At 45.2% G+C, this 61,176-nt stretch overlaps 1 protein-coding gene across 1 annotated transcript; it reads left to right on the forward strand.

The window, feature by feature from the left end:
* The first annotated feature begins 8,047 nt into the window (after positions 1 to 8,047).
* AZI2 (5-azacytidine induced 2) lies at positions 8,048 to 53,285 on the forward strand. Its single transcript, XM_066585344.1, has 8 exons — positions 8,048 to 8,383; positions 24,529 to 24,752; positions 26,525 to 26,641; positions 26,850 to 26,949; positions 29,672 to 29,814; positions 34,626 to 34,681; positions 44,678 to 44,805; positions 47,404 to 53,285. Exons 2-8 carry the CDS (start codon positions 24,534 to 24,536, stop codon positions 47,781 to 47,783), a joined length of 1,143 nt encoding a protein of 380 aa, XP_066441441.1. The 5' UTR covers positions 8,048 to 8,383; positions 24,529 to 24,533; the 3' UTR covers positions 47,784 to 53,285.
* Positions 53,286 to 61,176: the final 7,891 nt, after the last annotated feature.

A 61,176-nucleotide genomic window follows, 5' to 3' on the forward strand; every position in this document is an offset into this window, starting at 1 on the left:
GGGGGGTGCAGGGGCCTTGATGGATGAGGTATACCTTGGGGCACCAGCACACAGAGGTAGTGTCCACATACAGGTGTGCATGGATCAATGAAAGTCCATTGGCTTTCATTGAGTCCACTCACTGCGTGTTATGTATGGAATATACGCCCATGTGAATAAGCCCTTAAGTGAATATTAGGCAGCATTTACACTACGTTCTCTGTGTTAAACACGTAAGTTAATGTATACATCAAAAAAGTGTAAATACATATGCAAAGGTACACCTCACTGCAGTTTATGTTTTAATTAAAAAACGTTTACATAGGTTTTACAAAAAAAATCTACGTTTTTTTATGAAAAAGGAAGGAAAATCTTGGATTTGGCTCATCAGCCTCTGTTTTTAAAAAGTATACATTTTCTGGAGCGAGAAGCATGTTGTGCAGTTCAGCATACCATACAGCACATCAGGCTGCAGGAAAACGTAAGGTGCGTTTACACGGAACCATTATGGCCCAATGTCCACCAGCAGATTTATGGCTCAAAAGGAATTTTATTGTTCTGCCATGCACGTGCAACGAAAACAATGTTACATTGACAAAATTAGCAAATAAAAAAAAAAAAACAGAAAAAACAAATCCGTGTCCAAACATTATTTGTCCTTGTTATTCTTGGTTTAGTTTCTTGTAGTAAGGCCGTTTATTTTATCTATTGAAACAATCCTAAACTTCTAAGCATCTTTGAAATGTCTAACACTAGCATTTCGGTTAATTATAAACTTATAATAATCTAGCTATCTTCTGCAAACATATGTAGACGTTAGGAGTCTAGTGAGACGGAGATAAAAAGAAAAAAAAAGTAGAAGAGAAGAAAGATCGTAAAAAGGTGGGCTAGACAGGGGGGGGGGGGATGGTCTGGGTATGGGTGTTGGATGGGGAGGGAGATCCGGTCTATACCTCTTAAAAATGGGTATGAGTGATTGATAGGTTATTGATTCAAGCGACATGGACATGTTGGCCTTAGTTATGGTGTGTTCCCATTCCTATTCGGGAGGGCCCCAGATTCTACCCATGTGAGTAAGTCGGAAGAGAGTCGGAATTGGATCCATACCCACCATGTCACTATGTACTTTTCGTATCTTAGTTCGTCCCTGGCAATGAGCTCTTCATGATGTCATTGAATGGCTGTGATTGGCTGAAGGCACGTGTGTTTTCTGGAGGCGGGGATTTCAAGCCCTGCATCCAGAAAGCAATGCTCTGCCGGGGACCAGGAGGGAGCGACAGCCTGCAGCAGCACCGCAGAACGCCGGAGGAAGTGAGTAATGATTTTTATTCTTTGCTCCGCTGTATTCCCGGCATATAAGGTGACAGTTGGGGGGTCGTCTTATACGCCCCGTCGCCTTATACGCCGGTATATACGGTATATATTTTTATTGTAACACATTTCTGGATGAATTGCAGGGAAGGGCTTATATATTTAAGCCCTTCCCGACAATTCATCCAGCGATCGCCGGCAGCCCATTGCTTTCAGTGGAACCTGCTGTATTGCCGGCTCCATTGAATTCAATGGGCAAACATCGTTCTTCTTTGCCACAGCTGTTACAGCTGTGGCAGAGAAGAATGATTTGTCTTCTATATGCTCTCAATGGGGTCGGCGCTGCTGCCGCCGGCCCCATTGAGCGCATATAGAGAAGAGAACAGGAATCGCAGATCGCACATAGGTGCGATCTGCGATTTCTATGGCCTAAGAAGGACCGTTGGGGTTCTTGAAGCCTAAAATAACTCCTAACGCTCTCCCTATAGCAGCTCAGGCATCAGCAGCACTTTCCCTGAACTATGTCAGAATGCGTCTGTGGCGAACCGCGGGAGGGGCAGATTTTAATACTCGGGTGACACCTAATGTCGACAGCCACTCACTGCAGGGGGGTGGTATAGGGCTTGAACGTCGCAGGGGGAAGTTGTAATGCCTTCCCTGTCTTTCTATTGGCCAGAAAAGCGCGCAAATTTCTCAGGGAAGAAAATGAAAGTGACTCGAACACCACGTGGTACTCGTCACGAGTAACGAGCATCTCGAACACCCTAATACTCGAACGAGTATCAAGCTCGGACGAGTATGCTCGCTCATCTCTATTTATGATATAAGGCCAGGTTAGGGATTCCCATACCTCCTGACTCTCTAGGTGCTGTAAGAGCTTTCCAGTTGCGCCTTGGTCTTTTACTCCCCCATATGAAGTTCATTATGGATCTTTTGGCTCTGAGTAGGAATGACTCCGGCAGCTTAATGGGTACTGTTTGGAAGGCATACAGAAGTCTCGGAATGGCATTCATTTTAATGGTGCTCATCCTTCCGAACCAAGACAGAGGGACTGTTTTCCATCTATCAAAGTCCGCCTCCATTTTGGTCAGTAGGGGTTTATAGTTTTTAGGGAAAAGTTGGTCTAGGTCTGATGTGATTGTAACTCCTAAGTATTTGATCTCATCTGTTTTCCAAGTGAAGGGAAGGGCTGGTTTTAGGGCAGCAACCTCTGAGCCTGTTAATGTGACATTTAAGATTACTGATTTGCTTAAATTTACTTTAAAATTGGAGAGCCTCCCGAACCTTTTAAATTCTTCCAGTACCATGGGTAAAGCTATTCTAGGATTTGTGATGTATAGTAATAAGTCGTCCGCATACAGGGCCGTTTTGTGTTCGACATTTCCAATTTTAGTCCCGCAAATGTTAGCATTCGCTCGAAGAGCGTTCGCCAGGGTCTCCATGACCAGTATGTATAGGGAGGGAGACAGGGGGCACCCTTGTCGCGTGCCGTTGCGAATCTGGATTGGGTTTGACAGTTGACCATTGACTCTGACTCGTGCTGAGGGATGTTGATATAAGGCCATTATCCGGCCTTTAATTTTAGGGCCAAAGCCCATTTTCCCTAGGACTGCTTCTAGGAACGCCCAGTTTACCCTGTCAAAAGCTTTTTCTGCATCGACAGAGAGAAGACAGAGGGGCTCCCCCGATTTACGTGCCCGAGACATTATGCCCAGCGTCCTTATAGTGTTGTCCCCTGCCTCCCTCCCCGGGACAAATCCAACCTGGTCTTTATGGACCAGGGATGGTATGTGTGTCTGCAGACGCGTGGCTATGATTTTAGAGTAAATTTTAGTGTCAATATTTAGGAGGGATATTGGCCTGTAGCTGACACATGTTGACGGATCTTTACCCGGTTTTGGAATTACTGTGATCACTGCTTGCAGCGCCTGGGTTGGGAAGGGGCATGAGCTGGAGATGGAGTTGAAGGTATGGAGTAGTATGGGAGCTAGGTGTTCCTCCAGAAGTTTATAAAATCGGGTGTACCCATCTGGTCCCGGACTTTTCCCTATTTTGAGAGACTTGATTGCCTCTTTCACCTCCTGGAGAGTGAAATCCTCCTCCATTGCAGCTTGATCTGAGTCCGAGATCCGGGTGGGTACACATTCGTTCAAGTAGGTTTCCCTCTCTCTTGCTATTTTTGCCCCTTGTTTTTCATATCTATTTGGTAGGTTATACAGGTCGTGGTAATATTGTTGGAAACTGTGTATGATTTTTGAGTTGGTGTGAACTAGTCCTTCTTTTTGTGTCTTGATGGCAAAGACGTACGATTGCGACGGTTTTGGGTTTAATAATCTAGCTAATCCCCTTCCACTTTTGTTCCCGTGTTCGTAGAACCAGCTCCTGGCTCTATCTCTCAGGCACAGCGTGTTTTGATCTAGTATGCTTACGATTGTGTTACGGATTGTCGAGATTTCCGTCGCCCCACTGATGGTAGATAAGGTTTTGTTGGCTCGTTCAAGTTGATCTAGTCGGGATATTAATTCCTCTAAGGTTCTGGTTCTTTCTTTTTTTAGGCGTGCCCCGTGGGAAATAAAAATCCCCCTAAGAACACATTTGAGGGCTTCCCATTTCGTGGGCGCGGGGGTAGGGTCCAGTGCGTGGTCTGCACCAAAGTTTTCGATCACCTCTTGGATTGCTTGTATACACAGGGCGTCATTCAGTAAGTTGTCATTTAACCGCCAACTGATATTTGTTCTTTCACCCTGAGTCCCTCTTAGTGACCCCCATACCGGAGCATGGTCCGACCAGATAAGGGAGCCTATTGAGCTCGATGGGTCTCGGTCAAGGAGCTTGTGTGTGATGAATAGATAATCTAATCGGTGGTAGCATTTATGTGATGGAGAGTAGAAACTATAGTCCCTCTTGCCTGGGTGCAGCGTCCGCCAGAAGTCAATCAGACGGAGGTCTGCTAGTTCCCTACTGAGTCTACGGAGTGCTGTGTATGCCATGTGGGACTTACCCCCGGAGGAGTCGAGTTTGGGATCCAAGCTGAGGTTGAAATCGACGCCTAGTATGATGTTGGAGCCGTCCACAAAGGTTCTCAAGGCCCCCAGTATCCGGATCCCAAATCGTACCTGTGCTTGATTTGGAAAATAAACATTAGCTATGGTTATGACTTCATTGCTGACTTGAATTTTTAGAAAGATATAACGGCCCTCTTTGTCCGTTAATGATGAGATTAGTTTGTAAGGGAAGTTTTTGTGCATGGCTATTGAGGTGCCCCCTGCCTTTTTGGTGGGGTGCGGGCTGTGATACCAGGTGGTGTAGTTGCGGTTTTTGCAACTCGGAATTTTGTTCACTTGGAAGTGTGTTTCTTGGAGGAGTACAATCATTATCTTATGTCTGTGTAGGTGGTCCAGGATCTGTCCCCTCTTGGCGGGTTTGTTTAGCCCCCTAATGTTATAGGTACTGAACGTTATTTTGGCCATCATGTTGCTTTGGTGTGGTAGTCATTTTTTTGACCGGAGTGCAGGGGGGGGGGGGAGAGAAGGAGTGAAGGGGAGGTAGGGGAAGAAAATAGAGTAGACAAAGTTAAATTTGTAGTGAGAATTCTTGCGCAGCATTAATCTGCTGCGACAGCAGTGGTGAGGAGTTTGAAACTTGTTGTGGGTCACACTATTGTGTGACTGTTCACCCTGGTGGAGAGTGGTGAGGTGTCCGCTGAATCAGGGTAAGTGTGATTCGGCTGAGGTCCCTGGTGGGGTCCTTGCGCTTGTAACCTCTGGTTTCGGCATTTCGTAGTTGTAAACATAAACATAAACAGAATGGAATACGGCAGTTTCTTGAACAAAATCAACAGGATTGAGCATCGTGTGTCAATGCTTGGTTTGGTGTGAGCGTTAAGGTCACAGATCACAGACTGGCCTTGGTGTAAGGGCCTTTGGAAGAGGCTACTGGTGCTGTCCTGAAAGACACAGGAGGGGATTCTGTGTCTCTATGTGTCGGGGTCCAGGTTTCTACGTCGCTCCCGTCGTTGTTTGGGAGGCGCCATTTGCCACTGCTCTTGCGCTGTGTAGGCAATCGGTGTTGGGGATGTTGGCCAGTCAGGCAGCTTGATCAGTGGTAGTTGGAATGTTCCTAAAAAGTTAGGTAAGTCCCCCAATGTGCGGAAGGTAGCTGATTTCCCATCTTTTTTGGCTATTAAGGCAAAGGGGAAGCCCCAACAGTATGCAATTTCGTTTTCCTTTAGTACACCCAGTAATGGCTTCAGGGCCCCCCTGAGGCGTAGTGTGTGGCGCGCTGGATCTTGTAGTAGTATAAACGGTCGGCCGTTGTGTGTTAGATCCCCTTTCTCTCTGGCTTTACGTAATATACAGTCCTTGTCTTTAAAAAAGTGGATCCTGCATATTATGTCCCTTGGGCGGTTAGGGTCGTTTATCTTTGGTCCCAGCGCCCTGTGGATCCTGTCTATTAGGATCGTTTTTTCTCGTGTGCCCCCCAGCAACTGCGAAAAGAGATCCTGAGCCCATTCCTCTAGCTGGTGTCCCTCTACTTCCTCCGTGACGCCTCGTATGTACAGGTTGTTTCTCCTGTTTCTGTTCTCGAGGTCGTCTAAGTGTGATATAATGTTGGAAATCTGGTCAGATTGATGCAGTATGACCTGTCTGTGAGATTCCAAGATGGACGCCATTCCCTCCTGTGTCTCTTCAACTTGGATTAGCCTGTGGCCCATGTGTTGTATATCAGCATGTATCTGGTCTAGGGCCTGTCTGTTAGACGCCTCAAATCTTGTAAATAATGCGTTCAGTTCGTCTTTCGTGGGGATCGACATGATACGTGATTTCCATGAGCTGTTATCAACTACGGGGTTGGCCCCCTCCTGGAAGTCATGTATCGGGCTGTTGGGTGCACTATTGTTTGGGGAGTTAGACCAGTGATGAGGACCGTTGCTCCCTTCTGGGCTGAGGGGTTGCTGTATTGCAGGATTGCACACCACATTGCTAGATGTTGCAGGGCTGCATGCTGCGGAGCTGTAACTTACAGGGCTCTGTGTTGCAGGGCTGTTTGCTGTGGGGCTGTATGCTGCAGAGCTGCGTGCAGCAGGGCTGGGTGCTGCAGGGTTGTATGCTGCAGGGCTGTGTCCTGCAAAAATCTGTCCCCTTTGTGTGGTGGGGGGGCTTTCTCCCCCTCTACTCACAGTTCTGGAGTGTGCCTGCTCGTTCTCCTGGTTCTCTGTCCCTGAGCAGCTTCTCTCCGTCGCTGCTTTCTTCTGGGAGCTCCGTGTTTCAGCTCCTGCCGGCGCTGTAGTTTTCTTCTGTACAGCTTGTACAGGTGGAGTGGATCGTGCAGCGGCCGCTGCTGAGGGAGAGAGCATGGTCGCATGCGCTCTGGTGGGAGCCGGCGGCGCCATCTTGGATTTCTTCTCTCCTGCGGTCGGGGCGCCGATAAAGCGCTCCATTGTCCCCTTTTTATGGGTAAGTGCTGTCGGTCTTGCTTCTGCCGGCGTCTTCTTCCCCATCCCGATCTGGGAGGATGTTTTCTGCCGATTCCGGAGGTTTTTAGGCTGAGGGAAGGGCTAGTAAAGCGGGAGCCCGTCTTACATGTGTCCTAGCCGGTCATCTGCAGGCCACGCCCCCCACCAGCAGATTTAAATTGCGAACGATCCACAGTTCAAGCCACCCAAAGGAAGACATGAGCGTCCGCAGCTTAATTAAAGCATGTGGATTAGTTTTGCAGACCTTCTGGTCCGGAAAACACATTGCAGCATGCTTAATTTTGCTGCGGTTCCTTCACGGACGGCTTCCGTTGAAGTCAATAGAAGCCGTCCGATCGCGGCCCGACCGCAGGTGAATTGCCTACGGGCCACAGATTCCTCAGGAAAGCAGGAGATGTAAAGAAAAAAAATCTCTACTTCCGCACAAATCAGCAGTGAAGACCCGGAGAGGTACGCAGGGTCCTCAGTCAGATTCCGCTGCAGGCTCCTGCCCGCCCGTGGCCACGAGGCCTATTGGTAAAAGATCAAAAGTTACCGGATTGTTCAAATTTGAACAACATCGTTCAGTGTAAACACGGCCAACGATGGAACGATGATTCATTCACTTAGTGTTCATTTTCTGTAGGCATGAAAATCATTGTCGCCTCGCTCGCTAATCATTCGGTTTAATAGCGCTCGTTCACCCGCGCTCAGTCACTGCGACAGCCAACTGGCCAATCCTGTAAAAAATAATAAACGATTTATCTGCCTGAGCAAACGAGCAAAGTGCGTCATCGATTGCTCGTCTGCTCAGGTGAACGATTATCGCTGCGTGTAAAAAAAAACGTACACAAATGTTTTTTTTTTTTTGTGGGACACAATAACGAAGCCATCTCTGCCTTAGTCCGGCTTCATACGTGTGTGAGCATAATTGCACACGCCTTAGCGCAACTTTTTGAGCTATGCGCTTTTTTGCATCCATGTCAACATATTTCACTGTACTTTTTCTGCCCGCAGGCTGTTTTTTTTGCACGCAGGACACTAGCATGCATTGAAATCTGAGTTCCAGGTGTTTTTTTCTAGTGTATGGTGTGTAACCCGCTTTTAGATTTTTCACTGCATAAATTAATTTAACAGCTATAATAAAATTTAATGAAGCCATAAAGCCGCCACTTTCCCTCCCAGCCCCGCGCATGCGCACTCGGCCCGAAAATGACTTCCGTGCCCGCCACTTCCCAACCATGACGCAAACAGACTAAACAGCCAATTGGAACATGCGGGAACACGTGACCGTCCCAGAAGCGAGGCTTGGAGCGCAGCGTGTCAGCAGCACAGAGCCGGTCTCCTCACGCCACTGCTGAGAGAAGGGCTGTGACCCGGCGCGCACTGTCCCCTGCTCCGCCATGGCTGTCCCCGCCGCCCCCGCTAGGCGGCAGACGTGCTCCCCGGTGGCCGCTCCTTCCCGGGACAGCCCCGCACAAGGCTGCCTGAAACAAAACTAAAAGTAACTGTGTGCCCGGAAGAGCCGCGGCTCCGCCCCCCCGTCCACGGAGCAGCTGTGCGGACTGCTGAGCGCCGTAGTGCCCGGAACAGAGCGGATCCTGGCGGGCTGAGAGACCCCACACCGCCGCCTGGGAGGTGAGTGTTAACCCCGTGAGTGCTGGAGCAGGTCACGTGTCAGCAGCCAGCTGGAGGGCAGGTATGGATACTGTACCCGGGCTGAGCAGGTTGGGGGGAGGCGGAGGCTGGGCTCATGCCAAGGGGTTGGATGACCGTAGCGGAAGACCTGCGATCGTTTGCGAACGCTAATTGTGAAGGTTCGCAGAAGATGGCGATGCGAGAGGCTTTCCGCTATGCACAGCGTATTGGGAAGCAGGCGCGCTCTCCCGTCCAGCCGGGGAGATTGTCCTATGAAGTAGCGAGTGGTTCTGCGCACTTATGCGCCATGATTTCCATGGAGACCGATTGCATGGAATTTGCGCTAAAATAGAGCACGCCGCGATTTCTCTTCCGCTTGAGGAATCCGCAACTCCTACCTGCGCGACTGAGGGAACCGGTGAAGGGCCATGTCCGTGCGAATGCCGTCCGCGTGAGCCCGGCCGCACACAGACCTACTATGAATTGCGTATTATGTGGGCAGAATACATGGCGAATGGCGTCCACAGAAGTACATTGCTTTTCGTCGTTCCGTCCGCACGTTTTCGTGTATTTGCGTGTAAACCCCTGACAGCGCAGCCTGGGAACGGCACAGCAGAGACACCCCCCCCCCCCCCTGAGCCACCAGTGGCGGGGGGCGAGCAGGGAGACGAGCACCTAGTCACACAGATGGGGGCATCCTCTCAGCAGCAGGATCTCGGAGGCCCCCGTAACGGGCCGACTCACACGAGCGTATAGGGATTGCGTATTATGTGGGCGCTATACGCTTGTGTGATGCGCCATAGCTCGCAGGCAATCCGCTACGTTGCCATACGCAGTTCCACTCAGATTACTGTCGGATGTTCGTCATCCCTGAGCGCAAAACGGATGCAGCGTGTTGTATTTTGCCGCGAGTATACGCATAACAGAGCCCGTTGCTCTCTTTTGTTGCATACAGGCTGCGGATATACGCGTCGGCGCGGGAAATAGAACAACCCCCCCCCCCAAAAAAAACAGCCATGTGAGCCCGGTCTTAGTATGTAAGCCGCCCCGTGAACACGGGAAGGAACGTAGAAGTGAAGCCTCCAGCAGTGTGATCACAATCAGGGACTCACGTGCAGCAGTAATACCGCGGTAGCGCTTGTTCACACCCACGGTTTGTTCTGCACAGACATCCTGATGATTAATCAGCCCACAATTGCAGGAAATGAAACACATCGACTTCAACAGTTCTATTCGCGAGCGTTATTCTTAGTCGGACCAGAGGGACTACCGCTTTTTTTAAACCCGTTGACCTCAATGGGGAATAAAAGAAAATGTTCAGTTTTTGCCCCCCTGCTACCCAAGCGGTGAGGCCTCCCGCACAGGTGCTTTTTTCCATGGCGCTTTCAATGGAGCCTCTCGGACAGGCGCTGGGTTTTCAGGTGGGGTCTGTTCTATTTTCCCCCATTTGGTGCACCTCCTCGGTGATGGGCAGGGCTAAACGCCGGTGTCAGCTGCAGCGGCTGAAAACTAAAGTAAATCGCAGCGCTTTGCCATACGCCTGTGTGAGGGGGGCCAAATGCTTGACGGGGGCGAACTCCAGTGAGAACAAGCCCTAAGTGGTCAGACTCCAGTCTTACACAGGCAGGCTGCGGACTATAGAAGATGGCGGGGTGTAAAAGTAAGGCCCCTCTCACACGGGCGTATTGTCATTGTGCGGCACGCCTGCCACCCACGATGCCAGCAGCTCATTGATTCCTATTGGGCCACTCACTTTTTTTGACATGCACATATGACTCACGTGAAAAAAAAAAAATTGTGTGTGCGTTCCAAGGTAGTCTGTGGGGATTGGCGCACTCAGCAAGTGCGCGTGACATTGCGTTTTTGCGCGTCTCTCCACGCAGTGCGTCACTGCTCACGCCCATCTGACCCGGCATAAAGCGGATTTAGTCTTGTATAGTGACCAACGGCAGCCGGAATGATATGAACGATAGAAGAGCTCTTCACGTTTGTAATGCACCTTACAGATGATCAATATGGCCGCCATTGGTGACGAGGCGGATGTCAGTATTATATATCCCGCCTCTCCCACTGGCTGATTCCAGAAGACCGGCAGCGGCGGTGATCATCTGTAAGGGTCTTCCATCTATTTCTGTCATTCTGGGTGATGGACGCCAGATTTCGGGTTTCCTCTGTTGTCTATTTTAGCACTATATACTGTTAGTAATAATTATATACTCTGAATGAAATAATTCTGGATTGCGTTTTCTTAGAACTTTGTATTCCGCCGTTCCTCTGCTGTTCTTCCTGGAAGTTTGGAAAAAAAATGTCAGCTGAGTTAAACTTCTCCTTGTCATTTGGCTTTTATGACTCTTCACTTTGACAAGGGGAATAAACAGTCGGTTGTCAATGTATTTCTAGGAGTAGTTTATAGGCATGTGACCTCCTTTCTCCACACATTTGTTATTACTTAGTAAATCTTTACATTTCTCATCAGGCATGTCAGCATTGACGATCTCTGCTACAAATCCAATGACTTACAGTTTGTCTTCTCTAGTTGGGATATATATATATATATTTTTTTTCTTTTTCTTCTCCATCCGGTCCAGTCTAGCATGATGACTTCTTATTGTTAAACAGTTTGTGTGAGATCTCTGTCCCCTCATTTCTGCAGCCACCTTTAGCCTCTATAGCAACACACAGTCAGACCAGACCCTTAAATGAAGGCTCAGACAACATAGTATTTAGCACTGCTCTCCCACAACTATTGCCTCTAAGGGTGGTCATGCATATTAGCTTGACGTAGGTGGTTGGTTGACCGCCAGGTAAACTATGATTTTGGCAGTACAGCTATACACCCTTTAGTACATATTGGCTGTTGCAGTGATTTAGAGCCATCATGCGTCTTCAGTGTTAGCCAGTGAAGGACAAACTATCTTTCTGGGGATGGTCTTTCAAGGAGAGATCAATCTTTTATGGATCGCTTCTTTCTGGAGGATCATTGTTTATGAACTATTTCAAACAAAATAATCAACTTTAGGCCTCCTTCCCACGAGCGTGACGGGGTCCGCCGCGTAATATTACGCAGTGAAGCCCGTCACGGCGCCCCCCAGAGCCCCTATACTTACCTGCGGGAGATAGCGTGAAATCGCTTCCCCGCCCACCGCCGCCGCGTCACCGCCGCGTCACCGGCCGTGTCACGTGCACGGCCGGCCGTATCACGTGACGCGGCCGGCCGCGTCATATGGCGTCATATGACGCGCGGCGGTGGGCGGGAAAGCGTTTTTTCACGCTATCTCCCGCTGGTTACAGCGGGAGATAGCGTGAACGGACGGCTTCCATTGACTGCAATGGAAGCCGTCAGTGCGTACAGCCCGTCCTCACCCGCAGAAAATAGAGCATGCTGCGGGTGAGGACGGGAGAAATCGCGGTGCGTAATTCCGCGCTGGAATTACGCATCGTGAGCATTGTGCTATTAGGTTCAATAGAACCTAATAGCTGCGGGCAACGCAGCGGATTTTCGCCGCAAATTACGCGGCGGAAATCCGTTCGTGGGAAGGAGGCCTTATTCTCTACAGGGGCAGCTTAATGGGGTTCCTGAAATACTAACCTACTTCTGTGAGGGCAGGCAGTCTGTTAAAGTAACACAAAAAATTAATCACTGGTTCGATCCCCCTGTCCTTCCCTCCAGGTTTGGTTTACATTATCACAGCAGTGATGTGCCTCTATACGAAACATAGGACCATTTGCTGGCCTCAGTGGTCCGTAGTACAGAAATCGGCCGGACCCAATAGCACATGCAATAGTAATATCGGCCCCTTCCTCTTGACGAGAACATCCTCTAAGTCTAGGATCTGTGACGGACTCTCCAGCTGGCGGTTCCTTCGCAGATGTGATACCGGCCTTACCAGAATGTGACTGCCTGTGGGAAGAGACTGTAAGAGGAGGATGATAGAGGTCCTGCATCAGCAGTCACCTGGCATGGCTCTGTAAGGAAGGCTCAGGCAGCCAAGAAGCTGAGATGCTAATGGACTGCAGAACACTGCGCTACAGACAGAGCGTCCTGACCTTGTGTGATGCCTCACACAATACCCGAAGTTGGCATCAGGGCTGTGTTGTCAGGTTGGGCAGGCGGCCTAGAACCTGCATGTAAACCTGAGAAATCTGTTCTAGAATTCAAAGAGTAGGTCGGGCAGCCCATTGTGAGGGCCAGAAACACTAACTGGGAATCAGCCTGGCCCAAATGCCTTCATATAGTGCTGTAATAAGGTTGACACACAGTGCTCACGTTATACCCCCATATAGTGCTGGAATAATCCTGACGTGCACTGCTCACATTATATCAGCATATAGTGTTGGAATAATCCTGACGTGCACTGCTCACGTTATATCACCATGTAGTGTTGGAATAATCCTGACGTGCACTGCTCACGTTATATCACCATATAGTGTTGGAATAATCCTGACATGCACTGCTCACGTTATATCACCATGTAGTGTTGGAATAATCCTGACATGCACTGCTCACGTTATATCACCATGTAGTGTTGGAATAATCCTGACACACAGTGCTCACATTATACCACCATATGGTGCTGGAATAATCCTGACGTGCGCTGCTCACGTTATACCCCCATATGGCGCTGGAATAATGCTGACGCGCGCTGCTCACGTTATACCCCCATATGGCGCTGGAATAATGCTGACGCGCGCTGCTCACGTTATACCCCCATATGGCGCTGGAATAATGCTGACGCGCGCTGCTCACGTTATACCCCCATATGGCGCTGGAATAATGCTGACGCGCGCTGCTCACGTTATACCCCCATATGGCGCTGGAATAATGCTGACGCGCGCTGCTCACGTTAGACCCCCATATGGCGCTGGAATAATGCTGACGCGCGCTGCTCACGTTATACCCCCATATGGCGCTGGAATAATGCTGACGCGCGCTGCTCACGTTATACCCCCATATGGCGCTGGAATAATGCTGACGCGCGCTGCTCACGTTATACCCCCATATGGCGCTGGAATAATGCTGACGCACGCTGCTCACGTTATACCCCCATATGGCGCTGGAATAATGCTGAGGCGCGCTGCTCACGTTAGACCCCCATATGGCGCTGGAATAATGCTGAGGCGCGCTGCTCACGTTAGACCCCCCATATGGCGCTGGAATAATGCTGAGGCGCGCTGCTCACGTTAGACCCCCATATGGCGCTGGAATAATGCTGAGGCGCGCTGCTCACGTTAGACCCCCATATGGCGCTGGAATAATGCTGAGGCGCGCTGCTCACGTTAGACCCCCATATGGCGCTGGAATAATGCTGAGGCGCGCTGCTCACGTTAGACCCCCATATGGCGCTGGAATAATGCTGAGGCGCGCTGCTCACGTTATACCACCATATGGCGCTGGAATAATCCTGACGCGCGCTGCTCACGTTATACCCCCATATGGCGCTGGAATAATGCTGACGCGCGCTGCTCACGTTATACCCCCATATGGCGCTGGAATAATGCTGACGCGCGCTGCTCACGTTATACCCCCATATGGCGCTGGAATAATGCTGAGGCGCGCTGCTCACGTTATACCCCCATATGGCGCTGGAATAATGCTGAGGCGCGCTGCTCACGTTATACCCCCATATGGCGCTGGAATAATGCTGACGCGCGCTGCTCACGTTATACCCCCATATGGCGCTGGAATAATGCTGACGCGCGCTGCTCACGTTATACCCCCATATGGCGCTGGAATAATGCTGACGCGCGCTGCTCACGTTAGACCCCCATATGGCGCTGGAATAATGCTGACGCGCGCTGCTCACGTTAGACCCCCATATGGCGCTGGAATAATGCTGAGGCGCGCTGCTCACGTTAGACCCCCATATGGCGCTGGAATAATGCTGAGGCGCGCTGCTCACGTTAGACCCCCATATGGCGCTGGAATAATGCTGAGGCGCGCTGCTCACGTTAGACCCCCATATGGCGCTGGAATAATGCTGAGGCGCGCTGCTCACGTTAGACCCCCATATGGCGCTGGAATAATGCTGAGGCGCGCTGCTCACGTTAGACCCCCATATGGCGCTGGAATAATGCTGAGGCGCGCTGCTCACGTTAGACCCCCATATGGCGCTGGAATAATGCTGAGGCGCGCTGCTCACGTTAGACCCCCATATGGCGCTGGAATAATGCTGAGGCGCGCTGCTCACGTTAGACCCCCATATGGCGCTGGAATAATGCTGAGGCGCGCTGCTCACGTTAGACCCCCATATGGCGCTGGAATAATGCTGAGGCGCGCTGCTCACGTTAGGCCCCCCATATGGCGCTGGAGTAATGCTGAGGCGCGCTGCTCACGTTAGACCCCCCATATGGCGCCGGAATCATTTATACCCCTCCCCAATACTGTGGATCTCCCCATGCTGTAGGCATGCATACTATGCTCCAGAGGTGGCCAGATAAGCCTTATAAGCAGCCATGTTGGGCACCTACTTTTCAGGATGCTCAGTAGCCGAAAAGGCTGCATAGTTGCCCGTCTCAGGGATATTGTTAGCGGTGTAGCGATTGTGATGACCGTGCAGATATTGTAACGGTGAATGTATATGTTGCGGTTTTGTATCCTTTTGTCCAGACTGCACATGTGTAGCGACATATAGTACAGCACATGTAACCCCTGCGTGTCCTGCAGATTGCCAAACCCGCAGCGTGTCCCTTATGCCGCGCCTTTTGCCCCCCAGTCCGGGCTCACACGGATGTGCGGTGAAATGCTTTGGGTGTAATGCAGTGTTTTACCGCTTTGTATGGCAACGATTTGTGACTGCGTATGACGGCATGTCTCACGCAGGCCGTTATGTGCGCTCTTCCTGGGTTTCTCTGTATTTCGTAATTTTTTTGCTCTGTCGCTTAGCGACGGTACGTATAAGCGCCGCACATATGCGATGATCACGCACCCATAGAAAACAGTAGAGCCATATCTTGCATGATAAGCTATAAAATAGAACCTGCCGCGTTATTTTTTACGTACGTATTATACGCAATGTACAGACGCAAATGTGACCGGATCAATGAAAATCTATCTACTTTTATGGACTCCATTCACTGCATATTATGTACGTGTACATCGTAATACGCTAATAAATTACACCCCTAAATGTAGGTGGGTAAAACTGCTTGTGACACTTGTAGGTGCAAGAATAATGAGCCCCGGCCACAACAGGAACCTGCAGCTATTCCAAACACAGCGCTCCACCCGCCGGGAACCACATGGGAACAGAAGCTACCCAACGTGATGAAGCAATAAATAAATAGACAAAGCTTTATTAGAAAATAGTCAAACCCCAAGCCATAAATACCGCTACATGGTGTCAACAGTCTCATTTATAGAGCTATGATGTAACCTTTATCTTACAAGTTATGCAAGTTCTCCTTGTCTCAGCACAGAGCAGTGACCTCACCGGGACGCACTCACTCACATGATCGGCCACGGCGCGTAGCGGTGACCTCACCGGCACGCACTGGCGTGATCGGCCCACGGCGCGTAGCGGTGACCTCACCGGCACGCACTGGCGTGATCGGCCACAGTACAGTTAGATGAGTACAGAGTAACACCTAATCATGGATTTTAGGTGACAGACTTGTCTGCAGCCACAGAAGATGATTCCAGATAGACAAGATCGCCAACAATAGCAACATAATGACAGGAGCCACATGCCTGAAACGAAACAGAAACAAGTTATCACTCTTCATCTTAACCCCTTAGTGACCTGCCTGTGCCTCAGGCCTCATGCCCACAACCGTGTTTTCACCATGTATCACAGACGCGTGATACGTTGTGAACGGAGTCACTGAAAGTCAGTGTGGACACTGCGTATCGAAACGCTACAGAAATAAATCGCAGCACGCTCCATATTACCGCGGATCACACGTGGATGGGCTCTATTCACCTTGATGGGAGCTTACGATCCGCAGTGAACCCGCAAATACATTTATACACTGCGGATTTGAAGGTTAGAATCAATTAGAAAGGTGAGGTTGCTGATTTTTTTTCTTGCGCTTGAAAGAAAGCGCCATCTGCGATCTCCCGCAAGCAATAAAAAAATCAGTTTAAGGACGACTCGTCTTGCCTCCGGTGTGAAAATCCACATGAAAAATCTGGGCGTGCCGAGGACATGAGGCCTTAGGTGACTTAAGTTCAGTGCCAAGTTTTACATGAGATATAAACTTAAAATTGGAAAAACTCTCCCAAAAATTTAATGTGACTTTTGTGGCACATTCACACTGGCAAGTTTTGTGCACAAAATTCGCACTGAAATAAAGCAAAAAATTTGGCTGATTCTGCTAAGTGTCAGCTGGCTCCACTAATCAGAGCTGGCGCTCGATGCACCAATCACAGCCATTCAATGAATGGCTGTGATTGATGCATCCAGTGCTGGCTGTGATTGGCTGAGCCAGCTGACACTTAGCGGCCTCAACCAATCAGAGCAATCTCTTGCTGGAGGCGGGGATTCCTATCCTCATAACTAGCCATAGATGCTTTGTCGGCCATGACAAGTGCCCGACGGCCTGTACAGAGCTCTGGAGAACAGCGCCGCCAGCTAGGTGACAATTTTTTTTCAGCATCCTTGGCTGCGTTTTCAGCTGCAGGAATGCATGACAACGCTCCTGAAACCGCAGTCAATGCAGCGTATGCATTTTGTGTTTGAACTATGGATTTCAGTTCACTTAATCCTCCACCCCGTTCATGATGTACCCTAATGCACAATGAGCATCAGCTAGTGGGAGAAGCTGGTGCGGCCATCTTTGTTTCTCCAGGCCTGGAGAGTCTCTTTAATACACAACCTTTTTAGACAAGGAATTATTTTTCAGGTCACTCCAGATAACATATATTTGCACTGGATTAAAGAAAAATGTAATATCCTTTCTTTTTTGCAGTGTTAAAAGTAACAGCAGAATATTATAGTCAATAGAACTTGAAAATTCAACTTTTTTTTTTCTGGTCTGTGCCGTGTATTAGAAACCCTTCCTATAATGTAACTGGGATGTATGAATGACACCTAGTGGGAGTGCTCAGAAGAGGGGGCGGAGCCTAACACCACCTTGTTCCTTCCTGTCAGCCTGACACCCCCCCCCCCCCCCCCCTAGACAACCCCTTTTAATCTGGGTCTGTATGAAAAATGCTCTTTTTCAGGCTACATCGAATTTGGTGGGGAAAATAGGGCCACCCTATGGTGGCCAAAGCCTAGCGCTTACATTTGTTCTGGAACCGTCTTCAGTATTGAAGATGTTGATTGTGAGCCTTAAGGACATTGTTTATATGGCAGCAGAACCTGCGCCGGGGACGTTATTGATAAATTTGGCCCATTCTATTTTGGGCTGTACATTGTAGATTTAGTGTTTTTATTTCACCACCTGAAGCTTTTAGAGAAGAGCGTTGCCCTTTAAGCCGCTGTCGGGGATGTTTCCCGAGTCATCTCTTATTTAAAGGTGTGTAACTTGTCAGTTCCTGCCGTGACTCAATATCAATCAATTTTACAGCCCAGCAGGCAGTTCTCTGTGCAAAATGTCAAAGAAATCTTTCATGTATTCTTATTTACTGTTCCCATAAATAGACAACACCAGGACTAGTAAAGTGTCCGTTACCCTCTATTAGTATAGCAACTTGCTGTCAGTAAGACCGGCGGAACATGGACGGGTTGGCTATACAGTGGAATCCGACCCTGAGCCTGCTGGTGACCCCGGCGTACCTGTCTGGAATGTTCTTAGCCCGTACTGCGGATGGTCCGGCCGGCACACATGCGCAGTGCAGATTTTGCTGCGCTGTCACTAGGTGATGATGCGGATCCCATGGCCTTTCCACTTTAATGATTGCGGAAGGCCTCAAGGTGGACAGCTTCCATTGACTTCAAGGAAACCGTCCGCATGGAATCTGCCTAAAAGTAGAGCAAGCTGCGATTTTATTTTTTTTCTTCCGTGAGCGGAAAATCGCAGTTTATTTCCACTCGTGTGCAGGAGAAATCTCTTTTCCATTGCATACTGTGGAAGGTATTTGCTGCGGAATCCGGAAGCGGATACCTGCCCCAGATTCCGCAATGCAAATCTGCCCGTGTGTAGCCGACGTAAAGAGGAGAGGTGGACCACAACTGATACACAGGGTGGGCTACAGATAAATGGCTCCCATCGACAATATTGCAACAGGAGGGACAAACAAGTGGATTTTGGTTTTTATTTTAATTTACCCACATGTTGCTACAGATGCTGGAAGTGGTCCCTATTCACTTCTATGCACCTCGGCTGATGCTGCCCGCAGCTCTTCAACAGTGATGCTGTGGAAATTGTTTGCAATGGTTTCCTTGATCCAATCCCGGTTTCTCCTTTAAAATTTCCCCACAAATTAAAAAAAAATGCATTTGGAGAAGTCGGAGGAATGTGGTGGCCATAACCCCTTGCTCATAGTTCGCCCTTCCGTAAATGGTTCATGAACCCGTGCCAGTGAGTCGCGGAGGTGTGATATGTTGCTCTCTCTTGCTGGGGAAAAGTAGTACATTCATTCTTGTGTCAATTGGTGGTAAAACTGTTCAAATGTGTCCTGCGTTCAGTTGATTCAAAGAAAATTGGACCGACTACTCCTGTTCCTGACACTGCGCACCAAACGCCAATTTTCTGGTAGTGCAGAGGGGTTTTCAGTACAGCAGTACCTTGTATTCTTCAAAGTCACATGACGTCCTAAACAAAACCACGCTTCTTCCATCATAAAGTATAATCATGGGTCCAAAAGTCCTCTAGCAAGCATGGCCAGCAACCACATACAGTAATCGATGCATTTAGCTTTGGTTTCAGGTCCAGAACCGTCGGCACTCCCTGACCGCGTCCTTCATGATGCACCAATTTACTGCGGGAATCTCCAAATTGATTTTTGAGGTATATTTGCAATTCGCTGCTGAATGTCACGGACGTCTTCGAATGCCCAGACTGACGGAGACCTCATTTTCTTCATGTTTGTGACAAACCCGGTTTGATGGCATTCCTGAACTGGGCTCTGAATGCAAAGTTTGGCAGGTGGTTTTGTTCCTGGGTACTTGTCTGTGAAGGCTTCTTATGTTTCCTTAATTGATCCGCTTCTTACATGGACAGATAATGTTCCTCCTAAAACAGTGAATAGTTATTGCGGAAGGCTGATACAAAATGCACAGACCAATACATAGGGGGATAAACTAAAGCCAGTACGTTGCACATGGAGCGACGCGACTTCGTCAGATGGTACAAGGGGCTGCGGCCTCTTCAAAGACTGTGGTGCCGGGATTGAAAGCGAGCTACTTTTCAGTGTCGCACCTCGTACAACTGTGTGTATGTGTATCATTGGCCCTTGGTGGACTTTTCTTATGTCCAATTGCTGTATTCAATGTGCAGTCGGGAAGTATAGCCTTATATGTCCCAGCAGCACTTGGATCAAGTCTTAAACCGGTCGTCTCATAATAGACTACTGGTAACCACCCTGTTCCCCGAAAATAAGACAGTGTCTTATATTAATTTTTGCTCCCAAATATGCGCTAGGTCTTATTTTCAAGGGGTGTCTTATTTTTCCATGAAGAATTCACATTTATTGAATTAAAAAATGCACATTTATTATATACTATACAGTAGTTGTCATCACAAACCAGCATAACCAGACAAACTGTGAATCCTATCAAGAATTTCTTGTTCCTACCATTATTTCCATGTACACACTGCCTGGAGACTGTAATGATCACCCCCTAAAGAATCAAAGTGACACACTGGTTGCCTGACACACACAGGGCCACAAAAAATATGGGCTGTAAAGTACCTGGCTGCCACAGACTGTCTGGAGACTGTAACGATCACTCACAGCAGTTCCTGGACCGCTTGCACAGCAGGGATGCTATTGCAGTTTCTGGCCACCAGGGGGAGCTCTTCACAGCTGGGACAGACCTAGGTCTTACTTTCAGGGAAGGCCTTATATTTATCACTACAGCAAAACCTCTACTGGGTCTTATTTTCAGGGAAACACGCTATTAGGATATTCTAGCACAAGTATTTCTGGTGGCCACACAGCCCTGCTACATGCACTGTTCATCCCATACAAGAGGGATCAGAAGCAGCACAGCACTGGAGATGAAAGATCTGTGATGTCACCGTCATGTTCTGCCCCTGATCAACATGATGGTGACGTTCATCCCGAGTGAATGACTTGCATGCTCCGCCCCTGATCACATCAAACGTCCTGCATCCTTGTGCAGATTTACAGGTGGACTACATACCCCCTGCGGCTTTAGTTGCTATGGAATACTAATGAACACCTAGCCGGATAGCAGATGGAGGGACGGGCTGCATCTCAATGGGGAGGGTGCAGCTGTGCTGGTGGAGAAGATAGCTAGAAGGCTGGAGGAGTGTTTAAACTAGGGACTACGGGGGAGGGCAAAAAGAGAAACGGGGGTAGTCAGTGTAGTGAGTGACCTGGGGCCAAGTAATGGGAATGGGGGTCAAGCAGAGGGTAGGGTTAGTACAGTTAGAACTGACAGAACAGCTAGTAGTACCATTAGTAGCAAAATTAAATTAAGGAACAAAAATAACTATAAATTGTATGGCAATGAATGCAAGAAGTCTGATCGGCAAAGTTGCTGAGCTTGAAGCAAGAGTGATGAAAACTATGATATAGTTAGAATAACAGAAACATGGCTTGATAAGTGCGATTGGGCGGTGAATTTACAGGGTTACAATCTCTTCAGAAGAGACGCTGGAAACCAGAAAGGGGGAGGGGTACGTCTATATGTTAAATCCTACTTAATGCCGAGGCTACGAGAGGATATAGGGGCAGGAGATTAACATGTTGAATCTCTGTGGGTAGAAATACAGGAAGAAAAAAATAACAAAATACTGATAGTGGTTTTCTATAGGCCACCGAAAGCAACAGAAGAAACTGAAATCTTATTAAGGCAGATAGAAGAGGTGTCAAACCGCAATGAAGTAATTATTATGGGGGACTTTAATTATATAGATATAATATGGGAAGACAAAACCTGCAAATCTAACAGGTGATAAGTTCTTGAGAACAATTAAAGGTAACTACCTCACCCAACTTGTGCGGGAGCCAACTAGATGGAGGGCCACTCTGGATTTAGTATTAACTAACAAACTGGACCGAATAATGGGGGTGCAGGTGGAGGGACACTTTTGGGGAACAGTGACCACGATAAAATTTAATTTCCAGCTGTTTAAATAGAAGCTTTACCAGGGAGCGACAAAAAAACTAATTTTAGTAAAGCAAAGTTTGATCAGCTCAGAGCTACAATCGGTAACATTAATTGGAACAACATCCTCAAAAATATCAGTACAGACAGCAAATGGGAAAAGTTTAAAAACATCCTAATTACCTCATGTGAGCAGTTCATACCCATTAAAAATAAAAGAACTGCAAGTAAAGGAAACCAATGTGGCTCGACAAGACTGTAAGGGAGCAATAAACGAAAAAAAGAAAGCGTTCAAACTACTAAAGCAAGAAGGCAGGGAAGAAGCACTAAAATCATACAGGGAAAAAACAAAATATGCAAAGGAAAGATAAGAAGTCCTAAGGTGGAGGCAGAAAGATCGATTGCCAAAGAGAGCAAAAACAACCCTAAACTATTCTTCAATTCTATTAACAGCAAAAGGATTTGCACTGAGAGCACTGGCATTTTAACAAATAATGTAGGAGAAATCATTGAAGATGATGGAGGGAAGGCAAATCTATTAAATAGTTTCTTTTCAAGTGTATTCACGATGGATAGAAAACAGAGGGTGGTAATAAATGGTTCGTACTCTGATTGGGCCACCGTTGTTAATGGGGTGCCACAGGGTTCAGTATTAGGCCCCATTCTGTTCAATATATTTATCAACGACCTGATAGAGGGGCTGCACAGTAAAATATCAATATTTGCAGATGACACAAAATGATACAATATAATTAATGCAACAGAGGACAATGTGCGGCTACAAACGGACCTGGATAAGCTGGGGGCTTGGGTAGAAAAATGGCAACTGAAGTTCAATGTTGAAAAATGTAAGGTTATGCACATGGGCAGGAGAAATGGATGTCACCAATATACGCTAAATGGGGTACTGCTAGGGAAAAGTGATATGAAAAAAGACCTGGGAGTACTAGTGGACTGTAGATTTAACTGGAGCAATCAATACCAGTCAGCTGCTGCAAAAGCTAATAAGGTCTTGGGGTGCATTAAGAGGTATAGGGGCGAGGGACGAGAACATTATCCACCCACTATATAAGGCACTTGTCAGGCCTTACATGGAATACTGCGCACAGTTCTGGACACCGGTGCTCAGGAAAGATGTTACAGTGCTGGAGGGGGTTCAAGGAAGGGCAACTAAATTAATAAACGGAATGAGAGGACTGGAATACCCAGAGAGGCTATCAAAAACTGGATTGTTCACCCTGGAAAAAAGATTGCTAAGGGGTGATCAAATAACTATGTATAAATACATGAGGGGACAATACAGGGATCTCTCCCATGATCTGTTTATACCCAGGACTGCGACGGTAACAAGAGGGCATCTGCTACGTCTAGAAGAAAGCAGGTTTCATCACCAATACAGCTGGGGGTTCTTTACTGTAAAAGCAGTTAGACTGTGGAACTCTCTGCCTGAGGATGTGGTGATGGCACAATCCATTGAGGAGTTTAGGAGGGACTAGATGTCTTTCTAGAACAGTACGATATTACAGGATATAGACATTAGGTGACCAGCGGGTTGTTAATCTGGGTCTTACAGTCAGGTAGGAACTATCAGAGGTTGATCCAGGGGTTATTCTGACTGCCATTTTGAAGTCGGGAAGAAATTTTTCCCCTAATTGGCTTCTGCCTCTTGGTTTTTTTTTGCCTTCCTCTGGATCAATAAGGAGGTTGAAACAGGCTGAACCAGATGGACATTGTCTTCATTCAGCCTAACATACTATGTTACTATGTCATGTGATCAGGGGCATGTAGTTCACTCACAAACCCATTTACGGACGGCCAGGTCGTCGTTAGTAGTTTGATAAAAGTAAAGTGGGGTTTGACCCCTGGGACCCCCACTTCTGCAATGAACGAGTGGCTCCTTTACACGGGACCATTATCACTCCGAGTCGTTCAAATTCCTGTGACCCTGCGGGAATTTGAACGCTACTCGTCCCGTGTAAATTCATTCAGCCACTGAACGGGAATTGTTCTGTTTCTGCATACGAAAAAACTGAAGGACTGTCTGCTTACAGTGAATAGAGGCCGGCGGGTGGACGGCGCTCCCCAGCTTTGGACATTTTCATAGCATATCCACAGCATATGAATTGCCCGCCACGTTCAGGTCAAAAATGAATGTAAATGTGGCTACGCATGTCCGCATCTCTCCCCATTGACTTCTGTGGGGGTTATGGAACCGGACAAACACTACCACTTATTCATTTTCTGTCTGACTGTAGTTGGGGAGACCCTCGTTCTCCATATAGTGGGACCTGCTTCTATTATACCTTTGTGGATATGCAATAAATATCCTTGTTGAAAATGCCCCTTTAAGGCCTTGCTCACAGGGTAGATCCGGAAGCACGGCAAGTGAGCCTCCCTACGTGTGTGCAGGTGGCCACCTTCACTGGCGTCTGTGCAGACCTCTCTCCTTCCGGCTTCTCTGTACTACAGATGGTCCGCACGGCTCACCGTCAGATATGTGCAGTACAGATTTTATTATTAGTATTATATTCCAAATCCACGGCCTGTCGGACAGCTTGCATTGACTTCTGGGCTAGCTGAGGCGGACGCCTGCTTCGGATTCTGCAGCAAAAATCCGCCTTGTGCATTGGGCCTAAATGTCTCTCCTGATTATTATTAAATATTAAAATGTAAAGTCATTAGCTAGATGTAATTCTTGCAGCAATCTCTTTCCGAGGCTCCCCATACCCTTGATCAGCTTTGTTGCTCTTTTCCCATCTCAGTGGCATCCTTTATATGACCCTCTATCCAGAACCGGACTGCATATTCCAGATGAGGCTGCCGTAAGACAATGCGGTTATTGCACTTAGACACTCCTGATTTACAGCTTCCAGTGACTTGGCTGTAGACTTGTAAGCAGTCTTGAATGGTTTGTCCTGTTTCCAGTCCTAAACACATCATTAAGTGTTCTCCTTTTTGTTTCAGGCACCATGGATTCCTTTCTAGACGACGATATTCGTATCCTGACTCGGGAGAAAAAAAGCTACATTAGGAAAGATGACTCTTACTTGTTGCCCATTGCACGGTCTACCGGAGAGGCCTCACACTTCGCTCTGGTCACCGCATACGAAGACATCAAGAAGCGCCTCAAGGACACCGAACGGGAAAACTACACTCTCAAGAAAAGACTAAAACAGATGGAGGATAAGGTACCCCTAGTGTGAACGAAGGGGGCTCAGGATGGGTATTTTATGTAATATGGTCTTAAGAACTGGATTTAGTGGGTACTAAACATGGCAGATTTCACATGGTCTTATTTTCAGTAAGGCTACATATACACGAGCGGGAGAGACGCAGAAAACTTGCGGGATTATGCACTCAATTCTTTTGAACATAGTCATTCACATGAACTTTTTTTTTTTGTTTTCCCTTACAGCGATGCAAGGTTAAAAATCACTGCTTGTCCTATTTTTATTTATTTATTTTTTTGCATTCTCTGAGAACGCCTCATCCATTATTTTCAATGGGACCTTGCATGCACCCACATGCTCTGTGATGTGATGTTTCTCATTGAAAACAATGGAAAGCGCTTGCGATCCTCTGACTCGCATGAAACGCACGCCTGAGGATCACAATTTTACGGAAGCAAGGCGTTTTCAAGTAAAAAAAAAAAAGTCTTCGAAACCTCTAAAATGCGCGTTTGAGTGTGAAGGTAGCCTTGGGCCTCTTTCACATGGCCGACAGCGGTATCGCATCTGTGCGATCATCGCTGCGTTTTCTCGCGGCGATTTTGTTGCTCTCTTGCAGGGTTTTTTTTTTTAAGGGGGAGGAGGGGCTTGAACTATAAGCTCTACCCTGAAAATAAGCCCTAGCTGCAGTAAAAAAACACAATACATCACTTAAAAGTCGCTGTCCAGCTCCAAGGCAGTCTCCTCAGGTCCTTGGGAGACCTGCTTGTAGTTTTCACCCAGCACTTCCTGGTCAGGGTTTCAAAATCCCTGCCTCCAGGAAGCGCTGGCTCTGATTGGCTGAGCCGTGGCGCTCGGGAACCAATCGGAGTAATCGCTCACACCTTCTAGGAGAACCCATTCCATTCCCAGACCCACCCTGTCCTTGAAATCTGGTATATTTGGTAGTTATTGGAAACACTTAAGTTTGCTGTGCATATTGGCAGGACCGTACAAGCATCTAATGTGTATAGAAGCTTTCAAACACGGTTTCCCTGACAACAGTCGGATTTCAACTTGACAATTCTTCTGTTCTTTGGGAGATAAGCTGCCACCAGGAATGCCGTTGCAAGCGTGCATGCATTGGTATGGATTGATCTTGAGAGAGAGCTGTCAGCTATATAACGTGACTAGCCTGTCTGGGTAAAAGCTAATGCACATAAAAAATAGAGGTAACCTCAAGGGGGAGCTCTAACAATAGTTATACAGTATGCATGCCTTAATACATTTAAATGAGGGAGATGGAACTATACTTCCGCAGCGCCACCTATTAGAAGGCAGCATTCCTGCAAGTCAATGTTAGACTCTTTATACAAGCCTTGTAACAATGACTGGGAATGAAAGCCAAGCTAGAATCCATACACAGACATGTGTTTCGGTGTGACGTGGATCAGAAACGCTATCTTAACTCTTTCCAATCCAATGTCTGATGTCTGAAGACATCATGATTCAAGGCTGTACAGCTCTGATGTTGGAAGACGTCCGTCGGGGTTCTCTTACTGTATATTGCCAGCCTCTCTGCTGTCGGAGCCTATCCAACGAATCACCTCATGCAGTACTGGCTTTAGCCAGCAGATAGCGCCGTTGTATAACAGCAGAAAAAGAGTAAGCCCGCTAGGAAAACCAGGATGCAAATTGGATTGGAAAGGGTTAATAAATTTTGGATTTATTTATTTTTGCACAGCTTGCTTAGTTAAATCCTCCTTAATGTTTATCTTGAATTCCATCAACTTCATATAATTCTAATTTTTTAGCTTTGTGGAGAATCGAGCATGGGTGAAAGTGACAGTGACAAAGTGAACAAAGCTTTCAGTGCGTTCCGGGAGATTTCTATTGAGAGGGACCAGCTAAAAAAGAAACTGAGCGCAGTGGTAAGTAATCCAGTTTATTGAATGCTCCCTCACCCAGTAGAGGCTTTTATTCCAGGTTTACCCCACTGATGGGGATGAGCGGAAGTTATAGACTAGAGAATTATTCAAGATGTTATGTTACCTGCTAATTAATTATATATACAGTATTTGCGCACACACATCAGTCTCATTGATTTATTAGTCATTTTGTTTTTTTTCATTTATGTAGGAAAAGGAGAAAATGGAATTTACAAAAAATGTCAATGAACAGTTGCAGTCAAAAGAGGTGGAGCTGTTGCAAGTGAAATGTGAACTGGAGACACATCAGGGTAAGCTGCACTATATTGCCGTCGGTGCTGCACAACAGTTTCCACTAACAGACTTTCTCAAAATGAATTGACCAGTAGAATAGAGAACTAAAATGCACCTATGAAAAATGGCCATGACCCTGAATGAAAGCAAAATGTAAAGGGGTTCTCCAGTTGTAAAGTACTGATGGTCTGTCCTTAGGATAGGCCATTGATGATAGATAGGTTTAGGGCTCCATCGTCCGGAACCTCTGCAGGTCAGCTGTTCTCTGGAGCAGTGCACTCTTGCATTGAGCTGATTTCCGCAGGAAGCAGACAACTCTGTTCTCATTGCAGTGGCCTGGCTTGGTATTGCAGGCATTGAAGCGAGTGTGAATTTTGCCTGTAATACCAAGTTTCACCACTGCAGTGGGAACGGAGTGCACTATCCCAAAGAATAGCTGACTTTGTGTTGGTCTGTCACCCGGGACCCCTGTCAGTCAGCTATTCTCTGGGATAGTTCGCTTGTACGTTGAGCTGATTTCTGCAGGAAACAGACAGCTCCATTCCCACTGCAGTGCCCAGACTGGCAAAGTTCCCATTCAATCCAATGTCTGCAGTACCACGCCAGGCCACTGCAGTGAAAACAGAGCTGTCTGCTTTCTGCAGAAATCTGCTCAGTGCACAAAAACATTACCCTAGAGAATAGCTGACTGGTGGGGGCTCTTGTTGACAGATCTACACCAATCTACTGTTGATGGCTAATCCTGCAGCTAGACCATTGATAGTTTCCAACTGGACAACCTCTTTAAGAACAAGTTCCAGCTTGGATTTCTATGGTCTCGGGTTACTTTAACTAGTGCTGCATTGCATTCCCATTGTAAGATTGGTCTGTTTTAGGGAGATTTTGACTCATTTTTATAATACAAGAGTGCCCATTTATCTTAATGGCTATCAAGTAACACTACGATTTTCCTGCAGCAGCTACTACAGGGGATTTGCCAGGCAGCCTGGGTTTTTTCCCATCACTATCAGTGTCTATGAAGTGGTGTTGGCAGTGCATCCTCTATTTGCCCCATGGACCACATTCTGAAGAGGGTTGCCTTTCAGAGAACCTTTTCCTTTATGGATGTTTCACTCATCCATGGAGGTTACATGGGGCACTCATAAGGGCATGATTCATACTGAAACATTTATAGCAATTGAGTGATTAATTCGTTTTCATAAATGGTAATTATTCCCCTAAACCAAATTAAAGGGGTTGTCTCGTGAAATCAAGTGGGGTTATACACTTCTGTATGGCCATATTAATGCACTTTGTAATATACATCGTGCATTAAATATGAGCCATACAGAAGTTATTCATGTAACCAGGGGGCTGGAACCGGCACACGTCATGGGGCGGAGCTACGCGATGACGCGTACAAGGGGGCGGAGCCAAAACGCCGATGCTGCCGAGCCGAAGGGAGAACCGGACTGCGCAAGCGCGTCTAAAAAAGCAAGACGACACCGAAATTAGACGGAACCATGGCGACGAGGACGCTAGCAACGGAGCAGGTAAGTGAATAACTTCTGTATGGCTCATTAATGCACGATGTACATTACAAAGTGCATTAATATGGCCATACAGAAGTGTATAACCCCACTTGATTTCGCGAGACAACCCCTTTAAGGATATCTGCCCATGTCTGTTGTGCTCAGTTTAAAGCGTATTTAAGTTTACAGATGACTTAATGATACGATATCTGGATATTATATGACTTGTAGCCTGAATTCTCCCTATTTTACTGCTCTGCAGGATGTATATCTGACTTTGACTTTTTTTTAGAACTGGTGGGAGGAGGCTGTTACACTGCCTTCTAGAGAACTGCAGATACTGCTGTCTGTAACACACAGACATAACCTCATTACATTGGGCATTGTACAGCAGTACCGAACGGTCTAGATGTGAATAAACGGCAGCAAGTCACTAATCATTAGTTCTAAGCATGTCTGTGTGAGTCTCCTCTTCTGTCCTTCCTCCTTCCCCTACTCTCTGCTCTAGTAGACCTCAGTGAGCAGGCTGACTCATCCCCCTCCTATGCTTCCTGTTCTTTTGTTGTGCATTCTTTAGTAACAGATAAGTGGCCAACGCCTTAGAGCGATTTTCTTCAACACAAAAACGTAATTTTAGGTAAATAACGTAAATGGCGGTTTTGCGGGTGTATTACGATATTCCACAGTGTTGTAACCGTGTAGATCCTTATCAGAAGCAGTGGTAAATCATGACTTGGGCCCTTTTACACAGGGTGATCTGTCAGGTGCAGATGCCATACAGGTCATCCCAGCGATAATTGTCCTAGTGCTTTTACACAGGAACGAGTATTGGTCAGTTAGTGGAGGCGGAGCGTCCCATGGATCGTTCTGACCCGCCACCTCCATTTACAGTCAACGGGCATTCCTTCATAAGTAAACGGCTACCTGTTTACACGGCAGACCCGTCATTCAGTTTTTTGCATGTAGAAAAACTGAATGATGAACAAGTTTTTGTTCGCCATTCAGTTGAGGCGTGCCAAATGTGGGAATATGAACCACTTACCGGGCCGTTACAATGTGCGGGCTGTCCACATTTAGAGTGTTTTATATAGACTGTGATGATATAACAGGAGGAGGGCATTTATTCTGTGTATGGTGGTAATTTTCTTAATAAAGTAAGTCATTGATCTAGTCTCCGCTCAGTAGATTGGCTCCTTCAGGATGAATTAACATTTTTTCTTGTCTGCAGTGATGAAAAGCTTAAGCAAAAGTATTACTGACTGGGAAATTGAAAAGCTGAACAGCGAGCTGAAAATCCGGTCAGTGGAGCAAGAACTGAAATTGCTTCAGGAAGAATGCGGACGTCTCAGAGCGGAACTTGAAAGGACAAAGGTAATTGTCCATATTGAAAACGGTGCAGTAAAAGCTTGACGTACTTAAAGATGTCGAAGACTTGGAAGTGTTCATTGCTCCAGGTATATGGTCTTTATGGAGCAATCCGTTTCAGCTGTAACATTTAGCATCAGTCACATTTGCATGCAGGAGATACATTTGCCTAAAGAAGAGAAATTAGGTGGCGCAGCAGCCAGTTCTAGCGCCCATTGACAAAATAAATGCAGTGGCTATATTTGGTTGGGTAAAGTGGCATTCCGAAGATTGCGTTGGTGGCTTAATGCGCAGGATGTGTGAAAATGTGCACTTTTGCAAATGCACTCCATTTAGAAAGGTGCATAGTTTTTGGACTTCTCTGCTCCATAAATGCCCCAACCTAATCATCTATTTACCTATTGTTGCTATAGAAGACTTCCTTCAGTAGTTCCACGCTCATAGGGCAAGCATGCACCGTTCATCCGGTATTCTGTCTAATGAACTTGCATAGTGGGGAAACCACGCATGCGCAGCTTCCCCTGCCTCATCGCTGGGACGAGCATGCGCAGGGAGCCTTGCTCGTTCTGTTTGCGCTAGCTATAAGCGCTACTCAGTTGTCCGATTCAGCAGGGCATGCACCACTCCTAAAACCACAGCACCATTGTGGGCAATATTATCAATGCAATGTGCCCACTATGTGGGCTGTAAAACTGTAGTAAATGCTGCCCGAGTTGTCAGGAACAATTCTGAGGGCTCCTACAATTCATAGTGCTGGTATATTGGAACATGCCACAATGTCTTCTCTATGGTCGCTATAGGACTGCAGGTGTCTGAGCTAATAAATATGTAGTCTGAGCAGCAAAAAGGTGCAGAAAGAACTTCACATCAATACGATGAAACTATTTGCTCCACACAAAACAAGCAACGTTTCGACCACCATGTTGGTCTTTGTCAAGCTTGCAGGTGACGGCGCTGTCACTACTACCTCCTCAAAGCTCCGGAAGTGACTAGCTTTCAATGCAATAATCAATAAAACAATTTGCATCTGTATATTTAAATTATGATAGACCTAGTACAGACAGATGCACAGAGTGCATATAATAGATCTTCCCATTATCTCTCCTGCGTGGCTCTCCTTTTCCAACTATGGTATGTGGGTTTTTGGGAGGCGGGGCTAGATTGGTAGCAGACTGGGGAAAAAGCAAGGGAGGTGCCTGGAATCCGAAGTGCTTCTGGAAAATGCAGTTTAAAAAAGTCACATGTTCATGAACAGGACTGCCCAGTATGATGTCAGATGGACTACACACATCAGGGGGAAAGGGCGCCTAATATATGTAATAGGGCCACAAAGTTTGAGGGCATTTCCAGCTCTGATCACATGGTCTATCTCATGAAGGTGCACAAGCTCAGCTCCCCCTCCTGCGCTTCTTTCGTTGGCTGTGTAGCATAACCACTCCCACTCAATACTACACAGCTATCTCTAATCTTCTAAGTAGCTGCTGGTCTCCTTCCCCCTCACTGCTGATGAGAGCAGGAAATTCACCCACAGTTCATTACATCTTTGTGATAGCTTGGCTTCTGTCCTCCTGATCTCCTCCACCCCCACATCTTTCATACAGCCCTCTCAAATAGCTCAGTGGAAAGACAGTAAATGCACCTTCACCACAAGGGAGGAGCTGAGAAACAATCAAATGAAGCCACCTGTCTGCGGCTGGGATGGAATATCGCAAGCGATATTCTGCCACAGGAGAGGAGAAGGGAGCACTGACGTGTTCGAGATGAGCCTATCTTATGGATAGGCTCACCGTGGCAAATCGCAGCATGCCGCGATTTCAATCCCATGAGCGGAGAATCGCTATGATATGATCACTAGTTAGCCTATTGAAAGCGTTTTATGCGAGGTCCGTGGGAGATTTATCACCGCCTATCTCGCAATGACAACTCGCCCGTGGACAGGCAGCCTTGCCTTGACTGACAGATTTCAGTCCTCAAGTCTGCAGTACCTTGGAAAACAATACAAACATAGAAACCAATCAATTAGAAATTAAAGGGCTTTTCGGGGGAAAATACTATTGATGACCTGTCCTCAGAATAGGTCATCAATAGTTGATCCGCCGGGGTCTGCTCCTCGAGATACCGACTGTTCAGCTGATTGTGAGCCCGCTGGCAGCACCACAAATACACAGATGTCACAGCGAAAGCAGATGCTCTGACCCCTGTGTAGTGGATGCCGCTTGTAACTGCAGACACAGCTTCCATTGATTTCAATGAGAGCTGCGCTTGTAATTACAAGTGCTGGCCACTACACAGGAGTTGGAGCAGCTTCTTCCGCTCCGACCCATGTGTATTTGCAGCGTTGTCAGCGCTGCACAATCAGCTGATCAGTCTGGCTCCAGAGCGATGAATCCCGGCCGATCCGCTATTGATGATGTTTCTTTAATTATAGGTCAGTAATAGTATTTTCCCCAGAAAACCAATTACAAAGTCTTCATTTCCAAATACACATTGATTGCAAAAAAAAAGAGGAAAAGTGCAACGGTGTACATAGCCTTTAATCCAGAATATCTCTGCAGTGTTTTCTGTCATTTGAACCCAGCCTAAAGTTGACATTTTACACACCTATCGTTTTGTAGATTAGTCAGTTGTCGCATAAATGCTTTAATCTGCAGTGCCCACTAGGTGGCAGCAAACTCAATGATATAGTACATGTCACTTTTCGCTACCACTATTGTATGAACTTGCACAAATTGATAGTCTTGGCTTCAGCCATGGATTTCTTTGTTTTGCTGCTTCTGCATAACAAACATTTCCTCAGATTTTGCTTTGGTCGTACATATGAATACAAAGCTACCCAGTTGGTTAACGCTGCTCTTGAGGTTAATGGGATGGCCGGGTCCTGCTGTAAAGCCTCTGAGCAGTAGCATGTGTACAGCCTCTGCTGTGGGATACATATTAATACACTTCTAAATGGGCCCAGCAGATGGAATATCAGTGACCTTGTGTGACATGAAACCCCAGTTGATCTCTGCTAATTTGCATTGATAGAATGGCACAAAGTCTCTATTGAGGTTTTGGTCAGATATCTTCTCCGAGGTACCAGCCAGCGTGTGGTCAGAGTACTACTCTCTTCACATATAAAATAATTTGTTTTCTGTACTTTTTTGCCAGAAACCTAGTGATCCTTTGGGTTTGCACAGTAGTTGGACTTGTTTTCAGACTCTCTAACTTTGATCCAACTGAGAAATTTATATTCTTAATGCGTTAAGAGGCTTTTGAAAAGTCTCTAATTACGAACCTAGTGAAGTGGGGAATACCATGACATGACTTTTGCTTAGCTGTTCTCTGCTGTCAGCCTGTCTAATCCCATAGTGTGTTCTCGGTCCCAAGAGAAGATTGTCACCCAGGATAAGGCCCAATGCACATGGCCATATTTGCACTGTGGGATGCGGAGCTCCGGATCCCGCAGCAAATGCAGCCCATAGGACATGCATTGAAAAATGCATTTCCATGCCCACGAGTGGAAATCAACTGCAATATTCCGTTCGCAGGGTGGAAATCGCAGCATGTCCTATTCTAGTGCGAGCCTCGCACAGCCGTGTCATCACTGGCCCGATGGCTCTGCGCATGTGCGGCTGTGCGCCAGCCAACACATCCACAGAGCAGACTCCAAACAGGTAAGCCGGAGGTCACTGCAGGGGCACAGGGTCACATCCCGCTGCGAGGATCTCCCAGTCGGAATAAGATTCGGCCTAAGTAAAGCTCCTTATTCTGAAATAACTGCTTAACATGATAGCTGGGCAGAAATTTGATTGATATTTTTTATATACATTCCTCCTCGTTGTTGACCCCTTTTTTTTTTTTTTTTTTTTCCCCTCCCCCCAGTATTTCAGATTGAAAAAGTTCTTTACGTTTTCTTCTGTGAAAGTTCTGGGTTACAGCGCTAAAATAGAACCCTGTCTCAAAGGAATTCCATAATTTTGATGACCTCTTTGCTAACCTCCACATTGGTCACCCCAGTAGAGTAAAGCACTTCAGCACTGGGGCTTATGTGAATGAATCATCATGAAATAGCCTTTTTTTGTAATGTAGTATACAGCTTACGATTTGTATGAAATCAGATGCCAAGTCAAATTTAGCACCTTCTGAGATGTAAAGAGATCACACTTCTACTGAACATATCGGTCCCTTATGCAGGAAGATACAAGTGCATATGGATCCCGTATACCCTCTGTAGACACCTGCTATTTGTAAGGTGCTGTGGAATATGTTGACACTATATCAATAAAGATGATTCTTTGTGTAAGTGCCTGAAATTTTTCATTCTATGCCCACATTGTTTAAAAAAAACTTTCCATGAACCAACTTGTACTTGGCTCGGCCTTTGCTCATATCTCGGCCATGTAAACGCTTTTCAAATATTTTACAAGCATAAATTCACAACTTGTCAACTTTTTTTTTTTCCCCTCCTGCATGAAATACCCATTGAACGCCATGGAGGCTTCTTTGCGTACCACTATTCCTGCACCACTGAGTTCAGATCTGACCGGAACCCCATCTGCATGTAGTTTATGTTCAGTGTTCTTAAAATTCCGTCCTTTGTTGGCTTCCTGTGAAATAGAAATGGTCTTAAGTGGCGGGTCTTGGTTGAGATTATGGTGGGCACTATAAGAAAAGACGTAATACAATCAGTAATAAAATGGTGCGTAAAAGAAATACTAGGTGATAGCAAAGTGAGATCAATGACTTTCAGACTTCTATTCACTTTTTGGTTTGCAGAAATGTAGAACCTTTTTTTTTTTTTTTTTGTCTTCATCTTAGTGTTTTATGTATTGCAGAATCCTCCTGCCGATGGTGTGTCCTGTAACAAGAATCAAGACAATGATGTTGACAGGTAACCTTTTTTGTTCTGTTCTTGATTCACATTTAGGTTCAATTATTTTTATTTATTTAATTAAATATTTATAACATCTCAGCAAATACTAGTAAAGCCCTTTCGCTGATACATAGCAATCCCACGGATCTGAAGCATAACTCAATAGCTGATTATTGCTGACAGAAAAAAGAGAAAAACAAAAAAGAATTGGCAATAATAAAACAAACTTAAGAGAGCCTACTACTACCTCTTAGAAAAGGGATCAAAGGGGAAAAAAAGGGTGGGGAGGGGAGAGAGTCCCACTCTCTGCCACGGTCTTGCCCCATAGGGACATGCCTCCGTTCTTCACGTCTGCCCCATTCTGTCAAGGACCCTTGGCACTCATTGTTCCTTGGACACTCCGATCCAGTCTAAAGGCCTATCCGGCCTGTCTCCAACCATTTTTTAAAGGGGTCAGACGCCCTCATGGAGATCCATGGTCTCCAAATTTGTAGCTCCTGTCTCATCAAACACCCCCTCTTCCTCATATCTTAAGCTATTGAGTTTCTCCGTCCATATGATCCTCGTAGGAGGTGAGGTGGAACGCCACAAGCCAAGGACAGATATCCTCATTGCCAAAATGAAGGGCACAGTAGCTCTGACCTAGTCCTGGCAATGGATCCGGGAAGCATCAGCAGAAGAGCCATCTCAGCAGTCACCAGACACCGCTGCGCCAGTCATAGTGTTGTGTAGTTGCTTCACGTTGCGCCATAGGCCTCTATCTGTGGGGCACTCCCACCATGTATGCAACATTGTTCCTGGACTGCCCTGACATCTCCAGCACAAGGGGGAGATCTGAGCATCCATTTGATGCAGCCTCTCTGGGGTCCTGTACCACTGAGAGAGGATCTTAAAATTCTGCTTTTGAAGTCTACCGAATATGGTGCACTTGTGAAATAGAAGAAAGGCCTTTCGTCACTTGGGCCCGGGGAAACTTCTCCCCATGTTTCTTCCATGCCCCTGTAGAACCATGGAGTGTATCCCCTGTCTCGCCGGCCAGCAGTATTTTATATATTACTGAGATGGAGTTATCCCTGGCCTCTCCACCCGGGACGAACCCCACCTGCTCTCTGTGGATCAGACCCGGGATGTGTCGACTCTATTAGCAATCAGTTTGGTGAAAATCGTACCGAGAACCCATCGGGTCCTGGGCTCTTGCCAGTCTTTAGATCTTTTATAAGTTCGATGATCTCCTCCCAGTCAGTCCTTTTCCATGGACCCCCAACCTCCGGGGGTTCTTCTTTTATATTGTACAATCTTTCGTAGTAGAGGCGAAATTCCTTCAGTATGTCCTGGGTGGAGTGAGCTAGTCCTCCCTGGGCTTTATGGATTTTGGGGAAGTGTATCTGGGGCGTTCTAGGATGCAGGGTTTGGGCCAGCCAATGACTGCATTTGTCACCTGTCGCATAAGCCCCCCCTGCGGACCCTGTCTATAAACACCAGCATTCTCTGATCAAGAATCGATAGTATTTGTTGGCGTGTAGAAGATATTTACACCCATCGGGTATTACTCGGGTCCCTTTTGTTTGCTAACTCCTGAGTGTGGAGAGCTGCAAATACAATAACTGTATTTACGCTGAAGGCAAAAATTGCATCCACCGCAGGACCAATACTACTACTACCACCTCTGTGTAGTTGCTGGTGCCAGTAATTGCAAGGACAGCTCCCATTACCATCCATGAGAACTGCATCTGCAATTGTCAGCCACTACACAGCTCTGAGCGATCTTATTGTGAAGCTGACCGCAGCTGCCCAGACAGATGATGGGGCAGGGTTTCCAGCCGATCTACTATTCTTGACCTTTGCTGTAGATATATATTGACATGGTGACCTTTCTAGCTATTATGCTAAGGTTTTTTCCTTAATCAGTTTAAAACTGAAGGGCAAAAATATCATTATTGCTATTATACACAGCATTTCATGACGTTGGCCAAGACCACGCTGGAAAAAGAACTATTTTTCATCCCTCAAAGTAAGATCTTGGTGCAGATTGTCTGCAAGACGTTTAGTTGTTTTTCTTGTGGTTAATGTCTACAGTAGAGGCGCTATGAAGGTGTCAACAAGCAGTCCTTCCCGTCTGCTTTTATTAGTTTGCATCTTACAATAAAAAGGCAAAAAAGTGTTTAGATTTGCATTAAAAACTTTACTGTATCTAGTGCTATATTTTAATCCTGTCACTACAAGCCTGAAATGCCTTAACCCCTTGAGTGCAGGTGTCTTACCATCCTGTCAGACCCACCAGGGCAGGTTTTTTAAATTGTCTAATCATTTAATTTTGCTCATTTTGCAGTCGTGTTCCAAAAGCCATAACTTTTTCATTTCTCCATTGACGGCCATATAAGGGCTTGTTTTTTGCAGGACAAGTTGTACTTTTTGATACATCATTTTTGGGTGTATATATAATGTATTGCATAACTATTGTAAAAACATTTGTAGGGAGTTTGGGGGGGAAAAAAATTCTGCCATTTTTCTTTTTTTTAATTTCATTTTTAGGGCGTTCAGTGTGCAGAATAAATATTGTGATGACATTATTCTCTGAGTCACACGATTCCGGCAATACCAAGTTTAGACAGTTTTTTTTTTTTTTGTTTTTTTTTAATGTTTTGCTATTTTTGTACATTTTAAAACATTTTTTTTTTTTCTTAAAGGTTTGCTTTTGTGTCACCACATTCCAAGAGCCGTAATCATTTTATTTCTCCATTGCTGGCGCTCTAGAAGGCCTTGTTTCTTGCGGGAGGAACTCCATTTATCTTCATTTATCTAATTTTTAGGAACATGTAAAATTTTGATCGCTTTTTATTCCATTTTTTCAAGTGGCAAGATTAACAAAATCTGTAATTCTAGCATGTTTTTTATTTTTATTTTTCCCAGCATTCTCTGAGCAGTATAAATGTATTAAAGTAATTCTACAGGCCAGTACGATTATGCCAATAATACCAAATTGTAGTAAAATTTTTTTTTTTTTTAAAGTGTGAAAAAGTCGTGAAAAAAAAAAGTAATAAAAGTTTAAATCGCCCTCCTTTTGCCATATCTATAATAAAAAAATCTAAATCATAAAAGAATACATATTTGGTATCGCCGCGTCCGTCAAAGTCCGATCTATCAAAGTAGTGCATGATTAACCCTGCACGGTAAACGTCGTCCGAAAAAAAAATAAATAAAGAACGTCACAAATGCACTTTTTCAGTCGCCCTGTTTCCATGAAAAATGCAATAAAAAGCGATCAAAAAGTCGTATGTATTTCGAATTAGTACTAATGGAAACTACAGGACGTCCCGCAAAAAATGAGCCCTCGCTCAAGTATGTCGACAGAAAAATAAAAGTTATTGCGCGCAGAAGATGCAGCAGAAAATATTAAAAAATTAAATATCTTTGAAAAAAATACAAGTACTACAGCAAAAAAAACTATACAAGTTTGGTATCGTAGTAATCGTACTGACCTGTAGAATAAAGTCATTTTTGTTGCAGTTTGTGCACCGTAGAAACAAGACGCGCTGAAAGATGGAGGAATGTTTTTTTTCTTTTCATTTTACTCCACTTAGAATTTTATAAAGTTTTTCAGTACATTATATGGTACTTTAAATAGCACCATTGAAAAATACAACTCGTCCCGCAAAAAAACGAGCCTTCATACAGCGACATCGATGGATGAATAAAGGAGATACAATTTTTTAATGGAGGGGAGGGAAAAAAGTATTGGGGAGGGGGGAGGGAGAAAAAATGGGGCCGTGTCATTAAGGGGTTAACTAATTTCCTCCTCTGGGTCATTACAACGCAGGGATACCACATGTGTAATGTTTTTTAATTTTTTACAAAGTAAAGGGAGACAAGTGTGTTTATTTTTATTAATTTTTTTACATTTTTGTCCCTTTTAGGAGACTTCTACATCAGGACCCCGGATCACATTCTGGGGTCAGATGGTGACAGCCCTTTACATGCTGCAGTCACATAGACTGCAGCATGTAAAGGGTTAACACAACAGAGATCGGAGGTTTCCTCTGACCTCTGCTGTAAGAGCTGGTGCCTGGCTGTCCCCTGACAGCCAAGCACCAGCTCTCCCTGCCACAGAAACCATCGGCTTGTCAGCAAGCCGATGGTCTCTATGGCAACCTGTATACAAACTACTGCAGGAGTTTGAAATTTAAAGCGGGAGATTGCCGGCAGATCGTCAATATCTCCCTGCTTCTTATTTCAAAATCCTGAACTGCTCTGTGTCTGTCTGTGCAGGCAGAGCACAATGTCACAGCTTGTGGCAGTGTGCTCTGCAGCTCCCATAGTGATACATAGCCCGGAAATCTTCCAGGCTGTATCGCTATGGGCAGTGGAGCTCGTCCCGGAAAATTTCCAGGCGTGCCACTCAAGAGGTTAAATTAGGTGTTGTCTGGGGATCGACCAGTAACAGTTGCAGCAGGAAGCCTGCCTCCAACCCCGCACCATTTGACACTGGTTTTATTGCGCTTTTCTCTGCAGAATTCGCCCCCTCATTGAGAAGAGTAATAAAATTGACAATCTGTGGAATTGAATTGCGCACCGAATGTCCATTTCTGTGTGGGTTTTTTGGGAAATATTTCTGCACCTTGTGGACAAGAATTATAAAATCTCATCCACTTTGCTACTGTAAATGCCGGACCCCACTTAGGATTTATCCAGATCTGAGTTGTTGTTTTTTTTTTTAACCCCTTTAGTGACTGAGCTTTTTTTTTTCTATTTTCGTTTTTTCATGGCTCCTGCAGTATGATGTAATGCCATAGCATTACATCCTACTGCGATCTGACAGAAAGCCTATCAAGCCACCCCATGGGATGGCTTGAAAGGCATACTGCCAAGACAGCCTTGGGGCCTTTCAGAAGGCCATGGCTGCCAGGACACCCGCACGGCCCCCTGCGATCTCCTTACGTTCCGGACGGGACCCCTGAACATCGCTGGCTTTAAGTGCCGCTGTTAGAATTGACAGCGGCATTTAAAGGATTAACAGCCCTGACAAGCCCAGGTTTTAAGGGTATTAAGTAAAGTGATAGACCATTGTTTCTTATATTTAAGGACACAATAGTAACAAGGTCTGTTCACTGGATTGGCGCATAGTCCAGTGGTGCCAATCTGATCAGCTTCTACGAGGAGGTAAGTTCTAGACTGGACCGGGGAGAGTAATTGGATCTTATGTATCTTGATTTTTTTCAAAGCTTTTGATAGTGTGCCGCATTAAAAGTTGGTATATAAAATGAGAATGTTTGGTCTGAGGGAAAATGTGTGTAAGTGGGTAAGTAACTGGGTCGGTGATAGAAAGCAGAGAGTTGTTATTAATGATGCACTCTCTGATTGGGTCACAGTTACTAGTGTGGTACCACAGGGGGCAGTACTGGGCCCTAGTCTTTTTAATATATTAATGACCTGGTAGAAGGATTGTACAGTAAAATAGCAATAAGTTACCTGGAGCAACCAGTGTCAGGCAGCTGCTGCCAAGGCAATGGGATCATGGGGTCCATCAAGAGGTCCAGGGGCACGTGGCGAGAACATTGTCCTTCCTCTTTAAAAGTCACTGGTCAGACCACATATGGAATATTGTGGACAGTTTTAGGCACTGGTACTCAAGAAGGACATATCAGAGCTTGAGTGTGTACAAAGGTGAGCAACTAAAGTAATAAGCGTAATGGGTGGACTACAATACCCATGGAGGTTATCAAAATTAAGCTTTTTTCGTTTTAGAAAAAGTTAATAGGTGACCTAATAATGTAGAAATATATCCGGGGATAATACAGAGATCTCTCCCATGATCGGTTTATACCCGGGACTGAGTGTAACAAGGGGGCGCCCTCTACGTCTAGAGGAAAGAAGGTTTCACACCAACATAGAAAAGGGTTCTTTACTGTAAGAGCAGTGAGACTGTGGAAACTCTCTACCTGAGGATGTGGTGATGGGGAACTCTCTAAAAGAGTACAAGAGGGGCCTGGACGCGTTTCTTGAGCAATACAATATTAGATTATAGTCACTAATTACTTCAGAAGGGTCGGTGATCCAGGGGTTATTCTGACTGTCAGACTTGCAGTCAAATAACATTTTTTTATTTTTTCCCCTTTAACGCCCCAGGGACCAGATACTTTTTAGGGATTTTTACTGCCCTATTTCTTTTCCTTAGTTACCAAAATTATTTTTTCTGCGTGTGTTTTTTTTTTTTTTTTTTTTTTTTATTTTCTCCCCATGACACACAGTGTTATTGATTTTATGTTTTTTTCACTGACTTTTTTTTTTCGTTTCTTTGTTTATTTGATGTAAAATGGCATTTTTTAAAAACATTTTATAGTTTTATTTTGTTTTTGTTTTTTTTAGTTGGTATAGTTACGCTAAAATAAAGTATGGGAATGGGTTCCTCATTTTTGTATTGGATGCTTTGAGATATATGTATGGTTTCAGATTACAGGGCGCATACAGTGACTGTTTTGGTTGGTGTCGGCTTTGGGTCATTTTTTCTTTATATTTTATTCTGTTTTTCTTTTTACTTATTCCTGTAACTATTTTTTTTTTTTTAACCGCCAATGACCCCCATGATGTTGTCATATAAGACTTCTGAGGGTCATTCACTATATATATAATAATCATAATAATTTTTGTAATTACACACTTTTCCACTGTAGCTAGGACATCCATAGGAGCCCCAGTCACATGGTAAAGCATCCCCTTGTAGTGCCAATAGTCACCAGCAGAGCTGATCAGGGTCTGCTAGGACCCTGCAGTTCTGCTATAACATTGGGGTGGACTCGGCAGTCACGTGATTACCAGCTCAAGTAGTGGAAGAAACCATCCCACTTTCACTTCTACCCGGGAAAGGAGAAGGTAAAAGCGGTTCTCAGATGTGACTGACAGCTGAGAACCCGACCATCTCCTGCTTGATTGCAGGGGCTTTAATCCCGCGCCATAATTCTATCGGTTGGGATTAACTCTTTCCAATCCATTTATTTTAATCCATTCTCCCCAGCTCCAAATAAATTGGAGCTGGGGAGAATGGATGATAAAAAATACATTTTCCCTTTACCCTCCTGATCTGTCAGAGCTCAGAAGGGTGCAGGTGCTCACTGCACTGTCGGGGGAATGCGAAAGGAAATACTTACCTTCTGCCTCCCGCCTCGACAATCATGTGACAGCTGGGGTCAGGTGGCACCCAGCGGTCACATGATCGCCAGGCAGAATGCGGAAGTAATACTTCCGCATTCTCCCTTCAGGCTCCCGGCTCGGCGTTCATGTGACAGCTGGGGGTCAGGTAACACCGGCCGCAATCTCTCTGCATTACATAACGCTAACTAAGCGCTATGTAATGTGTAAAGGAGAAGGCAGAAAGGGTTAAAAACCCTTTCTGCCTTCTCGGGGGTCCTTGATGAGGATCAGTGCAGGAGTGCATCTGCACCCGATGTGTCTGATGATGGGGGTGCAGATGTACTCCTGCACTGCAGTGTCGGGCCTGTCCCGACATCGGAGCTGTGGAGGGAAATGATGTCGGGGCAGGCCTGGGCCAAGTGCCATAAATTTACCGCTCTTAGTCCTTAAGGGGTTAAATGAGGAAAATTTAGCTTCTACCTTTATCAGAATTTTTTTGCCTTCCTCTGGATCAACATTGGGAGTCAACAGGCTGAACTCTATGGGCATGTCTTTTCAGCCTTACATACTATTACTATGTTTCTTCTAGATACGGTAGAATCCAAGTAGTAAGGGTTTGGCACGTTAGGCTACGATGTGCGTACGTTGTCTGCTTGTGGCCTACAGATGGAGGGCTATTTTCTTCTCCATTCAAGCAGCGTAACAATCTTTTTTTTTTGTTTGTTTGTTTTTTTTTTGTTTTTAATGACAGAACCCCTTTAATGGCTTATTATACCTTATACTTTTACTAAAGGAGTTGTGCAGATACGAATCTCGACCACAAGGGGGAGAACAAGGGCTGAGCTCAGGTCTTGTCCCATTAACCAGCCGCAATGTTTGTGCCATTTCCTCAAAGAGGCTAAATAAATTGATGCAAAACACTAAAAATAAATTAGAATAAATGTTCTGTGCTGCAGATTGTGCAGTTTTACTTGCCGTAGAGAAACATCTGCTTGCCTCCTAAAACCCCAGAGTGTTTGGCACGTAGGTGTAAGCCTCCTAATTAGCAACTTGAGGTCTAAAAATGCTGGAAATGTTTCCATATTCTCGTCTACTTAAGTGAAAGTATCTCTCTTTTTTTGGTTACTACAATTAGATTGTAGTTCATCGTAAAGCTTTAATGTTGGGGAATCCTTAAAGGGGTTGTACCACAATAACAAGTTATCCTCGACAGGATAGGGCATAACTTGCTGATCGGTGGGGGGTCTCGTCGCTGAGACTTCTGCTAATCTTGAGAATGGGACTCCTATGTCTCGCCCCTGTCACGCCGGGGGTCGCTGCTCCCAACACAGTGATGTCAGAATGAATGGAGTGCTGGATGAGTATGCGCGGTCAGCGCTCCATTTAACCCGGGTCAATTGAAATAGCTGTGTTACCCACTCATGTATCTCCGCAGTCCCATTAAAAGTGCATGGACTGCTTGTGCCCCCAGCGCTCCATTCGGTCTTCTCACTGTGAGGGTAGCAGTAACCTCACTGTGGGAATGACTGGGGACATGGGACACCTAGTCTCAAGATCGTTGGGGGTCTCATTAGTGAGGCCTCCACTGATCAGCAAGTTATCGCCTATCCTGCGGGTAGGGATAAACTTGCGATTTGTGATACAACTCCTTTAATGTTTTAAGGGTGTTTTCATTAGGGATAGGTCCCCAATATTTCAGCGGAGGCGATCCAGCTCTCAAGATGCCTGTTGATCAACTGTTTTGAAGAGACCACACCACTTTTTGAACAGTACCTCATCACTGCATACCAGGTACGGCACTATACATTTCACAGCGGTGGTACGTTGTTTAGCTGCTCAATCCTACTCACTGGAATGGAACAAAGTCGCTCTCTCAGGCCACGTGACACATGAACGGGATGTCATTGGACTGAGAAGTCATGGCACTCATCCGAGCACCATGGTCTCTTCACCGATCAGATATTGATGACCTCTATCCTGGATAGGTCATCCGTATTGGAGTTCTAAAAAACTTTTAATAGAAGTCATAGGTTTCTTTTTAGTCTATACTGGATGGTAATAAATCTGAATAGGTTGCTGTTACCATCTTGGTGGTGCAGGGTGTTAAGGCAGCAGAAATGCAGTCCTAAGCTCTCGCTCACGACCTGAAGGTTGCGGGTTCGAGGTCGACTCAGCCTTCTGATGACTGCGGAAGGCAATGGCAAACCACCCCCCAAAAACAGTTTGCCCAAGTCATGATTTGGTGCTTGCATTAGGGGGGACTTTACCTTTTACCATCTTAAAGGGGTTGGCCACTTTCTTGCTAATGATAAATGTGCTTGTAAGATAAGTTTTAGGGCACTTGGTAATCTAACCTTTCTTTAGATTGTTGCACAAAAAGTTATTTTCTGTCATAAGAAGAGGGGGTCACATATGTTCCCGAATGAATGGCGGGTCAATCATGCATCTGTGCGGATTCCCACTGATCTGCTAGTTACCCCCTATACTCCTGGATAGAAAACTTTGGTGTAATAACCGTTTAACGTTCCGTGCCGTTTTCTATATTTGGTAAGCTGCACCCCTATATCCGGTAAGTCTACTGCGCCGTCGGCTCGGCCCCAACCCTTCAAGCACACGGTCTGTGCCGTTGGGAATGTAACGCAGGTGCAGCTCCTATACATATGTTATACATACCGGTGTCTGTTTATAGCATGTCCTAAACGTTTGTATATATGAATCGGACCTCCTATAATGTACTGTACGTATACCTGTAGTAATGATGCTCTTTGTCAATATATACTGCGATGTATAAACTCTGAAGGAGCGGGTTGAGTCGTCCCCAGGCAGGTGAAGTGGAAGATGAAAGATGCTACTGGGCAGCAAATGAAAGCTTTGTATTTTGTGTTGTAGCAGCGAGAGCGGCATGCGGCAGGCGTACTGGGAGCTGAAGAAGGAAATGTCTAATTTACATCTAGTGACTGAGGTACAAGCTGAGGTGCTAAGAAAGCTGAAAGGAACCGTGGCTGCGACCAAGAAAGGCAAGTCACATTACTCGCTGTAATCAGACTCCTCCGAACCTCCTATCCCTGCAATGCCATTTAAAGAGCAACTGGCTATCATATCTCATCAGAATCTGGCTGTTTGAGGCTGGCGCGTCGCAGCGTATTAGGGCTGCAGCTGCCCGACTTCTGCTTTAGCTTCCGTCTCATGCTGCATACTGGTCAACTTCACACATAAAGGTGTTGCTGATGTGTTTTTTCTGCTGCGCTGTATTTTGTTCCCCTTGTGGCTTTTTTTCTCTCAGCCAGTCTAAGTGTACAGGCAGAGGTGTTAACAGTTTATTTGTATTTGACCTTTTACCATATTTGCCGTGCATAAAAACAATGCAAATAGTTCTCATCCAAGTTTCTCTATTGTCCTCTGTCAAGCCAGGAAAAACTCACCGGTAGAAAACCATTTAGGTGAAGGTGGCTTTTTGTTAATTTTTTAATTTTAGTTTTAGTTTTTCTTTAGCTTCCTGCTTTACTTGCAAGGGTTGTGTAGCTAGAGCTCTTATATGAATGAGCGCTCCATCTTGTTGTCCTTCTACTGAGGATGTGGATTATTTACTTGGGTCTGATCCTCGATGTACACACAGAACCCCTTGGGATCGGCACTCAGTAATACATTAAATATAGTATACACCACCAATGTGGCTTGAAATGGAGATGCTGAGTCTGCACTTATGTCATGAATGTCTTTTAAAGTGGTTGGTCCATTTCTAAGATTGATCGACCTCTCCTCAGTATAGTTCAGCACTAGCTGATCGGCGGGGCCGCGATTCTAATCAAAGAAGCTCTTTTGTTGTCAGAAGTAGACGGCTCCATACGTCGCACAGTGGCCTGGAGTTGTGCTGCTAGCTAAGTCTTACTGAAACAAATGTACTAAGCCTGCAGTGCCAACCCAGGCCACTGCGCAATGTATGGAGCTGTCTGTTTCAGGGGACAAAACTGCTTCGTACAATAGAATAGTGGTCCTGTCGATTCCCCTTTTAAGTTGTATTTCCATAAATCTATTATCTTAACCCCTTTCTGCTGCAGCAAATAAGCACATTGGGGCTATTTTAATAAATTTAGGTCCCGTACAGCTTTCCTGTTTGTATATAGTAGGGTTCTTAATTTGCTGGTGAGTTTGGGAGCTTTCAAATGGGAAGATGGAACAATACCTCTATAGCGCCACCTATTGGAAGGCAACTTTTCATTCATGTCAATGTCAGACTTTTTAACAAGATTTGTAACCATGACTGGGAAGTGTGAGCCAAAGCCAGAGTCTTCTCCATAAGGAACAGATAACCATACACAGACAGCTGTTTCAGGGTTTTTGCCCCTCATCAGTGTGCAGTAGTTTTTGGCTTGGCCAGTGAGAGCCTATGACAAGCAGAGCACCTAGAAGATGTGAGGAGACTTACAAGGCCACATATGCCCCTCTGGGAAATATGCAAATGAAAAGATGGAGCAATACCTCTTCAGTGCCACCTATTGGAAGGCAGCATTACTGCATCTCAATGTCAGTATCCTCACAACTTCTAGGTGCTCTCCCTAAGGAGAAATGATACCCTTCCTGACCCACATCTATAGACTTCTTACGAGCCAAGCCAGGAATCTTAATGAGGGGCAAAATCCCCAAAACAGTGTGTCTGTGCATGGTTCTCTAAGTCTGGAGAAGACTCTGTTAGAAGGCTTGTTCAAAGTCTGAGAATCGTGAGCCAAAGTCTGACATTGACTTGCAGGAATGCTGGATTCCAATAGGTGGCGCTGTAGAAGTATTGTCCCGTCTTCCTCTTTGCATATTTCCCAGGGGAGCATGCATGGCCTTATAAGACTCCTTACACCTTCTAGGTACTATCCCTAAGGACAAATGATACCCTTCCTGGGATCTTTCAGGGATGATCTGAACTTCCCCACAAGCCAGTGTATGAAATATTGGTGTACTTCTGCCCTCGGGAGGAGTGATACCATTGCAAATCTTTTAGCTCCTTATCTATTGACTATCTGAACAATCTGAGACTCTATTCGCACTGCCATATTGGCTTCTGTGGTTACAGGAAACTTGGGAGAATTTCTAGTATGGATTTTAGAATGTTTTTAAGTTTCCATTTGTTATGTACTGACTAGTATAGCAGAGCATGCTGTTACTGCAGGTACCAAAGAGCAAGGGAGTAGACAAGTGTGAACCAAGCCTTGCATAGATCCAAAATATGTCCCACGTAGCATGAAGACCATATGAAGGTTTTTTTTTCTGTATAAAACCTTTAGAAAAATACATACATTGGCCCTCTGAATGCCTGTGGCTCTGTGCTACTTGGCATTGCTGGGTGCATGATGGTAAAAGCGGACAGAGCCTTAGGCCTCAAATGTCCCCAAGGTTCTGTTATCTTTACCTACAGAAATAGTGCAGTCAAAATCCTAGAACCCCAGTGGTACCCCACTGTAAGTCACTGGAGTAGACCAGTCACCCTTTGGATCCACCATATGATGGATTTGACATGACACAGTGTGATGCAAACTCTTGATTTTTCTCAAGTTTTGTAAATGAAAAGACGTTTACACTGTGCGACTGCACGCTATGAGATAATTAGAAGTATGTTCCTCTTGCAGCTTCCCGCGGCCCAGTACAATGTGAAGAGGACCTGGAAAGGACCTTCAGTAAACTGCGGATAACAGCTGGCCGAGTCACATACCAAAAGATGGCGTCGCCTAAAGAACAGGAGCTTCATAGTGCCGCCTGTGCGCCACCGCCAAGCGAAAGTACATTGTCTGAAAAGCCAGAGACTACACAGGGGACAATTGAGAGACCGGTTCCATTAGGTGGAACAGACTGCGATGAGACTGACTCCTACCAAAAGTCAGGTTCTGAAGAAAATTCTTGGGTGATCCCGAGTCCTCCAAAGCCCAGCGAGACCCTGTTCTGGGAGATTAAGAATGCATCCAGCAGCCCTGGCCAGTATTATAATCCAAATTATACCTTCGAGAGCTAAGAAAATGGTCCCAATATATTCGTGTGCAATCCACTGCGCCTCTAAAGGCTTTCTTGCATATCTAGGTAATTAATGCAATTTGTAGATTTATAGCCAGTCTTGGAGGGGTTTTCTGAAAGGGAGATTCAGAGGTTTTTTTTTTTTGGTTTTTTTTTTAATGCAGGGAATGTTGAAAAATAAAGGGCCACTCCAGTGAATTTTTCCCCCATTCATTATGTATCTATCTATCCCCCTAGTCTGTATATATCAGCTAGTATTACATTGCTTACTTATTCCTTTCTGTCAGAGGTTAGGCGTTTCATTGTCTTCAGATGGTCATGTGATCTCAATTCTGACCAGCGCAGATTTACTTAGGTTTATGTGTTCTGTTTTTTAGCCAGTTTTCAGTCTGTGTGATGCTGTTACATGGACCCTACCACAGAAACTCCTTAGAGGGGGACACGGACATCTCCGTCACAGTAAATGATCACATAGTTATAATAGAGGAGATCACGGCTCATCCTCCTGACTGTATACTTTTGATCTGTAGCTTATTTAGAAGAAGATAGAATGTAATGATAATTAAACTGTCCACCCAGCATGCAGAAATGGTATAACCTCTGCTAATGCTGTGCTGATGGATCATGGGATAGATATGAAAGCGAAAGCTGAAATCTCAGATGGGAGGCTACACTGCATGTACATTATTGCAATACACTGAGAAAACGGGCAATGTGACATGCAATCGGGTGAGGGGGAAGGGATGTAAAAATGTGTTTTAGCTCGAGTGGCCCTTTAAAAAACACTCGATTGCTTAGCAGTTCAGCGCTTGCACTCTGTTCCTCCCTGAGGGACTTTGTTCACATGGCTGCGACATGACCACTGCAGCCAATCGGTGGCCTCAGCAGTGTACGGCATAAGCCTGCTGAGGCTAGTAATTGGCTGCAGCAGTCACATGGGTATACGGACACCTCACTACTGCGGCCCTGGAAACTTAGCCCAGTGGAGCGGACTGGAGCTGCGCCAGCAGGGAATGGACCCACTGAGTATACCTTTTATTTTACAACATTTCCTGCATTTGGGAAGTAAATGCATAGATCTCCCTCTCAGACAGCCCCTCTAATGAGCTCCTTAAGGACATTTACAGGTTCTTTCAAGCACTTTATGATTTTTCTTTTTTGTTAATTTAATACAATAGTTTGGGAGGACTCCGTGTTAGGACATCATCAGTATCAGTGGTTCTCGAAGGAGAACTTGTGTGCCAGGAACATGATATGGTCTATTTTTAATAAAGCTCTAGTATTGATGAGTGGTAAAGGAACGGTCTGGCAGTACGTCGCATTGAAAACTTGCTGGATTTTTCTGTGTACATAAATAGTTGTAAATTTCTAAATGATTTTTGTTCCTTCTTGCCTCACACTCACAGGGGTCCAGGAAGCTGGGGTATGAAGTTGTGTAAAACCAACACACTGTAGGCTCATAGACTCACTCTTGTCAGAGCTGAGAAACAATCCACTTGGTTCCACCATCCGCGAGAGCTGTATGCTAGCATCAATCTTCTCTTGTAGACTGCTTTCCAGATGTGTAGTCTGGACCGCCCCCCAGAAGAGAAATTTGGCTACGTAGTCAGGATCTCCTCCCTCAGCAGATCCTAAGTAGACTGATCAGGGGGCGTCCAGATTGTACAGTCTGAATACTGTGTAGCAATTTTTTTTGCAATTCTTTCATTTAGCATATTCCCTTAGTTAAATTGCAGGACTTGATATGACTGACCATGTAAGACCACCTTAAACTAGTCTGATGTTCTGCCTGGTCACAAGTGTTGACTCACAATATAACATGTCAGTTGGTGCTTCACACAGGAAGATAATCGTTGGCATGAGGATGAATGATTTTTACATCAGTTTGTTTACATACCAATTGTACTTGTTGGCAGCACATTCCCGTTTACACTGGGGGATGTACTGGCAACGCATCAGAATTTTTAGGTCTGCTTTAAAATGAATGAGCGTTTCAATTGACCTGTAATACTAGGAGCAAACACCATGCAGTGTCTGGTGCTGTGCCTACTACCACATGAATAGGCCGTGGTGCCTGGGCAAGTGCTGTGGCCCCTTCAAACACCTGATCATCTGGGGGTCTGAACCCTCATTCCCTACCGACCTGATATTCGTATTTAGTAGCTGATGGTCATGTTCATAAACAACATTTTAAGTCCTGGAAAAAAAGAAACTCATTCAAAGAGGTTTTTCTACGAAGCGCATTTATAAATGTATGATTGCTGGGACAAGCAAAGCAGCGAATGAATGAAGTAGCGGCAACCATGCGTGACCCACTACGCCATTCGCTGTATATGGAGATAACTTGGCTATCTGTTGGCCCAATGTTCGCTATGAATAGCGATACCTCATTGCAATACATACGTACGCCGATGTATCATCATAGCGAACACAGGTTTTTAATAAAAAAAAAAAAAAAAAAGGTTTGGACAAGAGGGATTTTTTTTTTTTTTTCACTTTCCCCTCTTTAAAAAAAACAAAAACACATTTGGTATCTCCGCCTCCATAATGACTTGTACAATAAATTGAACACACCATTAATCCCGCAGAGCAAAAACTACTTAAAAAACGCAGCCCAAACCTTATTTTGTCCAATTTGCCTCCAGAAAAGATGTAAAAGTAATAAAGAAAAGTATGTACCCTAAAATGGTACAAATAAAAACTACAGCTTGTCACACAAAAACAAACCCACACAGAGCGCCGGAGATGTAAAAACAAAAAGTTATAGGGCTTTGAATCCATTGATGCAAAAACCGCAATTTCCAAAAAAAATTATTGTGGGGGAAAAAACCTGTAAACATATATACATATTTTAGATATTGTCAGAATTGTACCAATACACAAAAACTGGTCATGCTGAATGATTTAACACTGTAGAAAAATATAAAGGTAAACAATGGCAGGATTCTAATAATGCATTGTGTCCCCAAACAAATGGTACCAATCAAAACTAGAGCTCATCGTAGAAAGCAACAATCCTTCATACGACCATGTCGACGGAAAAATAGAGTAGGAATGAAGGGCTTTTGAAAAGTGGATATGAAAATCCCCAGAAAATTGTAGCCTCCTTAATTCCAAAATAGGCTGTGCCCATAAGGGGTTAAAGAGAATCCCTCAGATTGAACATATGCTGGAAGATTAGACTGCTATAGGGCAGGAGGAGCTGAGCAGCCAGTCAGTATAATGCTACTTCATAGGGCGAGAACTTCATGCAAGTTTTTTGTGCGTTGCGAGACGCATATAACCTGCATTAATAGGAACGCCATTCTTTTGAATGTTCTATCTTTCGGCTTTCCTTTGGAACACCTTGCCCATTGTTTTCAATGGGACCTTTAAAGACCTCGCATGCCATGTGATGTTTTCCATTGAAATCAATGGGAAACGCTTTCGATCCTCTGCACATGAAACACGCGCCTGAGGACCGCAATTTTACAGAGTTGATACAAGGCGTTTCCGAATGAAAAACACAAGTTGCCAAGTGCGATATCTGCCCGAGTTTCTCTGCCCAGTGTTACTCACCCGTGTAAATCCGGCCTAACTGCTATTTTTGTTTATATTTTTGCTTATTCTGGACTTGGGAGTCCAGTGGGCAGTCCTAGTGGTTATGGACAGCTGTGTATACACACATGGAAGGTGTCCATCATGGAGTCACTCTGTCCATTGGACTCCTAAAGCATAGAATAAACAGTTGTTTCCAGTTACCGTATATACTCAAGTATTAGCCGACCCGAGTATAAGCCGAGTCAATAGGGTTTACCACAAAAAACTGGTAAACCTTACTGACTCGACTATAAGATGAGCTCTACTGGGTAAAGAAAAAATGCAATACTCACCTCCCAGCCGACGTCTGTGTCCCCGGCGCGATGGTCTCCCCAGGGGTGCCGCAAGCTGCTTGAGAATTCTCCCCGCTGTCATCTCCCTGCTAGGCTTTGAATTCCCCCACTGTCAGCTCTGTGTAAGTAAGCGCTGTGATTGGATCAAGCGCCAGCCAATTACAGCCAGCGCTCAATAAACCAATCGCAGCCATTTAGTGATGTCATCCACTTAATGGCTGTGAATGATCGAGCACCGGCTGTGATTGGCTGGCGCTCGATCCAATCACAGAGCTTACCTAAGCAGTGCTGACAGCGGGGTAATTCAAAGACAAGCAGGGAGATGACAACGGGGAGAATGCTCAAGCAGCCGGCTGCCCCGCTGGGAAGAACATCGCGCTGGGGACACAGACGCAGCTTGTGAGGTGAGTATTACAGGGTTTTTTTTTTTGTTTTTTTTTATATCTCACTCGAGTATAAGCCGAGGGGGGCTTTTTTAGCATAAAAAAAGTGCTGAAAAACTAGGCTTATACTCGAGTTTATATGGTATATGGATTTTTTTTTTGCACAACTAATAAAGCTGCTCCGTTCCTTGTGCTTTATGACCTGATGCTGTTAACAATCCAATCTAACATCGGCATATCCCTTTAAGAGCAGCTTTAGACACAGCAATTTTTGAGAAAAAATACCCTTCTGCATGTGTTTTTTATTTTAAATCCAAAGCCCGAAGTAGATTTAAATGATAGGGGAAATACAGTGTAAAGAAGGACTTGTACGAATAGCTGCTGGATCCACTTTTGGCTCAAACTATAAAAACATGACACTGGAATTAAAAAAAATACCACCTTTATTCTATTTCAGGGTTTTTGTCTTTTTTTTTTTCAAACGCATGTTTTGTGATCTTCTTGCTCATAGTTTTACTACTTTTGTAGCAAAAAAAAGCTGTATTCAGAAGTAAGCTGTAACGCCCTACAAGCACTATTTTTTGTAGTGGCATTTTTTTGTGCTTTGGTGGGTCCATGACATTTTATTTATAACACGGCATGCTGTAAGTGTGACTTTTTTTCCCCCAGGTGCTTACCCATTGACTTCTTTATGGGGAAAAATAAAATTGAAAAAAAAAACTGTCTATAGTTAAAGAAAGAAAAAGGAAATAAATTAATGTTCTTTTTTGTTAACTAGAAAAAAGTTGCAAAAAAACGGGAAGGAAGTCTTAGTGTGATTTCACTCAGTGTTTTTAAAAAAGTCCTCTGCAGTTTTTGGGAACAACTTTTTATCCATAACCAGAAATGGAGCCTTCAGAAAGGCGAAGTCCCCGTACATTTCCCCTTTCCTGTTTGAATCCACTCCTGGATTTGGCTCAAAGAACGGCATGAAAAAATGCTGCAAAGGTTGCAACGTTTTTTAAAACCGTGTGATCCTGGCCTTAAGGTTGTAATGACGGTGAAGGTTTACCTGCCTGCTTCCACTCATAACCCAGTGATTGTCACTTTACAAAGCCATCTGAGATCAGTGAAGACTAATATGCAGGACATATTAATCCTTGTGCACAAGAAATCATTAACTGTCCTAGAGAGAAATTCTACGTAGGTTATGATATGCATTTATTTTTGTGTTTTTCCGACTGAAAAAAATAAATTTTTATTATGGTATCTTTGCCTTTTTCATTACTTTTTTTTTTTTTTTTTAAGGGAAATAATTTATCCCATGGCTGTATTACTTGCAGTGTATATATCTGTTATGAAGACCAAGCAAGAACTTACAGCATGAAGATGAAATGTATCACTGTGTGGTCCCGGAATTCTGTATAGTAAAGGCTATGTGGTCCACTCTGTATAGTCACTAGTAATGCTTCTAGAGGAGAATACTTCTGGACTTGCAGAGTTTGGAGCACACTGATTTTGTCAGATTTGTAAAGTATTTGACAGAAAAGGCCTTCATAATGAGATTGTAAGAGCAAAGAGCTCAGGCATGTCTCTGGAAGCCTTAAAGGGGTTGTCCCGAGGCAGCAAGTGGGTCTATACACTTCTGTATGGCCATATTAATGCACTTTGTAATGTACATTGTGCATTAATTATGAGCCATACAGAAGTTATAAAAAGTTTTATACTTACCTGCTCCGTTGCTGGCGGCCTCGTCTCCATGGTGCCGACTAATTTTCGCCCTCCGATGGCCAAATTAGCCGCGCTTGCGCAGTCCGGGTCTTCTCCTCTTCTCTATGGGGCTCCGTGTAGCTCCGCCCCCTCACGTGCCGATTCCAGCCAATCAGGAGGCTGGAATCGGCAATGGACCGCACAGAAGCCCTGCGGTCCATGGAGACAGAGGATCCCGGCGGCCATCTTCAGCAGGTGAGTATGAAGACGCCGGACCGCCGGGATTCAGGTAAGCGCTGTGGGGGTTGTTTTTTTAACCCCTGCATCGGGGTTGTCTCGCGCCGAACGGGGGGGGGGGGGGGGGGGGGGTTAAAAAAAAAAAAAACCCGTTTCGGCGCGGGACAACCCCTTTAAGGTGCTTCTACACGGCACGTTTGAATTCCCACAATGCAGCAAGAATCTGAATGATTATCATTCAGTGTAAAGTAGTAAGTGCCGTGGCGCTTGAAAACCAATCAATGCAGTGCTTGATAAACCTGTGCGATGGCTGTGATAGGTTCTTCGAGCGCTGCCTTGACTGGCTGAGCTGTGGCGCTGGAGAACCAATCAGTCATAGTTTCCTGGAGGCGGGGTTTACGAACCCTGTTATCAAGAAACAATCTTCTGTCGGTGGCTGAGGACTGAAGCAAGAGCGTTGGAGCTCCGAAGACCAGTGGGAGGGACATGGACAGCGCCTGCTAGGATAGTATAAGACATCCCCTGAAAATAAGACCCCGTGTCTCTTTTGTGGCAAAAAAAATAATATAAGACAGGGTCCTATTTTGGAGGGAAACACAGTATCAATATTTCTGCTGATAGGTTCCCTTTAAAGTGAATCATCATGCTGAGTGTTTTAGCAGACGATCTGTGTGATGCCTTCACAGCTCGTACAAGACTTCGTTCTCCACATTCGGTCAGTACGGTTGTATCTTGCCTCCACCGGAAGAATAGGTGGAGACATAGGTTGGGGGGAGTCAGCTGCAGGGTACGAATAGGTAAAGGCCAGAGCTGGGGATTGACTTTCACGCACACACCTCCCCACATGCACCAACTATTTCCCTTGCAAGGTAACACATCTTGCAGCTGGACACTCTGCTCTCAGTATTCATGTCCCCGCTGGCAACACATCAGCAGCGGGCGGCTCTGCTGTAAGGCTGATCGCTGGTGTCCCTTCTGCTGTGTGGTGGAGACAGTGAAAGGGGAGGATGTAGTATTCAGCTACTGCTGAGAGACACACACGGACACTCCCTTCAGCTGCCACATCCCCCTGTGACATGGCTCTGGCAGATGACACCTCTGGCCTCTCTCTCCCAGCCAGTGGGGCAAGCTGGTGGGGAGAAACTGCGATGAGTGGCGCTATTGTGGGGGAGAACAGTGTTGGCAGCAGAGGCACCATGGAGGGACAGAGGGCGGCAGGCTGGAGAATTAAAGAGGGAAAGCAAAGGGGCATCGGTAGGGTACCAGAGCGGGGAGGAGAGCACAGAAGAGGTTGGAAGGTGAGGGGGGCACTGGAGCAGGGAGGAGAGTCACAGCCTGGCTGGCTGCAGCGGTCACAGGAACAACCAGAGCGGAGAAGAGATTGCAAGCTGAGAGGGGCATCATCAGCACGGTACCAAGGTGTTACCCGGCACTGGTCAGGTCTCCACCCATATTTGTGGTGGAGACAAGATACAACAAGTACCTACAAGATCTCCCCGAACCTGGTTTCACTGATGTTTTCCATTTCCGAATAAAAGCGGCCTTCAGAAAGTCCAAAAGCACTCCAATGTCCCATACTGATTGGTGGCTCATGTGACATTTCACCACTATAACCCGTTGGAAGTCTGTCAACTCTACACACTCCGATGCTTTCCTTACCTGTATGATACCTTCCTTTACACCCAATACCCAACACATCTGATTTTCATATCCCTTCCGCCTGACAACACAGGATTGGTGGGTATCCTAGTATTTTTGTCCACATAGTGTACCAGGGATCTTATACTTACAATAGTGAGAGCTCTCTGCTCTCCTCCACCTTGACCGAAATACAAGAGGAAACAGTTAAATTGGAGCTCTGAAGCTGAACCTGAACTTTTTAAAAATGATTAGAAACAAAAACTATTTTCCATACAGAAATATTCTGTCTTTGTTTTCTATAAATGTTAAGTGAATTGTTATCTGCACCCAAAAGCCGCATCAACATACTCCTGCTGCCTTCAATATAAGTGAATGATATTCAAAAACATCAAACCTATCGGCTTGTTGTCCTGATATCTTGTAGCTTTCCATTATCCTGCTCACATCTACTCTCTGTAAATAATGGGCGCAGTATCAGATGCTGAAACTTATTGTGACCAGTGAACACAACCGACTCGAGGGATTGCAATCTCTTGCAAAGTAATAGAACACAACTCAATATGCATAATACAAATCCTACTTGCTCGGCTTTAGCTGATAGAATCAACTACCTGTGTAATAACAAAGCAGAAGAAACTATTTCTCTTGTGACTGGTAGCATTCTCCTTGTGATCGCTAATGTAGCTTACTCTATACAGCTTGGTAATTAGTGATTTGGACACAATTTTCTAAAGTAATGAGAAAAAAAAATGATTGCATCCTTATTCCTGCATTGTTGTGTCATCCAGTCATGTAGAACGAGGGCCGCGCGATGTTTTATGGTTAGTTAATAAGACAGTTCGGTAAATACGCAGAATTATTTGTAATCAGAGTAAAGCATTTTATAAAACGATGGCGTCTTTATTAGTCATTTGAATGATTAGGAAAGGGGGTTAACCCCTTAGTGACCAGTCTTCTCATTCTCCATTCACATTAAAGCGTTTATTTTGGACTTCACCATGCAGCATTTTTTCCTCTGCCTTCTAAAATCCGTAACTTTATTTTTTGGTCTATATAGTTGTATGACTGAATGTTTGGGGGTAAATAGAATATATTAAAAACATATAGAATTTCTTTTGCTGTGGAGGAAACAAAACAGCAATTCCTCATTTTTGGAGTTTTGTTTCTATGACAGTCCTGTAGAAGGGCTCTTTAAAAGACAACCGTATGTGCAATTCCGCACAATTGAACTTGACGTATATGTGCAGTGAACAAGGTTGATTTGCATGCAAATTGGTACACAGGATGGTATATTTTGCGCACACAAGGTCTGTTCACACGCAAAACACCCCCACCCTGATTTAAAAGACTATGTAGCCTAATGAGGTCCAGATCTGTTTGATTCTTCATGGAATTGCTCAGCGTATTGCGCATACATGCACCTTCCATAGACTAAGGGTGCATTCATATGACTGCGTGCTGTAGGTACATAGGTGCGCACAAAATGGGCATGCCCACGTACGTGCACAAACGCGTGAATGCAGATCCGTGCAGCATTGATCTCAATGGGGCCGCGGCAGCTGCCTGTGGCCCCAATGAAAGCAATGGTCTGCTGGCAACCCCTGCAGTGATTTTCAGGAGAGGCCTCTAAATATAAGCCCTTTCCTGAAAATCATTCCTATCTGGTGTAAAAAATATATACTCATCACTCCGCTGCTTTCGGGGCTCAGGCTTGGGTCCCGTCACTGTAATGAAGTTCTTTCAGCAGGCGGAGATTTAGAATCCCCGCCCGCTGAAAGGGCTGCGTCTGATTGGCTGAGTGCTCAGCCAATCACAGGCAGCGCTCGGCTATTCATTGAATGACAGCTGAGCGCTGCCTGTGATTGGTCACAGCGCTCAGCCATTCAAGAACTTCATTACAGTGACCGTACCCAAGCAGCTAGACGTGCCTGAGCCCTGGCAGCAGCGGAGAGGTAAGTATGTATTTTTTTTTTATTTTTCACTACAGCTAGGATTGATTTTCAGGGAGGGGCTAATGTTTAAAACCCTTCCCTGAAAATCACTGCGGGGTCGCAGGCATCCTCTTGCTTTCTATGGGGCGGCAGCAGCGGCGGCGACCCCATTGAAAGCAATGTGACAGCTTTGAGATCCTCTGCCACAATGGTGACAGTTGTGTCAGGGGATTCTTTACTCCCCGCAGGGAGTCCTTGTCACTGAACACTGTTACGGGAATACCAAATTACGTAACTTTGTTTTGTTAATTTTGTGCAGTAAAAACATTTTTTTTAAATAATTTTTTCCCCACTATATTCTGAGTGCAATAGCTTTTTATTTTATTCTTTTCTGTAGACAGAGCTGTGTGAAAGTTTGTTTTACACAAGATGAGTTGACGATTTTATCGGTACAGTTTTGGGATATATACGATATTTTAATCACAATTTATTATTTTTGACAGGTGGTATGCATAAAAAACAGCAATTTGGGGTACTTTATTTTTTGCATGGCATTTACAATGTAAGCATCCAGAGGGAAGGTCCAGGATAAAACCTCTTGGGCCTGCTTCACACAGGCATAAACACATTTTCGCACACCTGAAGGCTGTGTTTTTGCGCAATGAGTGATGCTTTATCGCGTGCGCATCAGCATATTTTATAATACTTTTTGCCCTTGCAAGGCATGTACATTTGCGCACGGTTAACAAATGCACCAATTGAAATGGCTAACGAGTTTGAGATATGTTCTTTTTCCACCAGAAGTCCGCAGTGTTTCACATATCTCCTTGCATATTGCGCGCACGTTTGCACAACCACTGTTGACTTCAATGGGACCTTTGATGTGCAAATACACAGAAATAGGTATTTTTTTTGCACACCCCAAATGGGTGCACAAATATGGAAATGTGAATGAGGATCACAAGTGTTTCCTATTGATATCAATGAGAAACATCATACTGCATGTTAGGGCCATGCAATGTCTTTTAAGGTCCAATTAAAAACAATAAACAAGGTGTTCAAAGGGAATGCCAAAAGATAGAACAGGCTGTCGCTTTTATCCTTGAACTTTGACCTAATCATGATGTCAAGTAGGTTTACTGTTTAAGATATGTTATAGCCATCCAGTTAAGAGACCTCATATTCCCCTAGTCCCCCTCCCCTTGCCCTATTCCCTATTAGGGTATAGCGAACCATTGCTTTATTATCTGACTGCAACTCAGATTAAATCTGTTACACCATCACTATGTATAGAAATAATTTCCTGAAACCTTGTATATCCAGGGTCATAGGAGTGTGTAAAAAAAAAAAGTCTGTACCCTATTTATGTTGGAAAACAAAACAAAAAGTTCCTGACCAGTTTAAAAGGTCTATTGTCCTTACATAATTAATCGTGAAGATGCGGTTGCGTACATCCGCAGACCACCTGCATTACAGAGTTGGCTAACTTGTGACCAAGATACTCCTTGACCAAAACTAATTTTTCTTGTTTTATTCGTACATTTGTTGGCCATTCTGATTATACTTTTGTGGAAGAGAATGACTGATGGTTCTCAATAGCCCACAAATTAGGAGGGTGGATTTATGGCTTTGGTACGCCCTCCGGATATTTTGCTCTGCATTGCGACTCCATGTCAAGTGATTTTGTGATTCAAGTACAAAGAATCTGTAAAAAAAACAAAACAACTCATTCAATCTTTTGGCATCTATGAACAAGGCATGGATCCTACAGTAGCATCGGTGTTTTGTACCTGCTGCTTTTACACAGATTTATCAGCACCGGAGATGAGGCAGAAGAATACTGTGTCATCAATAGGTGGGATTTTTTCTTCAAACAGTAACCAAATGATGAGTGCACAGGGTAAAAAAAAAAGAACTGCAATAGCCCCCGGGCGGAGTACCGGAGCTATGGAGAGGAGCAGGGCTCTCTAGTAGCCAACTCCAGAATTCATCTGGGAGCCCAAGGTTTCTGGATGAGCATCAGTGGTCCTATGACAGTTAAGGCCACATGGCACACAAGGAAGACAATATAGCCACATAGCATCTGGGCATTTATAGGTGGATAATTAGTAATATTCAATTTCCTTAATAGGTTTCAGTAGCTTTCACACACTTCATAGCCGATGTGTGGACTAGAATTAGTGCCATTAGGATTCAAGTCATAGATGTAATGTTGTCAAGTACCTTGAGGCCTCCAATAGTGTGCTGTCTGTTTTAATTCACGGGCAGCACATGGCCCCATTGTAGCCAACGGAGCTATGCAGACTGACGTTTTTGCGCATGGAGATCCCATGTCCTATTCCTGTCTGTATCACAGATGAGAAATCGAACGGACTAGCATGTATCTATACACTCAGTCTCCGGGACAAGTGTGAGCTGTCAGATTTACGTAACCAATCGCTCCTGTGCTTCCACACGCCAGAGATCTCTTCCGGCTGTCTGCCTCCATTCACTGTGAACAGGTAGTACAAAGATTGACTCCTGTTAACAATGGGCTAATAGTCGCTTGGGTTTTAGGTGAGATGAAAACCAAGCAATCTCGACAAGGCCCCCTTCACATGGGGGTATTTGCGCATGCAATACGCAGAGAATAGAACCCATCGTTCACATGCACATACTTTCCTGCACATTTCGGTCACACAAAAAAAACAACACAGCATGTTCTATTTTCCTGCAGATTTGCGCACCAAAAGTCCCCATTGATGTTAATGCGCGCAATAAACTAGGAGATGCGTGAAACAGTGCGCAAGAAAGAACAACACTTCTGGAACTCAGACTAATTAGCCATTTCATGCCTTGTACTCGGAAAAAGCACAGTAAAATACACCGATGGGCGTGCAAAAAAGCATAGTTAATTCTACAAAATGCTGCGCTCATGGGCACATAAATATACATACCCCTGTGTGACACCAGTCTTAGCGATTTCTCACTCAGCGCCCTGTGGGTGGTTGTGTGGGCACAGGCCAGCTATCCACGAAAATTGCTGTGTCCAGAAATTATTCGGGCGATAATCTGCCAATGTTAAGGTACCGTACGCTAATGACACAGTTGTACTGTTCATTTCTTTTATTAAGCACATCGAGTCAACATCCACATTGCAAGGAGCAAAGTAACCTCCTGGTTAAATACTGTAGATCCTGGAGACGTCACTAACAAAAGGGGTTTCAATTAAGGAGAGGAGATTGCAGCTGTGGGTTTCACACGTATTTTGTTCATTAAATAAAGGCACACAAAGCCTGGTTATTAACAAATCTGTTCTCGAGAAAGAAAGGTTAGCAGGAACCATGCCTTGATGCAAACAACTTTCAGAAGGCCGTATAAGATGTGCTACAGAGTCGCCTGGAGCTAGAAGAGGCTACAAAAAGTAATGCTAAAGACCTGAGTGTTCATCAAGCCATAATTAAAGAAATTCTCTACAAATCGAGAAAATTCAGGACTGTTGCTACTCTCCCCAGGCTTAGGTGCCCTGTTAACATAACTCCAAGAGCACAGGTAATGCTTAAAGAGGTGGGAAGGAACCCAAAAGTAACAAGACCTCTAGAAGATCCACAATGCAAAAAGCTTGATTTATACAGCCACTTATTAAAAAAACATTGAACAAG

The sequence above is a fragment of the Eleutherodactylus coqui genome, chromosome 12 (genome assembly GCF_035609145.1).
Source record: "Eleutherodactylus coqui strain aEleCoq1 chromosome 12, aEleCoq1.hap1, whole genome shotgun sequence".
NCBI classification, from domain to species: domain Eukaryota; kingdom Metazoa; phylum Chordata; class Amphibia; order Anura; family Eleutherodactylidae; genus Eleutherodactylus; species Eleutherodactylus coqui.

Excerpts from the sequence above, each read along its gene's own strand:
- AZI2 (XM_066585344.1), top strand. The coding sequence starts at position 24,534 with ATGGATTCCTTTCTAGACGACGATATTCGTATCCTGACTCGGGAGAAA. Across the intron at positions 26,642-26,849 it reads AAAAGAAACTGAGCGCAGTG|GAAAAGGAGAAAATGGAATT; the intron begins GTAAGTAATCCA and ends TCATTTATGTAG. Across the intron at positions 29,815-34,625 it reads CGGAACTTGAAAGGACAAAG|AATCCTCCTGCCGATGGTGT; the intron begins GTAATTGTCCAT and ends TATGTATTGCAG.